This window comes from Physcomitrium patens, chromosome 22 (genome assembly GCF_059467195.1).
Source record: "Physcomitrium patens ecotype Gransden chromosome 22, ASM5946719v1, whole genome shotgun sequence".
In the NCBI taxonomy this organism is placed as follows: Eukaryota; Viridiplantae; Streptophyta; class Bryopsida; order Funariales; family Funariaceae; genus Physcomitrium; species Physcomitrium patens.
Window position 1 is genome coordinate 6,083,935 of NC_143431.1, and position 72,089 is coordinate 6,156,023.

The 72,089-nt window shown below is 32.1% G+C and overlaps 5 protein-coding genes and 1 non-coding gene across 7 annotated transcripts; 1 reads left to right on the plus strand and 5 right to left on the minus strand.

Moving 5' to 3' along the window:
- Positions 1-6,646: 6,646 nt before the first annotated feature.
- LOC112275322 (cyclin-dependent kinase F-1) lies at positions 6,647-8,988 on the plus strand. Its single transcript, XM_024505592.3, has 2 exons — positions 6,647-7,291; positions 7,537-8,988. Exons 1-2 carry the CDS (start codon positions 6,787-6,789, stop codon positions 8,835-8,837), a joined length of 1,806 nt encoding a protein of 601 aa, XP_024361360.1. The 5' UTR covers positions 6,647-6,786; the 3' UTR covers positions 8,838-8,988.
- Positions 8,989-14,405: 5,417 nt separating this feature from the next.
- LOC112275418 (small nucleolar RNA U31b) lies at positions 14,406-14,491 on the minus strand. The gene has a single exon (XR_002967731.1). It is a non-coding gene; the product is annotated as a small nucleolar RNA U31b (small nucleolar RNA).
- Positions 14,492-16,988: 2,497 nt separating this feature from the next.
- Positions 16,989-20,021, minus strand: LOC112275128 (uncharacterized). Of its 2 annotated transcripts, none has more exons than XM_024505181.3 (6): positions 19,279-20,021; positions 18,803-18,855; positions 18,517-18,581; positions 18,321-18,399; positions 17,785-18,087; positions 16,989-17,325 (listed from the first exon to the last, which is right to left on the minus strand). In XM_024505181.3, the coding sequence occupies exons 1-6, from the start codon at positions 19,578-19,580 to the stop codon at positions 17,171-17,173; spliced, it is 957 nt and encodes a 318-aa protein (XP_024360949.1). In that variant the 5' UTR covers positions 19,581-20,021; the 3' UTR covers positions 16,989-17,170. The 2 variants fall into 2 exon arrangements, with proteins under 2 accessions (XP_024360949.1, XP_024360951.2); XM_024505183.3 differs by having other exon boundaries at positions 18,803-18,850; positions 19,279-19,670.
- A 604-nt stretch (positions 20,022-20,625) lies between these two features.
- Positions 20,626-25,877, minus strand: LOC112275127 (cyclin-dependent kinase C-2). The gene is made up of 14 exons (XM_024505180.3): positions 25,346-25,877; positions 24,838-24,919; positions 24,445-24,535; positions 24,110-24,252; positions 23,896-23,968; positions 23,639-23,762; positions 23,364-23,481; positions 22,695-22,834; positions 22,423-22,480; positions 22,230-22,300; positions 21,849-22,091; positions 21,346-21,621; positions 21,185-21,233; positions 20,626-21,021 (listed from the first exon to the last, which is right to left on the minus strand). The coding sequence occupies exons 1-14, from the start codon at positions 25,453-25,455 to the stop codon at positions 20,911-20,913; spliced, it is 1,689 nt and encodes a 562-aa protein (XP_024360948.1). The 5' UTR covers positions 25,456-25,877; the 3' UTR covers positions 20,626-20,910.
- Positions 25,878-27,954: 2,077 nt separating this feature from the next.
- LOC112275296 (putative aminotransferase TAT2) lies at positions 27,955-31,934 on the minus strand. Its single transcript, XM_024505539.3, has 8 exons — positions 31,794-31,934; positions 30,935-31,569; positions 30,291-30,550; positions 29,789-30,128; positions 29,320-29,538; positions 28,911-29,126; positions 28,625-28,718; positions 27,955-28,475 (listed from the first exon to the last, which is right to left on the minus strand). The coding sequence occupies exons 2-8, from the start codon at positions 31,109-31,111 to the stop codon at positions 28,333-28,335; spliced, it is 1,449 nt and encodes a 482-aa protein (XP_024361307.1). The 5' UTR covers positions 31,112-31,569; positions 31,794-31,934; the 3' UTR covers positions 27,955-28,332.
- Positions 31,935-46,076: 14,142 nt separating this feature from the next.
- LOC112275150 (uncharacterized) lies at positions 46,077-52,459 on the minus strand. The gene is made up of 11 exons (XM_024505239.3): positions 51,344-52,459; positions 50,906-51,168; positions 50,319-50,414; positions 49,854-50,110; positions 49,215-49,635; positions 48,736-48,853; positions 48,427-48,582; positions 47,830-48,262; positions 47,584-47,709; positions 47,157-47,363; positions 46,077-47,019 (listed from the first exon to the last, which is right to left on the minus strand). Exons 1-11 carry the CDS (start codon positions 51,643-51,645, stop codon positions 46,549-46,551), a joined length of 2,850 nt encoding a protein of 949 aa, XP_024361007.1. The 5' UTR covers positions 51,646-52,459; the 3' UTR covers positions 46,077-46,548.
- Between the last annotated feature and the right edge of the window lie 19,630 nt (positions 52,460-72,089).

Genomic DNA, 72,089 nt, shown 5'->3' on the forward strand with positions numbered 1-72,089 from the left:
CTTAATTAAAATCGTAATTGAACCTAAACCAAAGCTTAGGCCAAATTCTAATGAAATCCTAATTAAAACCCTAATTGAATCTTAATCAAATCCTATGTCAAATCTTAATGAAACTCCAAACCCTAGATCAAATCCTAATGAAATCCTAAATTTTAGAAAAATCCTAAACAAATCCTAGACCAAATCAGAAACCAAACCCTAATCAAATCCTAGATCTTAAAAAAACTCTTAATAATCCCATAGAAAATAGAACCTCAACAACTAATAATTGAACCACTGATATCAATTCAAAATTTGTACATTTCTTAATGTCTTAGTAAGAAACAAGTACAAGAAAGATAAAATCAGTTGCACTTATCAATTAAGAAAAATGCAAAATGATCCAATTGGGTATTAAGCAACCTCTTACTTTAATCTAAATGTTGAACTTTTAGCACCAATATTTGTTTCTTGAACCATTGAATTACTCTCAAATTTAACTAAAATATTAAAAATGAAGTTTAGTATGCATGGATTTTTTTTTATTTTAATCCTATTGACAAACTTCTAAAGATCTTAGAAATCTTTACTAATCTTCAAACTCCAATTTCTAAGGTCTCAGTCCACAAAAACTTTTATACATCTCAATCTAATTGTTTGATTGACTTCAAAATTTGCACACACATTGATAACTAACACAACAACATATTATCCAAAATTCACTTATACATATACTACAAAAATCAAGAAATCTTCAAACTTATAAACATATTTTTATTTCTCAAAATCTAAACCAACCAAAAACATTACTAACTTTGAAAATTCTTCAAATACTCAATATTGATTCAATTGATATAAAGCTAATACTTAACTTTTTTTCTCAAGTTTGTCTTCAAATCTTACTTTTTGATCTACCAAAGAATCTTAGAATCACTACAGGTACATAATTTTCTTCCTTGAGATCTGATTTCAATCCAACTTGACAACTTATTCTCTCTAGGTATCTATTCTTGGCTTCTTGAGATAAATTTTACTAAAATCTACTCTTTATTCCCTCCTATACATGCTTATATTATTTAATTTTTTAATCTACTTTGTTTTGTATTATTTATGGTCCTACAAAGTAAGTAGAAGCCTATTTTGTAAAAAGGCAACATTAGCACCCTTTAATTTTACTATCTTTTCAACTATTATTTATATTTTTATTATAATTTTTTATAATATTTTAAATTAAGATCTTTTATAATATAATATTTTCTTTCTTTCTTTCTTTCTTTCTTTCTTTTATTAATTGTGTTACATCATGTCAATGTAGAAATCAGCGAAAAATCTAATTAATGCATTGTAAAAACTATAAGAATTTCATTAACACCATCCTCAAAAATCTAAACCTATTTTACGATGATTTTTCTATGAAGCTACTACTAAGATGTTGTATATAAAAAAGAAGCATATATTACTTACAGAAATCATAGAATTTAGTATATTCAATTTATGATCCAATATATCAAATTAGAGAGTGTTTACAAAGTCTATAGATCATGAATCCCAAAATAGAACAAAAGTTGGAGCTTTTCTTATTATTGCTACGAAATCAACTATTCTAGCTCTTGCAACCTTTACAAGATTATTCTTGAGATGAAATTGGACCTTCTTGAAAGAGGAAACATCCATGCTATAATCAACTCAAATGAAAAAATCTTGAAGATGATGCTTGAGTTTTGATCATTTTATTACAAATATGAAACTAATAGAATTAGAAGGAAAAAAAATGTTATTGACATCTAACAAGAAGATTTTAAGAATATTCTTAGAATATTCTATTAAATTTTAGAAGATTTCAAAAAATTCTTAAGATATTATAATATGAGATTTTAGGATATTTTTAAAATATTCTAATAAAATATTATAGTAAAATATGATCTTTAACAAACTTTATGGCCTTGCACCTACAAGCCTATGTTTATAGTAATGATTTAAAATACCCTTTCAAAACATTCAACTTTTTTATTAATTTCCAATGATCCTATCCTATAACACATGCAATATACTCTTATATAAGTATTCTTCTTTTTTGCAGCAATAAACCTTGTCTTTTATCCCAAGATGCATTGAACCTCCCTCTTCTACAACTTTCAAATTTAGTTTTTTTTTTTTTTTTTTTTTTTTTTTTTGACATAATAAAAAACTACTAAACAATCTAAATATCTGGTCAAAATTTATACAAAAAATGAAGCTTTAGTCACAATCTACATTAAATATTGAAGCTCTACTCAAAATCTATGTAATAAATTGAAACTTTGGTCTAAACTTGGTCGCAATAAATTGAAGCTTTAAAATAAATCTAGGCCCAAGAAGCTTTAGTCTAAAATTGGTTGTAATAAATGAAAGCTTTGCTTTAAATCTAGATGTCTTGGCTACAAAGTATATATATATATATATATATATCCATGGCAGATTTCCAAAGAAACTCTCTATTTTGCCAAAGTTTGTCTTGCTAGGGTTATTAAATGGGCCACAATAGAGCCCATTTTAAGACAAAGGCAACTAAAATTATGGTTGGCATTATTATTAGTACCAACAATAGTGATGCCTTTATAGCTAAAAGCAAAAGTTAAAAATAATATAAGTATATATCAAAAGTTGTAAGCTATTTTTTTTATAAAATATATATATATATATATATATATGCATAAATAAAAAATTTTATTTAACAAGATTTTATAAATTTCTTTCTTACAGGCTTTAGCATATCAAAATTTGACCAAATCACAATAGCTACAAATTTATAATATAAAAAATTTTAAAAAATAAAAATAAATAAATAAATATTATAATTTGTCTTTATAAAATAAATAAAGAAAGAATGTGGTCTTATTAAAGCCTTTTTAAAGCCAATAATTTCAAATATTTTATCACACCATAAAATATATTAAAAAGAAGTAATAAAGAATTAACTAATTGCTATAAATGCATACATTATTTTTTAGGAATAGAAGTTGAACTTACAAAATACATAAATTATTGTAAATATGTGCAAGGTAATATTAATCTTGCTATCATTTACAAAAATAAAAGAAATAATAAAAAATATTCTATACTTTATAAGAATAAAAGGTCTATTTTTTTTTAAAAAAATAGACAGCATGTTTTAAAATATATATATATATATATATATATATATATATATATATATATATATATATATATATATATATATATATATATATATTTTTGTATGAAGAAAAAAATTATTAATTTAATGGTTGCAACAATGCAATTGTTTAAGTTAAAAAAATTAATTGTGCAATATAGTCAAGAGTACATTTTCAACATAGTTGAATTGGGTCTATTTTATAATAAATCACTAATTAATAGAATTTCTAATAAATAAATTAAACATACAAAGAAGATCAAAGAATATATTTTTATTTTATTTATAGCCAATGCTTGAAGATTTAGAAGCTCAAAATTTTTAATATTGGAAGTTTCAAATATCTTGTTTATTTAAAAAATCAAAAATCAAAAATCAATATATATATATATATATATATATATATATATATATATATATATATATATATATTTCTAATACTTATTGGAAGAAGAAGGCTTGGACGATATTGATGTTGTCTATTGAATAATTTTAATAAGCTGATTACAACATGATTTCTTAAAGACAATAATGTAGTGTTAAAAACATATAATGTGTTAGAGACAAGAACTCAATGAAGGCAAATAAACAAGTGAGACTATCTCAAAGAAATATGAAAAAATAGAAATAGAGAAGAAAAAAGAAACTCAAATGGCTTTTATCAAGAAACAAAGAAACTAGAAACTCTTAAAACTAGACTAGAGGCAAGAAGGCTTCACTCTTGCCTCTATATATACTATCTACATAGTATCTATGTGGCATCGTTCTATAGGACCTCCAAAAACATGTTGACTTTGCATGACACATATCTTAACTTGCAGGGCAAGTTTTCTATATTGATGCCATATAATTAGCTTATTCCACAAGCTACAAACATATATGGCACGAGGTTAGCTTTTTGACCAAGTTTTTAACCTATTAATCAACTACAAACACATGTAAAGTCAAAATAACATGTAGGAAGCTTTTAGGAAGCTTATCTAGAAGGTCTTATGAAATTAATTTACTTTTATTTATTTCTATCTATTCATAATACATAGGTAATAATTACAATAGATATGTATCTATGACATAATATTACTTAATGTGGTATTTGAAGAAGATGACTACAAAGAATTGGATAATGATAAGAAAGCTGTAAAGTTCAATACTACATAAAAAACATAAGGTTTAAATATTTAGATATTATTACTAGAATTTTTTTTTCCATATAAAAATAATTGAGTATGTAAAATTTTAACAATCTTTTTTTTTGGTAATACCAACATGATTAACTTCAATCAAAATTTAAAAGTTATAAAACTAAAATCATACAATGAATAACTTTTTATATTGCATATGGCACTTCAAGAGCTTAAAAAAAATAATGTTATATTGTAATGCAACCATTGGTAAAAGAAAATAAAATATTATAGAAGATCTTAATTAAAAATATAGTAGCAAATTAATTTACAAACATAAATAAAAGTTAAAAAGATAATAATAATAATTTAATACTTATATTATTTTTTTATTAAAATAACTTCTATTTCTTTTGTAGGACCATAAATAAGACAAAAATAATAACAATAATAATATTATAGATATTTTAAGGTAATGTTTTTTTTAAATTAATAAAAAATTATATAAAGAAATCATAGATTAACATTCTAAAAGGACCAATTGTAAATATTTTTGTAGAAAATCAATATGTGGAAATTTTCGGATTTTTAAATATAATTGTTTTGGATGTGTTTTGTGAAATCAAGCTTAATTGGATGGTAAAATCGAAATTAACTAAAATTTAAGTAAGTTGAAATATTAGATATTATATTTTAAATGCCAATAAGAGTTTTTACAATTTTTAGCAATTTTTTGGTTAAATTGAAATGATTTTTTTGTACATTGATATTTGACTTAATTTTAAATATTCATACAAATTTTTAGAATCATTGAATAGTGCAAAAAGAAGCCATTAAATTTAGAATGTTAAAATCAAAATTAAGAAAAAATTGACATTCAATACCCATGCAAATTTGAAGCATTTTCTTCCAATTTATAAGTTTGGTTGTCTTCAATTTTTGTGTGTTTTTTTTCAACTAGTAGATTGGGATGTATAAAAAATTTAAATTAAAATGAAGAGTTCAAATAATAGTTCTTGAGGTTTTAAATTTGCTTTAAACTTTACATAGGTTTTAATTAGAATTTGTTGAGAATTACTTAAGATTTCATTAGGATTTAATTATGAATTACTTAGGATTTGATTAAATTATTTTATAATTTACATAAGATTTGATTAGGATTTAATTATAATTCAATTAGGATTTATTTAATATTTTTATAGAATTGGATAGGATTTGATTAATATTTCTTTGGAGTTTCTTTGTAAGTTTTTTAGAATTATCAAGGATTTATTTAGGATTTGATTTAAAATTACAAAGGATTGTTTAAGTTTTATTTAGAGTTGATTGGTGTGTGATAAGATTTTTCCAGGATTATTCTAAGGTCAATAAATGAAATTTAGCATCATTAGAAGCTTACTTAAGTTATTCAAAAAAATTATTTAAATTTATATACAATTTTATAGTTTTTTAATATGATTATTTAATTTATTGAAGATCAGACATACAATAGCTGAAATATTTTATCATATTAAAATTTATATTAACTAACGAAATAAGTGATATTTATTTTCATGATACAACATTTTTTGTTTTAATATAAAATCAACTGCTATATCACAATCATTTTTATTTAAATATAAATCTATTTTTATTAATTATTATTTTTTAAAATAAAATATATATAAAAAAATTAATATAAATATTATTTCATGATTTGTATAAAATAAATTATAGTTTTTATTTTATAATTTAAACATATCATTTCAATATTTTACCATTATTTTTTTTTTGATTTTTTATTTGTTTTTTATATTTTATTTATATATTTATTTCTTAAAATTTATGATTTGATATTCATGTCTTTCAATTTTGTAAAAATTATTTACAACAAGACTAAAGTGTGTTAACATAATTTTAGTTTTAATTTATAAATATTATTATATATATATAAATTAAAAATACCTTTTCAACAACACCTTTTTAACAACACCTTTTTTCATTACATAGTTCTAAAAGATTTCACGAGCTTGAGAATCCTTTGATCATTCTGTTTAAGTTCATGGGTTTACTGCAAAGAAAGAGAAAGCTAAGTTCTGCGCTATCAACAACCCCACAGCAACGCTATGCACTTTCTCATCCAAACGGATAGATGACAGACGTCATTCATCGTGGTGTGCGGTTTTAGGGGAAGATCCACACCACGTTCCCATCCTCCGTTCGCAGAAATCCGATCGGCGGTTGAAATTGAATCCGAGTGGCGGATGCGATCCGACGGTGGCGGAGCATCTGCCACTTGGGAGCTATCTGCGACACAATTCCACGAGGGCCACGACTTTGGGTGCATCACATCCCCCCCCCTAGAATGTGACTCTGTGCCAATGACCTATTTGGGGATTGGAGTTAGGGTTTCGAGAGAAGTGTGGCCGGGTGTTGCGTTGCGTTGTGTTGGTGTTTGGATGGGAAGTGTGGAAGTAGAGCGGGGGGGGGGGGGGGGGGGGGGGTGATTTATTGATGGAGAGAGGGATGAATTGAAGACCCCGTTGCGTTGCGATGGGGGACTGGAGCTTTGCCGGCGGAGTGAAGGCGAACCCGGAGTTGTATGCACGGTACGAGGTGCTGGAGAGGTTGGGGGAAGGGACGTATGGGGAGGTGTACAAGGGGCAGAGGAAATCAGATGGGCTCGTGGTGGCTCTGAAGGAGACGCGCGATCCGCAGTGCGCGGCGCGGGAGGTGGAGGCCCTATTGGCATTGAACCATCCGAATGTAGTGAAGTTGATTGAGTATTTCGTGCAGGGTCCCAACCTGATTCTTGTGCTGGAGTTTCTGCCTTCGGACTTGTACCGGGAGTTGGACGGGAGAGATGGCCGGATATCGGAACCGGAAATCAAGGGGTGGATGCTGCAGATTCTGCGCGGAGTGGCGGCATGTCACCGAGCTTCCATACTCCATCGGGATTTGAAGCCTTCCAATTTGCTGGTTGGCGCGGATGGGAGTGTTAAGGTTGCTGACTTCGGTCAAGCCAGAGTGGTCAATCTACAAACAGACGATTTGTTAGGTTAGTTTATTTTATTTTTTCTTCGATTCGGAAGGGATGTTGCAGTCATTGTTGTTGTAATGGTTTTGGCTGTTTGTTTTTATTTGTCATGAATTTCACGATTACAGTTGCCTTGGAATTCCCACCTCGTAAATATAAAAGTGTCTCTAAACGTCTCAATACGTCCGGGTCGTGTGTGCTTGAGTAAAGCTCAAAGCGTTCAACATCTGACCTGAAGGAGATCGTGCCTGCCTATGTTCCACCAGTTGAAAACCCTTTCGATGGAACATGCTCCCGTCAGATCTTTGGAGAATCAGGACGTATGATTATGAATGCCAGCAATCATGGCCATGGATACCAGGACGAGCCTCCCTCAGTGCAAAATTTGCCTTCGCCCCTCCATAACCACGAAATACCGAGAAATGAGGAAGTGACTGTGGAAGATGAAGAGACCGAAAAGGCTGTGCGGGTTTTATGTTTGGAGAGAGTGCACAATGGCACTGAAGGTTATATAAAAGAGGTTGAATGTGCTGAAGAGGGTAGTGCACCTCGTAGGCCAGAAAAGGAAGGTACCATTCGTTTCTGGGATGGGGACCGAGAAAGGTGGGAATCTCCTTATGCCAGTGATGAAGACAAGGGAGTTGAAGATCCTCTCAATTCAAAGTGGTTTCCTGCTGACAGTGATAATGTTAGGCAAGCTGCAAATGGCTTGTTTTTTGATGATGGCTCCTGTCCAGCTGAACCAGTTCCAGGTTACTTTGCATTTGGAGACGCTGAAATTGAGGATAGTGACCAAGAGGAAGGTTATTTGGCGTGTCAGACAGGCTGGTATGGACCTCCCAATGTTCGTGATTTATATGTGAAGGGAATACCCGAGGTTGGCGAAGCGACCTCCCAGAATGAATATGTTGATGAACATTCAAGAGAGGCATTTGAGCCGTACAACGATGAAAATATGTATAAACCTGAAGCCCGCAGTCAGCACGAGGACACACAATCTACGTATTCAGGTGAAAGTGGGAACAAGGGGTCGGATTTGAGTCCATTTGTAGGAACGCGGTGGTACAAAGCTCCAGAGTTACTCTATGGAGCAGTTAAGTATGGTGAAGGGCTGGATATGTGGGCTATCGGTTGCATATTTGCTGAGCTTCTTAGTGGGAAACCTCTATTTCCGGGCGTTACTGACATCGATCAGTTAAGCCGGATCGTGCGAGTGCTTGGAGCTCCAAATGATATTGTCTGGCCTGGCGTATCATCGTTACCGGATTTTGACAAAATTTCATTTTCAGACCAACGGGATCTTCTTTCTTTCCGGAAGCTCATCCCCCAAGCATCTACATCAGCATTGAAGTTCCTTGAGAAGTTTCTTGTTTATGATCCTGAGCGAAGACTTAGTGCAGAGACTGCACTCAAGGATGTTTATTTTCTGGAAGACCCATCGCCTGTTCCTGGGGATTTGAAAATGCCAAGCTTCAGGAGAGACAGCAGCCCTTCAGAGGATTGGGGAGAGTGGCGTGACCCGGGTTCACCTTTTTCCGACTTTGAGATATTGGATTCAGCTCCCTAGGTAGATACAATTATGTACATTCGTCGTCATAGGATTGTATAGTTTCCACTTCGGAATTTGAGACGTCGCTATATAAACAGCGCGGTCCCAAACCAAAGAACACATTTGGTATATAAATTTTATGAATCAATCTATGGATTCAATTAATCCAGTAGAGTTGGTATCACTGTCTTAATAAATATTTAATTTATCAAAACTACAAATATTTAGATACTAATGCAAACACATATATACAGGACTAAGTAAATAAAGTATTAAGTAAGAATCATAGATATCATTTTTTTTATGTATATAACTTTATTTTCCTTAGAGATTAATTTTTTTTAACCTACCATGCCAAAACTTTGCACAGTAAGCAATGCCAAAAAATAAGATAAAATGAAGTAAAGCAAATGAAAAAATCCACTGTGCATTAGACAATATTTTCTAAATATAACATAGAGGAATGGATTGTATTACATTAGGCAATACAATTTTAAAAGATTATATAGAAAATGGATTATAAAAAACTAAATACTTAACAAATAAATTACATTAGTATAACATACTTGCTTTTACTCCTCCTAGCATTCCAATGGATGTAAAAAGAAAATGATAAATCTTCCTAGTTTTATAAGAATAAAACCATTCTTATTCACAAGTAGTTAGAAACCTTATGTGTGTTATAAATAGTTCAAGAGCAGTTTGTGTTTGCACAACTACTAGTATAGCATGTACAATTTTTCTTTTCTATATATTCAAAACATTAAAATAATTTTGATGTATATAAAAGGCACTTTCTCTTGAAGAATCAAATATCTAGCTAGAGAAAATGAAGGCTTGATTTATCAATGTATTGATGTTGATTGGATTGGTGACAAAGACACTAAAAACTATGCTTCTTGATAGAAGCATAATTTTCTTGAGTAACAATAAATATCAAATAGTAGCATGTTCTTTAACTTTATTTGAATATAAGGTTTTAGTTGATGCAATAGTAAAAGAAATATAGTTTAGAAGATTACTCTTAAAATTAAAATTTATATGAATTTATTTTACAACCACATATTATAATAGCTAGAATATCATAGCTTTAATAGAAAGTCCTAAATCTTATTTTTAAAATAGTTATGTGGATGTGTAGTATCTTTTTAAAGAAAAAAACTTCAACTAAAGAAATTCAACTTTTATGTACTTCTAAAGACAAAAGATATTTTTATAATTTTTTTGTAAAAATATATGATTCTATTGTATGCATGTATTGAAGATGACTTTATTGGATAGTCTTTGCATTCTTCTTAAAAAACATACACAACCAAAAATTCAAATTTAGCTCTTATTTTGTTTTAATTGAATAGAATATTTTCTCTTCTTTGTTTTAATCAAATAAGGAATAGAAGACATAGAAGCACATCTGTATTATATAATTTGTATTTCTAATATTATCAATACAAAAGAAAAAATACACATTAAAATTTATAATAAAAAAAATTATTTTATTCTTATTTAAAACATCTATATTTAGAAATTTTAGTTGCTGTTATACTTTTAACTAATTTTAGTAATTATAATAAAACAAATGTATTGTGACACCACATCTTAATCATTTTAGAAATAGAACATTCTTGGATGTCTTTGTAAATGCACCTCAATCTCTTGTGTAGTATTCTACATTATATACCATGATAAACTTTGCTTCATTTAGACAAAATAACTTTTATTTAATAAATTTTTTATTTATACTTTTAATATTGACTCAATTGACTTTAGCAATTGTTTAGTGGTTACTTAAACAACATTTTTTTTTTTTGTTAATTGATGAATCTTAACATATCTACTCTGTTGTTTTATTAAATGTAATATTTTTTTAACAAATCTTTGGTCAATAAATCAAATTTTCATTTAATTTAAGAAAAAAAAAAACTAGTGTCTTAAAATAAATGATTTGTAATTGGATACTCGTAAAGATACATAACATTAAAAACTTACTTTGATGTGTTTCTAATAAAATGGTGCAAACATTGAATATATAGGCATATAAGTTTAAGACTAATCAATTAATAATGTTATAGATTTTATAGCATAAAATAGCTAAGAAGTAGTTTCTTAAATTATATATTTTAATTGGTGCTTTGTTGTACAAAACACTTAGCCTTCAATATGAAATTTAGTCATAAATTTGATATATTTGGATATAAGCTTAAATAATCTCTAACATCTCATATTAGATTTATTAAAAACTTTTCTAAATATTTGTGATTTTGTTTTTATTATACTTTCCAATAAATTACATTCTTTATTTGTTTAAGAAAAATAAAACTCTTATTTTTTATGAAAATTTTCTAAACCACATTACTATTATATCTAATTTTATTACTAATAAATAATAATTATTATAAATATAAATAATTTAACTTTCAAATATTTTACAACTTTAAAATAAAAACAATGAAAGTGCTCAATACAAAAAATAATTAAATTTAGTAATATACTTTATATATTATTATACTTGAGGATTAATTTATTGGTTTATATTCTTAAAAATTTTAATGGAATATTTATATTACTATGACAATATATTTATAAATCTAATTAAATAATGTATATTTTACACATATTAAAATTATAAATTAAAGCCTTGTTTTTTCAAGGTAGTACTATAATAAGGTCAAAAACTATTTTAGTATATCATTGCTACAAACAATTATAGCAAAGACATTTTCCAACTTCTACATCTTAAACATATTTTAACAATGTCATACATACATCTACAATCACACAATTATTATTTAATAGATTTTTTATACTTACTATAATTTATTATATTTTTATTTATAAATTAAAATACAAAAAATATATGTATATATATATATATATATATATATTAATAAATAAATTATAATATTTTTATTAATATATCTTAAATTATATTTTTAGTAGGTAAGTATTTTTTTGGATCATGTTTTTAATTTTCATTTTAAAATATCAAATAAATCTAAATAATTCTATAGATTCTATCAAAAAAATATTGTTTAAAAAATACAAGTAATAGATTAGATTCTATTGACAAAAAGGTGGACATTTAAGCAATTAGAGACAATATAAATTTGTTATGTTCTAAATATCATAGATTATAAATGTTTGTGTCAAATTGGTTATAATTTATTTATTTATGATAAATATAAAGAATGTATTTCAAGATATATTATTTTATAAAATTTAATCTAATTAATAATCTAATTTTTTTTTATTAAATTTATGTAATTTATATGTATTAATAAATAATATAAAAAAAACAATAGTATCCTAAACATCTAATAATCTAACTTCAATTTTTAGTTCAAATCCTCCTAAAAGTATACCTAATACTATCCCATTATACACAATTATCTAATATATTAAATCTCAATAAATTTTTGGAGGTATTAAAAACAACTTATCTCATATGTTGAGTAGAAAAGAAACATAAATAAAAATATTGAGTAGAAAAAGAAGATTCTATGAAGGAGATATTAATAGAAGAGAAAATAAACATAAAATGAAAAATAGAACTATTGAGTTTAAGAATTTAATTAAAAGTAAAAAAAATTGTATAGTAAAATACCACACTTTAAATCAATTGAATGTTAGTAAAGAGAATTGTAATCTCTTACATAAAACATCTCAAGAAGGGGACAAATACACAGAATAAATAGCTGAGACAAAACAACGTTCTCGTTGGCTGCATGCATCTGTCTTGGTTGAATGAAAAGAGAAATGCTGGAGTGCACAGAGCCTTAACAGAACATAAAGTTTTGTGTTAAACAATGTAATTGCTGCATGTATCTCTCTTTGTTTTCATCAAAAATGTTCAATTACTCAGTTTCAACGTTTAAATGTGTGCAGATTAACGCATCTCGATATTGCAGATCGGTATGTGCAGATTATCACTTCTCGGTATGGCAGATTACCTCATTGCGGTATGCATCACTGGAACGGCACGGATTACGATCAAGTAAGTGCGGTTGCAACTAGCATTGTAACATTCAAAAACATTATATGCTTTGAGGATTCAAATATAATTTCCGACAATAGCCTGAGATGATTCATTCATTTGTAAGCCATCGTAAGTATCCATGGATGTTTTTTGTTTAATTCAGATATTTGCTGTGCAGATACTTAGAGAATATCCAAAGCTCGAAAACATTTTTAGGATTTGATGTGGATCCAGTAGCACATTGTGAGGCAAAGTCTTTATTTCTTCATAAGTTTGGTTGTGAATATTGTATTGAAAATTGTATGCTTTTGATATGTGCCACAGGTAACAGAGGAGCAACTCACAGCTTGAAAAGGACAACTCACTGTTTGTTGAAGTGCCTCTGATTCGACTGAAATTGTGATGTTTTGGACTTTTAGAGGTGCACTTTGTGTACATTAAAGGTTCATCTAGGAAACCTTCCAGATACAGCTGACAAATGCGACGCCGAGTTGTTGGAATGTATTTCAACTGCGTTTGACGGCTACTCCACTAAAAAGAAAACAAGTTCCCGCTAGCATAACTGAACCCAAGCAACTTATTTATTATGAGGGAACATGAACAGCTAGTAAGATATTGTTGCCGGTTTCAATTATGTCAGTTGCAAATTATGAGTCTTCTATCACCTGAATCTTTTCCTGTCCTGGTTTTCAATAGGAAGTTGAGTAGTGTGATGTAATGGTGAGGAATACCAGACACTCAGTGATGGTGTTGATCCTGCAGTGTTGAAGCTGATCGGAGATTCACGAGTTGTGGTGGCAGAAAGTAGCTTCAAACATACCCTTGAACTTGCTCATTTCCAAGTTGTGGAGATATCAGGGAACCCGTGCACAGGAGAATGGGCGATAACATGTATGGACAGGTATTTCAGAGCACATATGCTTATGTGAAGTTCATGCTCAGCAGATCACTTTTTGGAGTATCATTTACAGCGGGAACTCACTATGTGAGTGCATTGAGTATTTACCAAGTATAAGATTTGAACAAAAAACGGCTGATCTACAACTGAAGCATACTAATTGATCTTGCATACAGTAACTGTTCTAGATAACCCGACTTGAACAAATTTTTATTCAAATTTTGGTGCACAGCTCGAAGGGAGCTTTTTAAGAAGTCTAAAATATAATGTAAATAGCAGTTGGTCTTTTACAGGTGTTTCCCCTGACTTTTTGCTGTAGTTGTGAGGGTTACGTGGGAGCGATTGGAGATGCAACACTCTTGTTTCCAAGAGTTGATCGTTTTTGATCACTGAGAGAGTAGTCAAAATATAGTATCAATGGGAGAGTTCACACTTTCAGGACAAATTCTAGCCAATTTACGGCTCGACTTCAGAATCACGCATGAACGGAAATGCAAACGAAAGGGCATTGTGTGAGTGAAATGTTGTGATCACCCCGTACATGAATTATCATCAACAGGTCACATTCTGGGGGCGAAGCACCAGCGTCAATATTGCACAATTTTGGAGAAGTCAGTGTGAGGAGGTGAATTTCCAACCCTTGACAGTGACAGTTGTGCGAAGTCTACATTCAGATCAAGGCAGCCGGCTTTCATTCATTCCCAGGGCAGTGTAGGAATCAGACTGATAAATAGTCAATCCTCAGCAAACGCATTCCGCGTCCGAGTAGGACTGGGGCGACAATTTCTCATCATCACATCCACACTTGCACATTGCAACAAAAAGAGATCAAGCCGTAGGACCAAGGGATCAGACTGACGTGCAAATCATGAGTCCCAACCCACATGATGTGTCCCAAGGATACATTCGGGCAAGGCGAATAAGTCTCACCATCCCCCCACATTTTAATTTCGGAATTCAGAATAAGAGTTATTCTATCCTCAAAAAACACGCGATGTTGCGTTGGGCTGCAGCGACAATCTCTCCTCCACATTCTATACTGCAGTATAATAAGGATCAGCAAAACTTCGGACAGTAGAACGACTCTGCCCTGGCAGAAAATGCAAAGAGAAGGCCCACGCTTTCTACTTGAAACATTAATAAATCCGTAAAGACCTCGGAGTATAGTACATGACCTGCTACAATACGAAAAGACAAATAACCACACAAGACTAAGAAAAAGGGCACAGAAAGCAATCGAGATGAAGTGCGAGCTTCGATGGACTCGTGAGGACTGAGAGCGGGAGGGAAGGTTATGGAAGGTGAGGGGGTTCGGAAGGGGCCCGAACGAAACCCTAAAACGTGTCCGTCCGACGTTTTCATTCATCTATGGATGTGACAACTCAGTTCATTCGTGCGGGTAAGTCATTTCCAAGAACCTGATTACACTTAAGTGATTAGAAAATTAGCAAGACATCGCGGAAATTATGTTCACCAGCAGAACGAGTTAAGAATAGGGGCATGAAAAAGGTAATTACAGTTAGTATGTATATTGATTTACAAATGTAAAGTTTAGAAATAAGATATTAGGTTAAGGTTTGCTTCTTGATATTTTTGCTTCCAAGAAACAAACAAATAACAATGATTTATTAACTTTTAGTAATTCAGTATAAGATTTAAATCTTATTCGGTTTCATGAAGACTTTGAAAATGGTTGAAATTGAATTTTTTATATACATATTGTGTTAACACAATAACACCTCTATCAATTGATTTCATTGAAAACTATTAACAATTATCCATAGTATTAATAATATATATATATATATATATATATATATATTAATATACTAAAATCATATATAATAATAATATTATTAATATTATAGTTCAATTAATATAATAGTTTGATTGATGCATTGCTAATTTGTGATACCAAAGAAAGATTTTTATGTTTTGTTTTAAGTAAATTTAATTAATTTTGACAAACATTTTTTAATTAAAATAAGCATGTTAAAAATATAACGGTTTTTTAAAATTAAGATTACAAGTACTAATTTTTATAATCACAATATTCACAATATAACACTGAATGTTAGCTTGATGTCTACTATTTGAAACTTATAAAGAGTATTATTTGATATACTTAATATAAAAAATATATTTTTTAGATTTTTTAACATTTATTATAAAAAATTAAAAATATACTATATAAATTTATATATGTATATTTGTGCATCTTCTAATATTTAGTGTACTTGAATATATGTGATCTCTTATTTGAAACTATAAATTTTAAATGAAAATTGCCAACTTTTTCTAAAAGTAAAATTAGAAAAATGTGAAACAATGATTATTTCAAAAAAATGACAATAACTAATGACCACCTAAGCAATTATGAACAAATGAGTATTGACTTTTTTTTGTTAATGTTGTTTTGATTAGTTAGTTATTAATATTTTTTGTTCTTTTTTGAATTTTATTTTTATTTTTATTCAAATTTTGACTTTAGTACATCCTTGAATGTGTAATAGAATTTTTGCTTTCTTATGGTTAAACTTTACAAGTAGTTCCTTGAACAAAATTAACTAATTTTTTGCATATTTTCTATGGCTTGTGGCAAGGGTTTCCACTGGTATCTATCAAATTTACTTATATATGTAACAAATATGATATCTCTATTTCTAAAGTCTTTTGTATTTAAACAATTGTTGTAATTTAAACAATATATGTATGTGACAGATTTTATACCAACAAAATATTTAAATGTGCTGTTGTAGTAAAATAGATGTTAGAATGTTTGAATTTTGTATCATATGTAACAACATCTTGGATTTTATAAATCTAGTTACTATATATCAATTTTAAACACAAATAATGAAATTGACAACTTCATGAATAAAACTCAATTCAATGACAAGATGAACTTGGCGAACTAACCCTTTAAATATGTTCGGTGATTTATCAAGAGAAACCAAACAAAACATGTAAAAAACAGCAAAATAATTCACCAACAAACTACATGTTGATTTATTCATGCAACAAGTACACACCTGTAGTTTTTTTTTTAAATACACACACTTTGAATTAATATGGTTTTTGAAAAAATGTTGTCAGCTCTGTTATCTTTAGAACTGACAAAGTATATTGGTTGTGAATTGTTACTCAAATTTAAGTTGGCATGTTTCATGATGCTATACCTCTGTTGTTCCGACCACTTCGAGCTTTCAATATTCTGCTTCAACTGAACTATATAAATGAAAAGCTGCAATAAAGATAGTTGCCGTACTCATTAACCAACATAAGATAAGGAAGGAGAAAAAACTAAAATTCGGCACGGCAAGGACTTGGCATTGAGAAGCAATATCAAACAATTGCCAAAGTTTTGTCACAATTCATTGCAGAATACCTAGACAATACATGCAAAAAGATACAGATCTATCAACAAGATGATGAATCCCATCACAAACTCTTTTTGATGCTTCTCTGTTCGCATGAAGTTCAAAAATAAGCGGCGTCCATTCGACTCTTATGAAGCTGGAAAGCAGGAGTCACCCAAGCTCCACAACTACATTGCATGCCAGACCAATTGAAGTTGCCCAACCTTGCCTCACACTTCACACATTGGAGCTTGCCCTCCACAACTCCCTCTTCCACTGTAAATCAAAACCAAGCAATCAAGCTTCTAGAATGTCAGAAACGAAGAGACTACACTCGGAAGCATACAACTGCTCACAAATCAAATGCTACCCTGGTATTTAATCTGAAGTACATTTAATTATAGGGTTCTCATCATAAAGCAATAAGCCGTATGTCTATTGAAATCAAATCACTCAAAAGACCTGCACTGCTATAACGAAGTTTCAAGAGATTAAGAACAATTGATGCAGTAGATATCTTTCTTTGAGGTATGGTTGGTATTAACTTCCGCTCTTAACACATGCAGAATCAATCAAAAGATAAAGTAATCTCAATCATCTTAGTAAAAGACGTTATTCAAAAATGCTTAATTAGTCTCTTTTTAGCGAGTTCCTGACCAGCACGTATGCCATCACTAGATGCACTTGTTGGGTAGCAATAAACTAAATGATATCGAAAATGCAAAGAGAGCAAACCTGCTGTCATCCATTGCATGGGTTCAACAAACATTGATGTGCACACTGGTGCTTGAGTGTACATTCCCTCTTTACCGCCTCTTTTTTGCCACTTGAACGCAGACTCTCCACCACCAACATCATGCCCTATCACATTTTCATCCCGAGCAACAACTCTCCGACACTTTTTGCACCGATATACAGTGGAACGTTCCGTCCCACTCTCAATGGTATTTGAAGGTGCTGGTAATTTGACAGTGGCAGAGCCAGGATCTGAAGCGTAGCTTGAGCTCTCCATCACTTCTCCTTTTGCAAAAGATTCACCTGCCATAAGAAACAGGGATTGCATGATGCGGATGCTCGGCAGGCAAAATGCGTAATTATATCGCCCTCTCGCCATAAAATTGCAGATTATCAACTAAATCTGATATACTTTTCTTAACTTATATAAGCGTGCAACAAATGGACTACGATGAAACGGGCATCTACGATAACAGAGGAGGTCGCAAATGTGTAGAATGCTACAACAGTTAGCATCACAATACAAGGAATCTTACCAAGAAATTTAACTTTGAACTTCTTGTAGGAAGAGCTGTCTCGATCGATTTTGTTTCCCATGCTCTCAAAGATTGCCAACTGCGCAGTTCCATCCACGGATACAAACATACAACTCAAGATTTCATAGACGCTCAAAATCCTTTCGTGCTGAAATTATTGTTGAATAAATGTCAGTAATTGTGTGCTGAAAATTACCTGCTCCATGAATCCATCATTGGGATGCACACCTGGACTTATTCGGCGCAATGACTTCAATGCAGCTTCAGAATCACACACATCAATCAGACTTTGTGCTGAAAACCCCGTAAATCAGAATGTTGTCTAGCTAACAACGCTGAATATTTAACTAGATTGATATTATTCACAAGGGGGTTTTACTCATAACTAGCAGTTATTCACAAAAAACTCAGAATTGATATTAAGACATCAAGATACAGATGTAAAGTCCACCTATGGAAGAAACAAGAGAAAGGATGCAAACCAGCGGCGGACAGGTGTTCCTTCTGCATTAAGTATGCGGTCACTACAGCTGCACTGCACGTAAACCACTCCAACGATCACAAGTCAGAAAAATGCTACAATCCGTAAACCCTAAACCCTAAATCCTAAATCGAGCACTCATGAATGTAAAGTCACCATTGGGATGAATATCAACCAGTATTTTTCCTTTTTTTTATTTTTCCTCACAACAAAGATTCAATCGGAAATATCTCGTGCCTCAGAAGATCAATACAAATTGAACAAGCATCACTTAATCCTTAAACCCGACATCCTGAGGTCCACCACACAAGAGAGCTCTAACTGCAGGTCTGGAAAGAGTACATTTTTCAGAGTTGTACATGTGCGTCCAACTGCTTCCGACATTACCAAGAAACTGATTTGTGAAACTAGAACACTAAAATTGATTATCCAAGTAGTGTTTTGAACTACAGGGTTGCAAAAGTGCGGCAGAAGTACCTGCGTGAAACACCGGCCGCGCAATGAACCAAGACACCACCACGAGATCTGCCTTTCTCAATAAACTCCAAGCAACTCTCCAAATTGTCCAAGAGGTTCTGCGAATCCTCATCCAGCATAGGAACGGCCAGTTTGTGCAGATTCTCTGCCCCTTGTGTATGAGCCGACGTCTTCGAATCCAAGAGACTGGAGGATGAGCCCACAAGGGATAGAACATGAGAAACTAAAGGAACTTCCGAGGCCTTCACTGCCGCCGCATCACCCAAATCGCCGATGTAAATCCCCTCTCTGACTTCCCTCATAATTTCTAACCTTTTGATGTATATCTCTAGGAACCAAAACCAATACCCCAAGCCTATGCTCTCCTTTACCCAGTACCTAATAGATTCACGTCACAAAGACCACTCGGTGCCAGACCGTCGCGGGATTTCTAACTAATGCACGAGTCAAATTTGGGAGTGAAATACTCGAAATTCACCGTCAATAGTTCCGCATAAACATGGCACAATCTCACGAGAAACCGCCAGTGTCGAAGATCGTTGTAAATTTCAACAGCATGACAGACCTAACATCCCCGTCAACAGCTCCACCAAAGTAAACACAAGCAACAGCTAGATGATACTACAAATGGTACCCTGCTTGGCTAGACAAGCTCAATGGCCAGAACTAAGCTCTTGGTCACACTGCCGTTGACCGTTCAGATTGCATTTAAAGGCTATTTCCAAGTCAGTTCAAAACCCTGGTGGCTCCAACAGCTGGAGCGTTATGGTATTGGTTCTGGTCCACAATTATAGATTCTCTTGTTGTGCATATGCTCGTGAATATGTTAAGTGCAATGTTACTACGTTGCTACTAAAAAGTTTCCTCATGAGGATAAAGAAAGGCTCGGAGGTTGGGAATGAACAACTAAACAATGATTTCAATTTTGTCCTTTGCCGAAATGATAGTAGGCAGGTCCACAATACTGAACTTCAGTTTTGTACCCGGGTGCACATGCTTCCCCACCTCCAACAACAAGAGGTGAGCACGTACATTGTCAAGTGAGTTCCTTTCCAACAAAGGAAGAAAAGAAACATGAGATCGTACAAGAAAGTCTCATGATTCAGAAACGAGAACCAAGATTTCAGGCGCAATAGAGCATCAGTAACCCCCCAACTGTGACCTGAAACAGTCGCAACTCACTCAAATGGGTTAAGTAAGAAATCCATAGACATACACAGGCTTTACTGCCACCGCTGAGTGACCTCAGCTGGAAGGCGAAAAAAGAATTAAATTTAGCTTTGAGCTAACGTCAAGTGACGCTTGAAAGGAGTAAAACCGACAAACATAGTCTCAATAAAGCCCAACTTTGTCCTTACGCAGAAAAAATCATGAATAATTAAACTCAGAAGGAGAGAACAATGATCAGGATAGCTGCACCCGTTCGTGCAATGCTTTTCAATACATGGATACCTAAACTTCGACTCAGTAGCTACCTGTGCAGCTGCAAGTCGCTGTACAGAAGTGATAGTATACAGAAAGTTTCTCTATCCTTCGTCCCATTTACTTTTCCTGGATTCCCGGAATTCTTTGGATAATAATAGTCAAAGAACCCATTGAACACGATCAAATGGAAAAAATCCAACTACGAAACTAACGCTGTTGCTGTCGGTAATCTGGACGATGAGGAGGAGAAGGTGGTTGAAACCCAGAATGAGAAGCCCGGGCGTAAGCTCCATCAATGTCTACATATTGTGCTGTTGGCTGCATTCAATTGACAAAAAGAATGAGAACCCATACCCAGAATTTTCCGAGTTCGCAACAGGAAATATGCACGATAATCGACACTAAAAAAGCAACCCGATTAGCAACCTCCCGAAAATGCATTAGTTTCAAGGTAATTCAAGAATAAGGAGAGAGCAACTACCTGCTGCATGTAACCATAAGCAGGGGGTTGAGGACCACCAGGCATGCCACTGTCACAACCCCACAGAACCATCAGTGCTACATCCTAATAAGGGCAATGAAAATTGATCGCATGTATTGTTTCCCTGAATCATGGGATTTATTCCTCTCCGAAATGCTTACCCAAACTGCTGTCCACGACCAACCGGGGGGACCTTGCCACCACCATATGGACCAGCCGCATAGGCTCCACCTGCAGGACCGCCATAACCACCACCTCTCCCACCTTGGTGTCCCATATTGGGTGCAGTGTACGCCCCCGGCTGCTGCTGTCCAGGCGCTCCGTACACCCCACCTGGTCCATTGCGGTTAGGTCCTCCAAATCCACCATTTTGACTTGGTCCTCCATGGGGGGGACGTCCTCCAGGAGCTCGGCCTTGATTATTACCTCCTTGACTCCTGTCGTTAAAGGCAGCTGATCAGTGATTTAAAAATTAAAAAAATTAAAAAAAATTAAAAAAGAAGAAGGTGAAATTTAGCCATCGCGAAAAAGGAAAACGACATAATGGTTAGATTAACGTATTACAAGCATCACCCCTCCAACCAAGAAAGTACATGTAAATGCTTGTGGCAACCTAGAGTAAAAGACAAGTAATAAATTTTTTTTGGTTGTTAAGACGCAATACCTGTTGTTATAATTATTGTTGTGCTGATTAGGAACACCATTTGCATGCACTGGAGCACCCAAGTTGTGACCAGGTTGATGAGAGCCAGGACGTAAGGGTTGCTGCTGGATAGGTGGCAAACGTGTGTGAGGAGCTGGATGGTGTTGGACCTTCATCCGTTTGGCCTGCTCCTCTTGTTGCTGCCTCTGTTGCTGCCTCTTCTTCTTGGTTTGAAATTCATGAGAAGCTTCATACTTCGGCAAACTACGAAAACACACAAATTGTCGATCAGCAACATTAATATTAAAAACCATGTCACAACTTTCTTCACAAAGAAAGTCCTGATCAGACTTAGCTGACCGGATCAGTGAACTACTTCATCGAGTGCCAGATCCTGCCCACCTGCTTGGTTGGCAGGGAAAGGGTTCAGTCCAGAAATATTCGGCGTCGAGTGCATCTTTAGCACAGATTCGCTGCACAGACAAAACCATGAATTAATGCACAGATAAGAGGTTTCGATGTAACGAGGATGTTTAAGCGTAGCATACTGAAGTGTGAAGCAATATCCCAATGCGTAACAAATGATCACACTCACATGGTCAGGATCCAGAGTCAACATTCGCTCCAAGAGATCGAGGGCATGCCGATCAAAACTGCATCATGAATCTAGAATCAGTCAGCAGGAGGCCACAGTGATTTCGTACAACAGATAACCCAACAACACTTCACGTGACAGAAAAGCAGCAATGGACATCCAATTTCTCAAAATGCAATTTACTGCTACTGGGATGAGTTAATGCAAGAAATAGCTCATAGATGGCTCTACATGTTTGCATACATCAATGCCGAAAAGTGTACGGGCCTTACTGTTTGAAAACATCCTTCACACGGCGCTTAAATGGCCTTTCAGATTTGAATTGATTGTAGTAAGGCAACTGACTCACACGAGGCCAATTAGTCTCATCAGGAGACCCGCAAAGTTCACAAATTTTGTGGAATTGTTCATTCTGCAGTCAATACACGCAGTATTATAGACCAGGTCAGAAAATTTAGCAATTCCACAGTGCGAGCAGATAAAAGATTAAGGTGGGTATTTAGCTAGATATCCACATAATGAGGCAAATGAACTAATAAACCAGAATCTACCAACCAATGAGCTTCTACTGGTACCAGGCAGGCAATAAACTATCCAACAAAAGATAGAGTGATCAAAGCTGGACTTTCAAGCGCTGAAACAAGGGCTTAAACGTTAAAAAAAATTACTGTACTGGCTTTTAAGCACTGAAAAAAAGGTCGAGAAGATATACAATGGCATACTATTAATGAGGACTACTTCCCGTATCAAATCAAAGATTGCAAAGGATAGAATATTACAATCTGCACCGGTGAAGCCAATCATACTGATACCATTCATAATCAAACACCCAAAAACGAACTACTATCGAAAACATCTGACCACTCCAACCCTAAACAGGACTGAAGCAGGATCATCAATCCAAATGAGAAGGCCGCAGTTCTGTGAATCTAAAGTCACACCTCGTTCCTTCCGGGAAGGATGGGTTTCCCATTAAGAAGCTCAGCAAAAATGCACCCCACTGACCACATGTCCACAGCTGGAGTATACTTTGTGGAGCCCATCAGCAGCTCAGGGGGCCTGAAACAGGAAGAAATACTAGAAAGTCAAGTGACTTACTAGTAGTCGTCCACTATGGAGCAATGCTCACTTATGCTCAGTCAAAGAAAACTAACTCCCCTCCTATCCGAACCAAGATAATGATAGCAGGGCCAAAAGTAGAACACTGATGCCTTACCTATACCAAAGAGTGATAACTCTGTTTGTCAGTGGTTGACCATTCTGATCATTAGAAAACGACCTTGCAAGCCCAAAATCAGCAAGCTTCAAAATTCCATTGTTGTCGATAAGAAGATTTGAACCTGAAAAAGAGATATCAGAAAATCCACAAGTAGGTAAGATATGACTTGATAGATCTAAACCAAGATTAATACAAAAGGACTGTTATTCCTAATCAATGGAAAGCTGGTTCAGCTGAAAAACCGTACAACTTACCCTTGATGTCCCTGTGCAAGACTTGGTTGACATGGCAGTAATGTAGCCCGGTGAGAAGCTGCTTCATGTAACACTACAGTGTAGAAGAGACAAATTAAGACTGTCCCATACAAAATGAAGAGACAAGAAGAACATGTGGAGGTCCACTAAAATTATGTAAAAGTCAAATAAAATCGAGCAGCCAGGTCACCGTGAGATCTCTTTCAAAATATACCTTAATCTGGGGAATAGAGAAACGCATGCCAGGTCGATCTGAGAGGCCAGTCAAATCATGGTCCATGTACTCGAACACCATGTAAATCGACCCTTTGAACTTATTCGCTTCACCTGGCTTGATGTTGTCCTCCTTCTCTGGTCCTGTTTAAATAAAAAGCAACTGCGCTTAGTATGTGTCCTCACAAAATCAAAAAATATATATTCATCGGACTACTCATTTGAAAGAAAGAACCAAATCCTCAGCAATAATGACATGCTCAGAATACAGAGAGACGTCTATCGACATATAGTTCATGTACGCATACATAAGACGATGATAAAATCAGCGCCCACCTTTAGAGGTCACAATTTCCTTCAACTTGATGACATTCGCATGTTGCAATTTCTTAAGAATCTTGATTTCGCGAATAGCAGTAATGGGAAACTGCAATCAAAGCCAGAATTTATAATGTGAGACATGTTTCCGGGAGACAATCATCTAAATCAAATCCTAAATTCTGAATTGAAAGTCTGCGAAGAATATCCCACACAAATATACGTCCCTAACTAAAAGAAACGTCGCTACTCGCAAAGCTACGTGTGATTAAAAAGCGAGCAGCTGGCCCTGACGACATCAAATAACGGCGCTTGTAGACAATTTTTTGAGAATGTTAAATACTTCGCATCCTCTTTAACCCTAAATTGCACCCGGCACCTCTCAAACAAGAATAATGAACTTAAACGCACCCCTTCTTTCTCATTGTCCATGCGTACTTTCTTCAGCGCAACCACTTCCCCCGTAGCTATCTCCCGTGCCATATAAACTTGGCTGCAAAACAAAAGTTCTTCTCAATTTCTTGAAGGTCGTGCTAAACCTTTCATATGCGACCACAAGTCCCTCTCTCTCCCTCTCTCTCTCTCTCTCTCTCTCTCTCTCTCTCTCTCTCTCTCTCTCTCTCAAAAGAACCTACGCTTGTAAAGTCCCAGGTATTGAAACTCCAAAAAAAAATGCACGAAACCATTCTTCATCTACTAACTGCACAAACATCATAATATTCCAACACAATGCTGAAAACACCTAACTCAATCCTACATTATTGACGCTCTCATCTATATGATAAAAAGTGCTTCTAAACCTCGACTAGGATTCCGCGACACTTAACGCATCACATCGTGTCAGAGCCCCGGAAATGAATGCAAGAGAGAGAAAAAAAGGAGTGAAAAGAGGGACAGATAACACAGCAGAATCCCATACCCATACGTCCCCTCTCCAATCTGCTCGATTTTCTCATAAACATCCACACTCCGCGATCCCCAGGTGGGAGTCTCGTCCAAATTCAGCTGCCCGGCCACGGCAACCGCCATCGTCGACTCCCACAAAATTTCAAAATCCTATGGCTTTATCACGAAGGAGTTAGGGCGGCAGATCTGTCTAACCCCTCCCCTTCGGAACACGAAATTAATCGTCAAAACATTGCTTAAAAACCCTCTCTCTCTCTCTCTCTCTCACTCTCGCCCTCTCCCCTGTCACCCCAACCTCCTCCTCCAAATCCTTCTCCTCCTTCTCCTCCCTCCACCACTTGCTCCCTCACTTGCGTAGCAAATCCCGCATACTGAACCAAACACCCCGCAAAAACAAAGCAAAGCAATGATCTCCCACGCTGGATGACCAGAAGGCTGGTACTGATAAGGATGCTCCCACAGACCTGAACGAAGAAGGAGAGATGGCCTGCGGAGCAAGGCAACCAATCCAGGAAAGATCAAACAGAGAGAGAGGAGTGGCTTGAAACCCTAAAACCATCCCCAGGCTGAAAATGAGAGTGAGAAATGCTGCCTCCACAAACTTTAAAGGCGCACCAAAGTAAAAGTAAAAAAAAAACAGAAGCTTATCAAGGAAGGGCTCCTCAGGGCCCGATACCTTATCCGACGCGGGCACTTTGGGGAACGCTACTCGAACTGTCTTGGGAACGTGGCGTTCACACTTTGGGAGATTATACAAGTGATTTCACACTCAAAATTATATACTTACAATAAATGATTTAATTTCTTTAAAAAATGTAAAAAAGAATCACAAGATCCAAAAATAATAAATATTGTCAACCTAGCTGGCAATAAATTTTGAAACAGGCCAAGTAAAAATTACACGTTTTCTTGTGTCTTAATTGCACAATTTTATGGAGAATCCTTTAATAGCATATTTTCATTCTTCTTCTTCTTAATACAACTTTAAATACAAAATAATAGATATGGTATTTAAATATTATTATAAAATAAAATTTTAATAGCACAAAATTATACATTTTTTTTTTATTTTGATACATATATAAATATTAAAAATGAGGAGTACAATTGGGGGTAGAAAACTAGTAGTATAAAGCCATATGGTTCCTTATGTGATTAAATATGATTGTTTTTTAATGAAATATTATCACTATTTGATATCATATCTTAAGTTTTAAGATTTGAATTATTTATACAATATTGCGCAACGTTTGTTAACTTACTACAAATTAAATCAGCATATTAACTTACCACAATATTGAGCAGTCTTCACATTTTTACTAGTCTTAAATTAGAATTTTAAACCAAGTTTCATCATTTTTATTAAATTGGCTTGAATTTTTACATACCTAATTGTGATGCTAGATGTTGTTGATGTAGTGATTTAATGCACACCATTCTATCCAAATTGTTTATCTTCTCATCATTTAAATAGTTTATTATTGAATAATTTCATTTTTGCAATTTTCTTTATTACTTTTACCAAAGGTGGACTCAAAATTTGCAACAATTGTTTTTGGAAATAAAGAATATCATAAATTTTTTGATTTATTTCCAAAAATAAAATAAAATAAATAAAGATATAAAATAGGCCAATGTAACAATATCCAATGAAATTCTTGTAAATTCCACTTAGATGATTACATCTAGAGCTCAAAAGATGACAGGAGATAAATAATCATATATATATTTGGCCTCTTTTCTTACAAACTAAAAGTATTCCTTGGTGATTAATTAATTAGTATTATTTATTAATTGAATTTCTTTAAATTATTGCTTTAATTTTTAAAAAATATTTTAAAGGTTTAGTTATCAAAAATTACCAAGTTCATAATTGTATAACCCTCCCATTATTACTTAAAAGTGGTCTAAGATTATAGCAATGCATTTAAGAGTATATACATTAATATACCAACAATAAATTTATATACATATAACACAATTGTGACACTTTTGTATTATATAATAAGGTACATAATGTTTTCATTTTTAGTGTACTTATTTTCATGAGACTCACCTGTTGTCTGCAATATTCTATTCCCAATTAAGCTCTTATCAAAGTTCTAATCAACGAATAATTTATGTGAGTTTTCAATAAATCTAACTTATTTCTACTTTATTTTAAAATACATTATTGTCTAAAAGGAAAATTTGTACAGCTTAGTTAACCTTACGTACCAATCTGAGTAAATAAAAAATTCAAAGGTTAATTGATAGAATTGTGTGTACTTAAATGTGTCCTAATATTTATTTATTGTGCAAGTGACATTGGAAATGGAAAGTTCATCAACTATGAATTCAAGATGAGTAACATGATTTATACTTTTAGTCTGTCTTATCGATGTTCTGTAGTATGTGTGTATATATATGTATTATTAAATAAAACCAAACCATGATTATTCCGTGTGTTTTCATTTGTTATGTTCAAGTTTTCATTCAAAATATAATGTCCAAACTATACAATAATCAAAGTTTTTTAACAAATTGAAAAGACATAAATCAGAACAAAAATATAATTTTAAATATACGAGTTTCAATTCGTACTCACAACAGCTTCATAATACATTTCAGTTAAAAAATTGCTACCTTAATATCATTATCGTAAGATGTTTATTATAGAAACTTATGCATTACAAAGGCAAAAGTTTATTCAAATAATACTAATGGGCTTATATTGAAATATAATTTGATAACTCAGAGCCCTCAGAAATGAAACGTAACGCTGCTAATATGTTAAGTGTTCCTTTTCCATTAACTCCTCCAGAAATATGACAATTTTGTGCTGCTTAGACCCAAATCAGGTTGTGCCCGAATAATAATCCAACGTTTCAACTACTGAGCTTAAAGACCCTCCCCCAGATATATACTTGCACGGGGAAATATTACAGTTGCAACCTGGTCTTCAGACATAAAATTATAAAGAACATGACGATTTAATTCTACTGTGAAGAAGCTGATCACTCAATATAGCTCAGTTCCAGTGTATGGAATGGCCGTAGCGTGTCGCAAGCAGAACATATCAATGCGATCCCAAGCCTCCTCAAGCAAAGGTAATGGAGTGGCGAATACAATTCGCAACCAGTTGGGTGAACCAAAAGCAGAACCTGTGCATCCACCACGAATCCATCAGCGTGTAAACTATGTGAGATCTAACACTTGGAATATCTATCCTTCAAAAAAAAAAAAAAAAAAAAAAAAACGTTTCGGTAGATAACTGTGTTCAACGATTCTTGAGAGGAGAGTTGACATTAACCTGGTAGCACAACGACAGACTCTTCTTCCACCAGCAAGGACGCAAACTCCACGTCGTTTGCTATGTCCGTAAACACAGAAGGGTCAATTTTCACCTGCAAAATAGAAAGCTAAAAAGTTAAAATGATGAAGGCTAAAGAATGCCAGGACGAAGATGGACTGTCATGTTGCCGTTGCCAACGTTACAATGAACAAAAGAAGGCCTACCGACCAAAAGATTTGCTAGACTTAACCTCAGAAATAATATTAAATGCATTTGATTCTATGATTCGAGGAAAAGTGCTTACCATAATGTACATAGCTCCTTGTGGTTTCGTTGGGCATTGAAGGCCTTTGATACATTGCACTCGTTCATAACACAACTCGGCCCCAGCCTTCAATGACTTTATTGTACCTTCAAAGAAGCTTGAAGGAGTGTTGAGCAGCATCCCAGATACTGCAGCCTGTGAGAGTGTTGAAGTACCAATAGTCATCTGCATGAGTCTTGTAAGCGCTTCTACTACCTGGCAGCCCCAAGCAAGTAGAAAAATCAGAATTTTTCACAAGACTCAAAAATGTCAAAAATCTAAACTTTACTGCAAGTTCAGCGAAAAGACATCAACTACTCACCTCAAAGTAAACTTAAACCATACTGAATGTTATGATAGATAGAAACACTGGCTTTTATTAACAAGGATTGAAATATCTCACACTTACTTTTCCTCTAGCAAGGATCCCCTTGGGATCAGCAATGATGATCCAGCCAAGGCGCCATCCAGGAGCAAGCCATCTCTTCGAAATTCCTCCAACTGTCAGCACTGGTACCTTCATAGAAAAGGCTGCCATCGGAGTAAACTCCGTTGGGCCGAAAATCATATTTGCATAAATTTCATCAGATATTAATGGTATCTTTAATTTCTCAGCGGTGTTGGCAATCTGCAACAGAAGATGCAGCACTAGTTGTCAGCCAAGCCGGAAAGTGTACTTCATCACCTCCAACCTGTTTTCACTTCTGAAAAATATTCATCAACTACTCCATATTTACCGTCAAACGACCAGAGCCAGACAAGGTGGACAGATCACCAGTCACACTAAAACAACTCAGAACCACACAAATCTGCAATTGTCAAACTCTTCTTCACTACCCTGACCCACTGCGAGTGAAAGATCTCTCAAGTTAACAAACCTTAAGTAAGTGCGGATATCTGTACACAGATCCACATGGATTGCTTGGATTACAAACAATCCAAGCGACTGTATTGCGGTCCGCAAGAGACGTAATTTGATCCAAGTCAATTTCCCAATCCCGCTCTGGGAGAAGATCATAAAATCGGCACTCTACGTCATAGTACTTGCAAAAGGTTTCATAGATGGGGAATCCAGGTCGAGGAATGAGTATATTGGCCCCTTCTGTGGATAAAGCAGCTAAACATAACTGTATAGCTTGAGAACATCCTACTGTGATGGCAATATCTTCAGCAGTAAGCTTGAAAGGCAGCGATGAAGAATGATAATCAGCAACAGCCCTGAAATTCATCACCACAACAAGAGTCATGAAATATCTGAAACTAATCCTCCACTGTGCACATTTTCACTGTTGTATCCGACAAACTTCGATGACGATGAAATGTATTTAAATCTTAACAATACGTGATCCACAAATATGAAAAGTCGGAAGAACGCCTTACTTTCGGCATTCGTGGGACCCCGCCGAGTGTGTGTAACCGTTGAACATGTAGCTCTTGGTAGCAGCCACCATAGCCTCCACTGCGGCATCTGGTACTTTCAAGTGGCCAAAGGCAGTTGGGTCTCCCTGTGCTAAAGATATTTTCTCCTTCTTTCTCGAGGAAACTACACACAATGACTCCAACAGCTCACGAATCGGATTGGTGCTCGCTATGGCAGCAGGGGACGCACGGATATTCCACTCCGCATCCGACTTTGCTTCCTATACAACAGAGCCCCAAATCTCAGTACTCGTTAGTCGCTGCGTTACTCTGCTTCAGCGCTCAAATATTAAAATTGTACAATTACTTATGTAGCAAGGACTGAAAGATGACCAGTATCACTTCGCTCGAATCGCCACTGTATCAGAGTAACAGTAATAAGCACTGTTCCTTACATCCAAGGGATTAAAAATGCACGTGTTTGAGGTCGTTAGTTAGCAGTAACTCTTACTGCATGTATAAACTGCTAACTAAACACGTGCGCCTAGAAGCACGAAACCTAGCCGTTAAAAACTTCAAGCGTAGCACAAGAAAATGTCTTCTTCAGAAACACATCGCGAGCCTCGGTATTATAATTTTCGATTACAATGAGGTAAGCGATATACCTGTGACAGGACACCCGTTGCTGGCAGCACCTTGAGGTCTCCATTGACAACTTGAGGTTGAGAAGCCTTGACCTCAGGTGTAGACGCGACTACTACTGAGCTCCCTTTCCGTGTAAAGCCATTCTCGAAACGGACATCCTTCTCTTGAATACTGTTATGCGTGATGAACGTTACCATACTCACAAGATGATGAAGCGTGCAAGAAAAATGGATTAATGTACTACTCTTCCAGGAACTCCAGGAGCTCCTCTATCTCTTCCGAAAACTCTCACAATGAACCCCCTATTCAGTTTCCAGTATAATGTGCTCACGACCTATTCAGCTTTGTGCAGGACCACAACTGAACTCGCACGATGGTACTCACGACGCCGCGGTGCGACGTACCCCCCTTCCGTCTCAGGCTCCAAAGTTAGCAACAATTCAAATGTACCCGCGAAGGCCTTCAGTTTCCTATTACAAAAACTAAAACTTCCAAATTTTCGATACTAATCAAATTCGGGAACAGAAGCTCGACCCGCCACAGCTCAATACCTTCCAATTTCAATCAAATATCAATCTCCAACTCCCAACTCCATCAAGGATTCCCAACTTCAGTCCGCGACTCTGTTGCGAATCGTCTCAGCGATCATGAACCTCTGACAACAAACCCACAGCGGAGAAAATGAGGCGCTCTGAAAAAACAAATCCCGGATCCGTCTCACGTATTCACAGCAGCAGCTCGGGGACATAGCAAAAACGATCGTGTCCACACCCTCCAATACAACCCCCGATTCCCTTACACGCGCTCACAAACCTCGCAGCCCCCTAATTCTTGAGTTCCGGGAGGGGAAAAAAAAAACAGAACCCCCGCAATACTCACCACGAAATCGTGATAACAAGGCTCACGTCAAGTTCGGCAACCGAAACAGATGACCTTCGAAACTTCTCCACACTGGCCACTTTCCGTCAGCCAAGTGGACTTACCCACTTAAGTGAGGCTACAATACCAACACCTCACACCCCCCAACGTCACGCACACATCCGAAGCTCTCACAACCAGACAGAAAAACTTACACAAGCCACGAAAAGGAAACTTATCCGCCCTTTCCTCACGCCTCCACAGGGAAACAGAAAGCGGTGTAAAACCTCACAGAGAACAGAAAAAGGCCATGCCCACCCACACGCCCAGCTCTCCTCAAAATCTCTCCACGCAAGCAACAATGAACAACCTATCTTCCCTTCAAGCGGTTCCCCTTTCCCAGCAGCAGCTCGACCCAACAGCCCAATGACTTCCCCCGCAATTCCCCGAATGCAGCAGCGTTTCCACAGTATCCCTCGATTGTGAATCAATGTTGCCGATCATAAGCCCACAGCCAGACAGAAAACTGCAACAGTGCTGCGTGGCCTGATGGGGAATGTGACTTTGAGCACAGGGTGCTGCTGCTATATATATATATATCCTACTGCTACTGCCATAGCCACAGCTCCTTCACGGTTCTAAAGCTGCGGCAGCTTTTTGAGAGAGTTTTTGTTCCTCTTGGTTCCTCAATCCTAGATTCCATGACATCTATACAGTTTTAGATTTACTAGAATATGAAAGCGTAACTTCCTCAGAGTTTTTACAAAAAGGAATGTGGGGGCGTGTGGTGTAGACTTTTTTTATTAATTCCTGGTGTTATTTCGGTTGGATTAATCGCTTGTGGAATGCAAGCCTGACGTCTGCCAAGCGGTAAAGTCTTTGGCTGCCGCATCACCCCATGCATCGACAGCCCTTAACGAGTCAACTCTGACTCCCTCACTTTCCTTTTGTTGTGTTGCTGCGAAGACTCCAAAGCACCTTAAATCAACACTGATTTGTCACCGTAAATCACCTTCAGTGGTCACTCCAAAGCATTCAAAAAGATGCTCTGAAAGTTTTTTATTATGAATAGACGGTTCTCAACAGATTGAAGAATTTTGTATCGAATTTTGTATTGAATTTCGAGAAATTTTGCATTGTATGAGGCAGCGTACAAAAATTGTGTCTGGTTTCTGTGCATGGACAGATCAAAGTCCCCATCAGAGATTGGATACTAAATGGCTTTTGGTTCTCATCATGGTAGAGATTCTATATGAAGCTTGTGACTAGTATGTGGGTTTCAAACTCAAGGTGGATTTATGTAAGAAAATGATAGATTGTAAGAATCTACAGTAGTGTCTAGGTTGAGTAGTTTTCATGGGGTGGTTATAATGAAAAGATGTGAAAGCAGCGGACAGGGACTGCAACTGAAAGTAGTGTTGTGTTGAAACTCTAGCAAGTAAATTTGGACTGAAAATTGGCTCTTGGGGAGAAGAGTTGTGTTTTCAGATGACTGAAAATGCAGTGTCATACTTTGACCTCAGCAAGTTTACCAGAATTGGAATGTGTATGTTTGAAAGCATGAGTTTTCTGATTTCTCTTTCAATTTTCAAGGTGGGTTAATGTCTCAAAATTTTCATATATTTATCCCCCTCTTCAAATTGTGAAAGTTGAGAATATATACCAGTTGTGCTAAGAAAAATAGAATTCATCAACTTGATTAGTTCATGGTCTAATCAGTTCATGGTCTAATCAAGTTACTAAGTTTGGAGGGTTGCTCACCATCACCCAAAAACTTTTTACATTTTGGTAATAAAGTTGGAAAATAGTTAAAGTTCATTTGAAAAAAGTCAGGTAATAAAATTTTGAACGAAACTCCTTTGGACCATTAATACAGTTTAAAGCAATTTCTGTGTGAGGAAGTAGTAGTGCCGGATTCTAAGCGGAACATGGCTGATGCTGTGGCTGAAGTCCAATTTCAGCAAGTGAGGTTAGTGTGGAAATGCTTTGTACGAGAGTTGTGTTAGAATGCAGTGAAGTTGAGACTGTAGTTGATGTTCCCAAACACATGCAGAGCCAGTTCTGCATGGAATTGGGCCCCAGATCTAGCACAGGTAAACAAATATCTGCCTCATGTACAATACCAATGAAGGAAGCAATAACTCACTGGCAAAATGCTATCCTTCCATTTCTTTCTTATCTGGTTCTACAATAGCCCAACAACACACAAATCACTAGAATGGAGAACCAAGGTAATGAAAAGATAAAAGAAAATAAATGATAGAGGAAGGGAACCAGCCTTTGTAACTACTTGCCACTCAGTAGAATTCACATGAGCCACTGTCTTCACAGGGGCACCAGGTGAATGAGGAATGCATGACCAACACCTCAAGTAAATAACCCATCAATATGTGCGTGAACATATATCTATATATATATATATATATATATATAGATATATAGATATATACATTTATGTTCACACATGCACACAATATTTGAAGCTGAAATCTAAAACAATATTTATTTTGTGAAGCAAAACCAAAAATGTACACTGGTACAATTATTCCAGATGAATTGTATTTATCATCATCTTCTTCTTCTTCTTCTTCTTCTTTTTTTGTTGAAAACTCACATTACTCACATTACCATTTTTTGTTTGTATTAATGTACATTAATACAAATAAAAAAAATAAACTTGAGGAATCAGCAACTTGATTTTGATTTTGATTTTATTCTTCATTTGACTTTTTACATGGAATAATACCCTCCATTGTTTGAGAGGGTGCTCAACAAATAAATGGAAATAGAAAAAAGATAAAGCTTAAAGCCAATCTGTTGTCCGTCCTCCCACCATCCAAGTAAAATAACACATTATGAAATGAATTAAAAAGAATAAACAAAAGAACAAAAAATCCAATGGCCACATATCACCATCTCATACATTTACAAGCCAACACTTTACAATCTCAAACATTGAGCAGCTTTCAGCTTTTAGGGGGGGGGGGGAGAACAATGGTTCAAATTTCATTCCATATTGACTCATACTCCTATCATCATGCAAAAGAATTTTGTGTTTTCAAGTGGAGCCAAAGCTGCCCTTGCCTTCAAGGGTGGAGGATTTTTCTGGCAATGGAGCCTGGTTTCCCCGCTTAGCTTGTGCAATGAATGTGGTGACATGGCAGGATGATGACATGGTAGTGAGTGTAGGTGTCATCCTAGTGCTGATGTGGAAGGCGCTGGTGCTGAGGTGGAGAAGTTAGGTGTCCACCTGGGGTCCCATGTGGAGCCCTTGTCATGCCACCTCAGATTAGAGTCAGGGGCCTGGCTGAGTGAGTGAGTGGGGGGGGGGGGATTGGGGCTTTGGCTAAAGCAGAACCAGCTTGGTTGCTTGTTTGGTGGTGATGATGCTTCCGTGTAACACACAACTTTGTGGCAGAATTTGACAGCTAAAATGATGGGGCCACAGCATTCCTGTTTTTACAAGGAAAATTGAAAGCTTCAGGAGGATGAGGGGCAAAATGAGTTCCATGGATGGTGCCTAAGAATCCTTGGCCTTGAAACTATCTCCTCAGATTGTACATGATGCAATGGGCATTAAAATGTCCATCAGGCTTTTGTGGGGTTGTTCTGAAAACTAAGCATTTTTTAATAATAATTCAAGCATTTAGATACAAGTATGCTTCCTTACAGGATTTTAGGTACAAGATTGAATATATATTCATGAATATTCATGACATAAATCAGTATATTCAATATATGACATATAATCATGATATATATATATATATATATATATATTCCTTGTTTCTTGAGGCCAATACTCCATCACCATCTTATAATATTCATGTACTCTTGATAGGGAGTTTCAAACATGGCTTTTTTGGGTAATTTTTGCTTAAATTATGTTGTGATATTTTGAAATATCACAACATACTTTACCAAATCACCCACCTTGTGAAGTGGGTGATTTTGAAATTAGGTGATTTTGAAATTGAAATATTGACAATTGTATGTTGTCATTTCTTCATGCACTTTTCCAAATATGATCAAGATCATTTATCTTAAAAATAATGAATACAAAAATACTACCATAAATATAATTTATCATGAAGCTCATTTAACTTAGCTATTTAATTTTTTGTAGTGAATAAAAGTAATTTTTATTAATTAAAGAAACATAAATGATTCCATTATTAAAAAATAATATGTATATATGCATGCATAAATTATTAATACATATATATGCATTCTTTGTTTTTCAAGATCAATATTTTATCACCATCTATAATATTTAGGTAGTCTTATTCTAAATTTTTTTTCCAATTATACTCTTTTTTAAATATGTATTATTTCAATAAGTATTAAAATTACATATATATTAAGAAAAATTGTATTCCTCCAAAAAAATCTAAAAAATATATTATTAAGTATTAATTAATAAAAATTATGTTCTCCTCTTTAATAAATTATTTTTGATAAATACTAATTTAAATTAAAGTAAGATTATGAATTTTTATAACTTAAATAAAATTGAATTAAGTCCATTGCATATAAATTATATTGTCATTGGCATTTATTGTATTGTATATAGTTCACAATATCTTGAAACATCATCTATTCTATATCATGCACTATATATTCTACATCATATAGACATTATTAGCTATATATTCTATCAATTTCTTTAGGATTTAAAATTTAGTTTTTCTTGAATAAAATGCTTAATTTTTTAAAAATATAATTTAAAGATTTAATAATATAATAATATTATGATAAATTTGTAATTTAATGATTTATTTAGATCTATAATAAAAAGACTTTAAATTTATTTAGGTGAAAAAAAAAAGAGATCCTTCAATATTATCAATGATTAGTACCTAAAAGAAAAAATATCATCAATAGATCAGAGACTACATGAACTAATTTTACTTACATCAAGTATATGAATCTCAAAGAAAAAGAATCTTAATATACTCTTGTGTCACTTGAAAAGACTAAGAAATCACTCAAAGAGGGTAGTATATTCAACTAGAATGGTTACTGCCAAAGACAAGAAGACTAAAAAGTCTTGAAATAAGACTAAAAACTAGAAAAGCATTGATAAGAGTGAAGGCTTTATTCTTGCCTCCATATATACTATCTAACTAAAAGCTACATAATAATGTTCTATAGGATTTTCAATACATGTTGACTTTGAAAGACATATGTCTTAACTTGCAAGGTAAGTTTTTTATATGTATGCTACATAGTTAGCTTGTTTCACAAGCTATCAATATGTATGACACATGGCTAATTTATTGATCAAGTTTCTAAACTATCAATCAACTATAAATACATATAAAATCAAAATTGCATCTATGAAGCTTCTAGAAAGCTCTTTTAAAATATATTATGAAATTAATCTAATTTTACTTACTTCTATCTAATCATATAGGTAATTATTGAAATAAATATTTGTATCTATGATATTATTCCTCCTTCTAAAGACAAGTTGTACGAGGAGCAATCATCATATGCTGAAGAAATCTAAGATGCTATAAATTGTATTTGTCTTATATTCTAATCATTGTTCTCATTAAAGATCATTGATGGGTCACTTTAGTTATTTATAGTTTCTCATACTAGGATATAAAATTCACCTTATTATTTAATTGTTACTGCAACCTTCATAACTCCTTTTAAATAAAATATTTAAAACATTGTCAAGAGTCATTTCTACCTCTAATAAAATCACCAAACATCAAGAGTTTCTTTTAAAGTTGTGATATCAAACATATTGTATTTTGCCATTTATTTGAGAAAGAACATATTATTCTTAAAAATCTTCATTTTGATTAGGTCATCTTGAAGTTTGTGATAATTTTAGTATCTCATCTAATAAATCAAAAAATAATAGCTCTTGAGTTGAATTTGCTAGTTATTGATTCTCTATTTTGTTAGCGTCACAAATACACAAAAATTACAAAGAATAATAGAAAGTAGAATGATATCTTCTTTGAATCTTAAATCTTTGATAGTAAAGATTTGTTATTTTACATCTTGGTATTAATAGATGTCATCAATGAAAAACATCAACCCTTTCTATTGCATTAGTAAGATTTTTTACTAGCTTCTATGTGCATTGTCTAATATCATATCTACACCAATGAATAAGATATTCTTACCTATTTTGATACCACCATGAGTCTAAAACTTCTTCTATTTCAAACTCTTTATTATTATCCACTTTTATAAGAGGTGATATTTGACTTCTTGCTAAGATATTTATCATGTTGTTTGGCTTAAAAAGAGACACTTGGAATATGAGATGGATCTTCATAGATTCCAGTAAATATAATTGATAAGTAATAGGATTGAAATCTTTACAAATAGAAAATAGTCTAAACCTATAATAATCCAACTTGTTATAAGAGCAACTAGTCTTGGTATTGTGACAAAGTAACCATACCTTGTCACCAATGTAGAATTGAGATTGCTCTTTGCAATAGGCATTTGCATAGATCTTTTGTTATTTTGAGTTTTTTTTAATTGTGCATTCATTATTGTATGCAACTCAAATAAATAATTTATCAAATCTTCTACTATAAGATTATGAACTTTTAAAAAATAAAAAGCATCAAGTTATAAATAATAACCATAATTAACAAAGAAAGATGTTTATTGCATAGAATAATATATTATATTATTATAAGCAAAATTTGTCAATGTCAAAAAAGTTTAATATCATATGAAATTTTCACAAAGAAAGATAATTCAATCTCTTTAAGGAAAAAAATCAATATTATAAAACTAAAAGTTAGTATAAAGATGGATGGTTATCAACCTTCAAAAATACAATAATAGAAGTTGCGTAATCTACTCAATTCTGGAAAAAAATAAGAACAATGAGTTAGAACTCTTGTTAAATTGTCAAGGACATGAATCTCAAAAAAAGAAAAATTCAATATACTCTTGTGTTACTTGAAAAGATTAGGAAATCACTCAAAGAGAGTAATATATTAAAATAGAATGACTATTATCAAAGATAAGAAGAATAGAAAGTCTTAAAACAAGACTAAGGACTAGAAAGGTGTTGATAAGATTAAAGAAGGCTCCACTCTTGCCTCTATATATATTATCTAATGATGATCTATGTAACAATGTTCTATAGGACTTCTAACAAGTATTGACTTTGCAAGATACATGTCTTAACTTATAAGACCTTTTTTTATATGTGAGCCACATAGTTAGCTTATTCCACAAGCTATCAACATAGGTGATATATGGTTGACTTTTTGACCAAGTTTTCAACCTATAAATCAACTACAAACATGTGTAAAGTCAAAATCGTATATATGAAGCTTTTAAGAAGTTTTTTTAGAAGATATTATGAAATTAATTTAGATTTATTTATTTTTATATAATCATATAGTTAATTATTGGAATAAATATAAATGTCCATAATAACTTATTGTCATGGACATAATCATGTAAGCTAGTAATTACATATTCAAATAGGTAGAAGTAAGTAAAAGTAAGTAAAAATAAGTTAATTCTAAAGTATTTAATATGGAAGCTTTCTAGAAGCTTCATAGACGCTGCTTTGACTTCATAGGTGTCTTTAATTGACTTTTTGGATTAGAAACGTGGTCAACAAGTTGGCCATGTGCCACACATGTTATTAGCTTGAAGATCAAGCTAACTATGTGGTCCACACGTAGAAGAACTTGCCTTGTAAGTCAAGGCATGTGTCCTACAAAGTCAACACATATTGGAGGTCCTATAGAATGTCGCCATGTAATCCCTAGTTAGATAGTATATATAGAGATAAGAGTGAAGTCTTCTTCACTCTTGTCAACTCCTTTCTTGCTTCTAGTCTAGTTTCAAGGGTCTCTAGTTTTCTTATCTTTTGGCAATAGCCATTCCAGTTTCTCTTTCAATATATATACTTGTTTATATATATTTTGTTACCTCTCTTTGAGTGAAGGCTCACTTGACTGAATTATTTTTTCATCGAGTTCTTGTCCTTAACACTTATAATGCCTCAATTTTTAAGGTGAATATTTTCATATTACTAAAGAAGATAGATTTATTGGATATTAATGTTGAAGATCTAATTATTTCAAAGTGCATTAGAAAGGTGAATATTTGTAGGTAGAACAAGCTACTTTCACCTAGTTTAAACTGATAAAAGATCATAATATTGCTTTGTCTAGTGATCTTAAAGTTATTCCTATAAAGAAATCTTATGGCATAATATTCAAACGTGAGTGTAAAAATGAGCTTCAATTTTTATATGGATGAGTGGAAAACTTTTAGAAGGGATTTTATATCAATGGATATACTTGTCATGAAAATGATGTATGTGCTAATAGTTTTCTTAAGGTTTATAAGAAGATAGAAGATATTATACTTCTTATGTATTAATATGTTTTTTTGGCATATTCAATATGAATGAAACATATTTTTTTTATAGGATTAAACCAAATAATATTGAACTTCTTCTTCTTTGTATTAATAAATATATGAAGTCTTGAGCATTTTTATGTAGACACATTTTCAATTAAGATAACTTTAAGATTAACTAGTTTGTAAATAAAAAAATTTCGATAACTACAAGTGTATTTGAAGAATTTATGCTTGATTTTGAAAGAAGGATGGTTTTTATATATAAAATATATAAAAATTATCAATTACTAGTAATATATATATATATATATATATATATTACTAGTAATTGATAATTTTTAAGTCACCAAATACCTAATATAAGTGCATAATTGAAGGTGACTTGAATTCTTACTTCCAAATATAATAAATAGATTCCAACCTATAGATGGAAGTGTTATTCAATTATTTAAAGATTAACACTACAAGCGGCTAATTTAACACCAAATAGATATTTTTATAGAAAATTAGAAAATATATATATTGATGTGTATCATTTTTTAGTAAAATTGGACCCACTATAAATGCATATAAATTTATCAATTATAAATTAAAATTTCATCTAAATCTTTCTTACATATCTACTCAGGAAGAAATTATAGATATGCTTAATAAAGGAGATGATGCATTTGACAATGAATTGATTGAAGAAGTTGATAATGTACAAATTGGTAATATGATGGTAGAAAGAGTAAGATTCAAGGATATTGAAAGTGCATTAGTGACCTTGAAATAATTTTTGAAATGAAGTCCTATTGATATTATATCTCTCATCAAAAGCATTCAAATATTATAAAAAGAAATAAGATCTTAGCATAAACAAGAATCTTGTCAAATTACTTTAGATTTGTTCTTCTATTACGCTTAGATGTATGATGACATCCATATCTGTGTGTTTTCATCTTTTATTTACATAAGTGTTAATATTCTTAATTCTAAATTTGCATAAATGTTATTCATGTAAGTTTTAAAAATTGTCTATGCTAATCCCAAAAAGTGTTAAAGTGTTGACACCTCATAAGTGTTACAAGTTTTGTTGCTCTAAAGTATTAACACGTATCAAGGGTGGACTGCATGTGGTTTCAAGGAGATTGCATTTTCATCACTCTGATTGTAGATGTTGACACCTTGATTATTTTTTTATTTTTTTATCAAACTTTTTTCGTCTTTTTTTAGTCTTTGAAAACCTTCTGTTTGAAGGAGAATATATATATATATATATATATAAATTTTTTAAAAATAAAATAGAAAAAATACACAACATATGTCATGCAAGATTTGAATTTACAAAATAGAATACTATATCCGGTGAAAAACTACTCTTGTATATTTTTGTTTTGGTGACATTATAAAATTTTCAAGATGTACTTTCAGTACTTTTTTTCTTAATATATCTTTAATATATTTGAAATATATAGATTTGATTATATTTATTTTTAATTCGAATTTAATATCATTTGTATTATAAGTACACAAACATTTATTTCAATTAAATGATCTATCTATCTATCTATCTATATATATATATATATATATATATACATACATACATACATATCAAACCAAATTTATATCAATGTACAAAAGTTGCAAAGTTTTAGTTGGAAATTTCTGAAAATTAAAATCAGATTGAAACTTCATACATATCAAGTAAAATTAAAAGTTACAATATTTTAATATTTTAAAAATCTAAAAATATATCAATAAGATGGCTCTATGTTAATAGTTTTAATGCTTTTTTTTTTTTTTTTTTTTTTTTTTTTTTATCTTATATGGATCTAAGTTATCTTTTATTGATTGTAGTATCTAGAATTATGTTTGAGAAGGATTAAGAGGCTTAATAGATTATGTATATTATCTATTAATATTTTGTATTATATATATATTGAAAATCATCTTTAGATCCAAATATTCTAGTAGAAATTAGCTTGTATTGCATTATTTAAATTATTTTTGTATCAATTAAAATTATTTTATATATTTTTTGAAATATTATTAATTATTAATATTTTAAATCTTGGAAATTTTATGTTTTTAATGAAGACTATCTATCAATTTATCTCTAAAATTTAGTCCTCATTTTTTGTCTAGATTCTTCTTGTTGCTCCAACTAATCTTCTTCTTGTGTGATTTTTTTTTAGTTTGATCTTGATATACTTAAGTAAATTCTCATGCAAATTCCTTCTAATTATTATTTCTATTTTTTAAAATTCTTTTAAAAAATTATTTGATCATTATAATGATGTTTATTATATCTTATAATGATGTCTATATATATATATATATATATATATATATTGATTGGTTCTTCTGAATTATCTCTTCTTCAGAAAACTTTAAAAAAAAAAAAAAAAAAAAAAAAAAAATTGTGATATAGATTATAAAAATAACCATGTATTATTTTTTTTTGATTATATATATATATATATATATAATTATATGTATATATATAATTATATAGATATATATAATCAATACATAATAAGATGTCTTGTAGAAAAGTAATGCATTAGAACAAGATGTCTTTGCAAGCCTTTCTAAGAATCCTAATATGTAATAAAATTTATTGTAGTGCAATTAGAAGAATATTGTGCAACAAATTAATCTTATAGTAGACTTTCTCTATAAAACAGTTACAAATATCTAAAATTATACCACGTAATATTTTTAATATTTTTAATTATTTAAGTTTTTTCAATATTAAATAAAAGTATTTCTTAAAAATCATCAATTTTTAGTCTAAGCTCTTGCGTATATTCATTGTATCATGGTTTTTAAAAAAAAAAAATCAATCTTATTTTTTATTATATTTTCTAAAAAACACCATTTATTTTTTTAATAAATTTTAATTTTATCTTTGCATTTAAAAATATAAATATGAACATCTATATATATATATATAGATGTACATGCATAATCTTCTCTTTAATAAGTGTTCTTACAATAACTAATAATCTCTAATAATTAATTAAAATTTTAGAACTTAACTTTATTTTATGGTGCATAATTAATATTTTTTTTTGTTTCTGATAACTAATTGATTTTTATTGAATTATATTAAATAAATAAGGTAATTAATAAAGGTGATGTAGTTGGCAAAGCCACATGAACATATATAATTGGACAAGGCAAGGCAATGTGGCTAGCATGGCAACATGGCTGTCAGAGAAAGCAAGCAAAGGATGATTTATAGCAATGACAAGAATGATTTCTATCTTGTCTCCAATGTGCTACCTCTAATGACCAATAACCTTTAAAAATTAATATTTTTTTTTTTGTAACATTGAAGGCAAGATAGAAATTAAAACTACATGCATATATATGTATATATATAAATTTTTTTTTTGTCACTTATTAGCATAGAAGATTAATTTGGCACTTTATTTCTTTATTGTCTTTTTGGCTTTACAAAGTGGCAAGAATTTATAGAAAAAATATCTAAATTTAAATTTATTTTTATTATAGTAAAATTGAGCTTTACTACCTTTTTTAAAAAAATATTTTAGGAAAAAATATCAAATTTATTTTAAATTGTTTATATATTATAGTAATCCTAGTTTTTATTTATTTATGTAAGGCAATATATATATATATATATATATATATATATATATTATAACTTATTTGATAACCTATTTGTTTTTTAAAATGCTATTCAATTATTGCTTTTTGAAATGCAATCAATAGTTGGTAGCCTATAATTATTAATAATTTATTGTTGTGTTGTGCTTACTCATGTTGAAATTTTGTATAATTTTCATTAAACAATTTAATGAACAAAAAACTACAAAGTACATTTCCATGAACCCTTCCCTTAACATCTCTATCAATGGATCAACACCTCTAATGGTGTGTTGATAGTTATTTAAGTGTGCAAAGATCACTGTGGAGCCATTTCTGTTCATTGTGCCTGTGATTGCTGGAATGTTCCTTGTTCATGTGTTCAGCTCAATAGTTTTCACTTAGTGTTTATTGGGTGGTGAATATATTCTTGTCTTTGTAACACATGACAACATGGTTGGTCATTGTGCTCAGTGAACTGGCTGTTTCCCACCTTACAACTTTTGTTAGCTCAGAGATCATTTTACACTGATCTGTAGTTAGGTCGTGAGGAATCAATTCAGTGAAGCTGAATAAAAGTGTGCAAGTAGAAAGGTGTTCCAAGTCCTCTGGTGGAGTTCATTGCTTGCTCAATTCTTAACTGCATATTTTTGATAAATGCTCATGTAAGGTATGAAATGGAGAATCTCTGTGTGGCTTTCCTGTCAGTTGGAACATTCCTTTGTTTGTGACTCTTTGGGTTTGATCTCCCCACAACCACCACTCTAATTCTAAGACTATAGCTGAAGGCAAAACAAAAAAGAGCTGGCAGGGCTATATCACCACTAAGTGGGTGGTCCCTGTGTATTTGTTTCTCTTTCTATTAATCTTGAACATTATTGCATGTATCGGACATTACATGATAACAAAGAAATAACAAAAAGCTCTTGCTTGTTAGCAAATATGTGTTTTGCAGGCATTTGTGCAGAGATATGCATATGCTAGTACAAATTCATCAACCATACTGAATTGATTTGTATTTAAGTTTCAAATTTGCACATTGACTTTATTTATTTATTTTAAGAGAATTGTTAAGGCTACATCCCTAATTGATAATGCTACCCCCACATGATCTCCGTGTAGACATCTAGCTGATAGCATGCCACTTTCTTTTGCCCATTAAAGAGTGGTGATTGAGAGAGAGAGACAATGAATCTTTCATGAAAAAAATGGTTGCTAGCTTCTTTTTATTAAAAAAAAAAAAAAAAAAAACCCATAATAATTGCCCCAAAAACTATTAAATTCATAATTTTGTTTTTTTTTGTTTGTTTGTTTTGTTTTTGTACTTTGGTTGTCAAAACCACAAAAAACTTGTTTTCAATTTATTCTATTTCTGGGTCAATATTGGGTTGCCAAATGAGCACAAAGCACGCTTTTTAGTCAATTTAAATTCTTTGGAGGTCACATAGGGTGTAGCGATTTCAATTGAAAATGGAATGTTAACAATTCTCCTTTTTTTTTAACTTTAAAAACTAGGTGCTCATGAACAGCACATTCCCACAAACTTAGGATCTCTTGTATCACATCCATCCCCATAAAATGGGCGCGCCGTTGTGCTTGGGGGGTGGTGAGGTCCACAACTGTTGTTCCTGAAACAGGCCCCACCAGTCCACAATATCTTTAAACCTGGAGGCCAGGGTGTTTGTCACTTGGTAACTTCATTTATAGGGCTCTTTTTATTCGAGACTATTAGTGGCTAAACAAAAGTTTCTATTTATAGTATGGTATGTGACTCCACAAAGCCAAAATCTGGTGTGCCTGAACCTCTTCATCTGGCGGGCCCAGTACCAAATTAGCAGTGAGCAGTGAATGGGTAGGGCAATTGGCCACGCCAGTTTTGGAGGGTTAGACCTCCCAGTGATTTCGGTTGAGGTCTTCACTGTGAGGATGTCCTAAGCTTAACACAAGCTTTCCTATGTCATGGGCTGGAAAAAGCTTTGCCCAGTGATTGCATCAGCTACAGGTTACTATGTTGGCTGCATTAGAAGTTGACTTGCAACATCCCGCAGAATCCAATATTTCATGTAAGACTCATGTTCACGTCAAAACATGAGAGTTCATACAGTGGTTGTTAGATTGCAGAAAGTTGGTGACAAGTGGGTAGGAACGCTTCACTTTCTGATGACATAGTTTACTGTTGACAACAAGGCAAAAGAGTATCTCAATAACCAAAACGAAATTGCGTACAGTTGAACACCACGACATGGAATTTTTTAGGGCATCTTCAGACGCTACACTTCTGGCAGATCCACTTTGTTCCGACATGTTCCAAGCTCAAGAGGATGAAGAGCCACAGAAACTGAATAATGATACATCATCAATAATTGACATCTGTTCAAAGGTTCAGATCGATCGATCTGTCTTCTCGTAGAGATAAACCTATTGGAGAGCCACACAAACTTCTTCCAGGCCACTCAAATATGTACCTTCCACACATCAATTTGTAACTGATGGAAGTTTCTGACAATTTCGAAAAAACTCAGATGCATCTAACCTTCCTAGCACTCTTTTTGCTACACTAATTCACTTTCCAGCCGGAGTGACTACTCTGAAATGGTACACTGCAATGAAAAAGAGGTAACCAACACCAGACCGTATCCTTAGACCCGAGACGCACAACTAAATCACCACAGAGAGCAGTACAGACAACTAGGTTATAACTAAGGCTGGTAGACCAGTCTTTCATGCCTGTGAGAAAAAAGAGGGAACTGTTATCGGGTGAAACAGGGTAGTCAATAGAGATCTCTTGAACACAGTGGTCCTCATTCTATTGGTAAAAGTTAGGGGAACGTGGGTAGAAAGCGCTGCCGTTGTTGTAAGGAGAATACTCCATGGGAGGCTTCTTTAAGGGCGAAGGCGAACTCATGGGCTTTCTGATTGGGGGCTTCTTGCTGCTATGGCTCAAACCCAACCGTCCAAATAGCCACGATACAGAGGTTATGAGAATCACTAAGATGGCGCTCAGCAGACTGAAGTTGAAGAAAACTGTTGTGGAAAAACGAGCCAAGTCGTGTTCAACCCACGATTCAATAACCTTGTTCCGTGTCGCAGGGCTGAGGACTACACCAACATCATTGCCCCCCTTGCGAGGCGCAGCCTGTGCCCTGTCCAGATGTTTCTGTGCAGCAGAGAACGCAGCATACTTGAACCCAAAAGTATAACGAGGTCCTGGCCACAGGCACTTTCGAGACCACCATGTCCGGGTCTTCCATATGTTTTTGGAGTTCAACTCACACTCCTGCAAAGATATGCAAAAGATAAAAAGAAATCAGACAAAATTCCAATACGGTAATAAAATGATCAAAGGGACGACTGGGTTTGAAGCGCATTACGTGCACAGATCGAATCAAGTCAAAAACGGGAGAGAGAAATAACCTGCATCCGGAGTTCCCTGTAAGCTTCCTGAAGAGGATCATAACAGAATGCCGCCATCAATGCAGTGTTCTTCTTGAGAAAGCGAGCGTGGGTTTCCTGAATTTGAGAGATCAAATCTTTTCTTTGATCATCTACTCCACTTACGCTTACGTAATCTTTTACAGTAGTAGCGAACTCCTCCAGAGTTATTTTTGATAACTGATCTGCCTGCAAGTTAACAAGTAACCAATCAACATTCAAATGTCGAGGAGAAAGATAAAAATTGAACTAAAAGCTTACAAAAGAACTTCGATATACAGGAACAAAACTAAAGAAAACACAACTCTGCTCCAATTGTTTCCTGAAATTTCGCGTGTTTGACGACATCAGCTGACATCTTTGCTTCGATGCTACTACATAAAAAACATCATATATCGAATGCGCTTACCTTTGCGGAAAGGACTTCATCGTTGTCCGGAAAGGGGGTGATATTGGCCACTGCTTCCTTGAACTGCATAGACAAATTTGCCGCTCGCATCGCAACGTAGGCTAAGATCACTCTTTCGTTTTCCTCCTGCACTCACAAAATGGTTAAGCAAACACTTTTTAAACAGTCGTTCGAGTGTAAGTAAACAAAGTCAAACTATCGTGCTTGCATTAGGGCATACTTTTGAAAGCTAAAGTAGCAACATACCCGGAGCTTATCGTACTGCTTCTTGGAATATTGCAAACTTGTATACAAGTAAAAGTCGTAACGATTATCTCCTGGACCAACCCATGGGAGCCCTGCAGCCTTCACAAAATTTTCAAAAGCCTCTTGTCCAGCCTTGATGGCGGCCTTGTGAATATCCAGAAGTCTTTTAGGAGGAATAGGTGCTTCTTCTTTTCTCTTGTAGTCCTTTTGGTGACCATCTTCCTGGACTCCATCACTTCCCAAAATACCTGTTTGAATGGTACTTCCGTATGCTTCTTGATAAGCTACTTTAGCGTTGTTCAATAGATTGGTTATCTTTTCCGAGTTAATCAACGAGACCTTGTCGCACTTTGTCTGTATGGCGGATATGAACTGTGAACGAGCTTCGTTATACAAGTTGCTCCCACGATGAGGACCTACTAGAGACTCATATCTGCAACAACAAAAAACCTATGTTATTATAGTGAATAAAAATAACTTGATATGTAATCCCAAGCTTGCCAATTCAGAGCAGAGTCATTTCGTAACAAAAATAGTGAACACTTTGAAAGCACGGAAGTGCGGACTAAGCTATCACAAATGTGGCTGCATACTCACCCTTGGAGTACCCTATTCTGACATTGCTTGCATAGGCGCTCTATGTCAGCATCACGCATTGGCAGATGCAGCTCTTCCACTTCTCTTTCAGCAGACAATCGTAGGTCGTCACCTAGCTCCACTAACACTTGCTTCACACGACGCTCATTTTCCTCCCTGATAATGTTGTCCATCAATAAACATTTTTGGAAGTATTTCAATCATCACATAAGCCTTCAATCGATACGTCATCATGTTATAAGTCGACTGCCTCTTGCGAAAGGTCCAGAGAGCAAAAAACAAAGACATACACAGAGTTGCAAATCAAACCTGTATTTCGGTTTCATTCGACCAATTTTTGCCCCAAGTTGGGCAATGCAGGTTGGACCTATTCGCCCTGTAGGAACTCCGACGCAACGCTGTTTACAATACTCAACGGCCTTAGTCTCTGCCAAAAGAAATTAAATTTTAGCCCAAAATCTCTTGAGGTACAATGATGAAGTAGAAGATTGAAGCTGCTGCTACGGGCAGATTGGGAAGCGTTTTCTCCATAAAACTCGACTTCTAAACAAGGAGTCACACAAACCACATCCCGCATCCCCCAATGTAAATAATTACAATGACTTCCCAAATCCTTAGAAAAATACACTACTTACAAAATATTGGTGACATGGTCTCTGGGCCAGTATTTTGTTTGTGTTCTCCTATTTTATGACCTTTGTTAGAAACCTATAATACAAATGATCATAATAGGTTCCGAGTGTAAAACCATCAACACATACATGGATTAATGCCAGTTTCGACATTACCTGCAGCAGACATGATGCCTTCAAGTTCTTTGGCTGTAAAAGCTGTTGAGACCAGCAAATTCAAGGAGTCGTTTCGCTCAAGCTTTGATAGAATAGCCTCTCCTGCTTTACCTCTCGCACCAGGTGGCAACGTGGGATTCTGCATGGCCATTTGAAAATACTGGGCTCCACCAGAGAAAGCACCATCAATAACGACCTCTGTCAATACATCTCGTAATTTCCGTTCAGCATTCAAGGGAAAGTCCTCATTGACGTAGTGAACAAGAAGGGGTAAGATTCCGGCAAGAGTTTTCCCATTGAACCCGCCTTTGGCTATCAGGCTTCCGAAAACTGCTCTTTGTAGACGTGCAGCATCGGCCAAATAATTAGGGTGCAAACGTGAATAGAGTTCTGTGTGAGCTGCTAAACCTTCACCTCCAACCTAAAAAGTCATGGTACAAAAAATTTTGGAGTTATATTTTTAAAAAGCCGATGTAAACATTTAGATAACCAACGTATACATTCAAATCAATCAACAACAACGCGTGAAAATATCGAACTTCAATCACAACAAAGACTTAATCAGTTAACACTTCGAACAAATATCCGATAAGAGCTGTTGAAAAATCGTCAGACTGTCATGAAGCCGAAGATCCCTACCTCTTCTCGGAGTTTGTTCAGGTCCGTTGGAGATCGCATAGTATAACAAGAGATTCCCTTAGTGAAGAGGGTGTCTATTGTTCGATCACCACTATGAGCATGAGCCTCCAAATACCTCTTCAGATGATCCATAGGACTATGTGCATCGGAAACTTCCATGTCAAATCCTTGAACAACCCAAGTGAGTGGGGGGAAGTCAAGGGTCTTCAGAAGGAGAAAAGGATCCATGTTGGTTGGCGAAGAAAATTGCTGCTGATCTGTCCACGAATCAGATGCTAATTAGAGATTTTCACACGAATATACGCAAAGCATACAATCGAACAAACGCACGAGTCCAAAATTAAAGCAACACGCTTGGAGAGGGAAAATGAATAATTCAGACATACGAGAATAGAACGCTAATTCAGCGCCCCCTACCAACAGGCAGTGACTAATTGGGTAAGTAAAGTGGAAACGTTAACGAACCAGACTTGGCCTCAGCAGAATGTAACCAATTTTGAAGATTGAACACCTGCGCTTGCTTTGCTAAATCAGCTAAAGCACTCACGGATTGTGCATCACCTGCAACCAAAATAGAAAAAAAGTTTAAAAAAATAGGTACTACGCTGGCGTTGGTTCAAAAACTGCTACGGGCATGTTTCATAGTTTAAGTTCAAGATTGTATTCATCAAAGAAAATTTTCTTCTTAAATTCAACGAAGTGAGAATGTACATGTGACAACAAATGAGCTACTTTCAGCTGGTAGTTAGAGGTGTGGATTAATGCGGTACGTGACAATTTATTTTGGAATTATTATATCCGAGAATACCAGCCTTATGCTTGTAAAAAGCATTTTAAATGTGTGCGACCAAAATATATAAGACATACTGATCATGATAACTGAGAAAAGAAAGCTGACATAACAAGACGTTATTCTTCCATGCTTGTGACTGCATTCAACTGTGAAGAATTCATTACTAGACTGGAAATTTCTCCTTAAAAGCCCTATCATGAGTGTTCTGTTGCTAGGTAAGGGTTTAAGCCTTAAACCCATAGGCACTTCATTTACTCACCAATGGTTCGAAGTGTGTTGTAGATGAGATGTGAGCTCATGAGAGTCGCTATGGCAAAGATGCGGGCATCGTATGACCGAGTAGCACCCTCCCCATAAAAGCCTTCGGTATCCACCAACACAACTCGTGAACCATCTTTACCAACCAATTTCTCCTTCGGCACCACTCGTATCCATATTCCCCGTGTCTCGGGGTCGGGTACAGCACCAACAGAGAATCCCTGAGTGGAGTTGACCAGCACATTGAGGAGGAACGACTTTCCGCTGTTATTCATGCAAACCATATCAAACAACGTAGATTAGTGTGGAGAAACGTGAATGTAAAAGACGCGTATTAGCCAGGGAAAATTGCGGATGTTCATCGGATCAGATGAATAACATGATAACTGACATGCACAATTTTACGGATGACGATAACATTTTGAAGTAGGAACAATACCCGTGGTAAGGGCCAACGACGGAGACGAAGGATAACGGCTCTTCTATTGCAGCCAGTTTTTCAAGGACCATCTGATTAAGCTCAAGCTGATCATGATTGGTTCCTGGCTTCAGCAGTTGCATCGTCCGACCGTCGTCCACAGGAAACTCCACCCTCGGCTCTTTACTAACGTAATCGAATTCTGACCCCACTGCAACCTCGCTTGGAGACAGAGGATCCGGTGAAGAGTAGACATCGTGACGATTGAACGAGGCGGTGATCAGAAGCACCAAAATTAACAGTGCGTTCTTCATGGCGACCATCTTCTAATCATGTGAGACCACTAAACGAGACTCCGAAAACTTTCAAACAAAATCAACGTAAGCCGTAGCGCTTAAAAATCTACCCAAAGCATGAATCGTGAATTGATACAAAACAAATCAATTCATCTTAATAAATCATCGGCTGGCACGAGCTGCCACCGAAGGCCGCGAGTCTTAAAAAAAATTGCAGGAAGTTGGATCGAATAAGTATAAACGATGCACTCAACAAACTGACACTATCCCTAAAACCACAAACACGCTCTCACACATCATTGCAACCACAGAAACCTCAACAAACACAAATAACAAAACCCACCCTTACAGAAAATAAAAACACCGCACCTTGAAGAAAAAAGATAAGAAGAAGAAGAAAAAAAAAAACGGCGATCTCCAAACCAAAAAAAAGTTTAAAGCGAGGAACTAAGCCCCGGTGCTAAAGTAGATGGAGAAACCGAGGCAGGAAATGGTAAAGTTTTCAAAAACCGCAAACCACGAACTATCGACACACCACCTACCGGCTTATTCCCACTCGAACACACAAACACAAACAGTGAGGCACTCGTTTCTCACTTGCCATCACCAAAACCCACAGAAAATAAAAATTCAAAAATTCAAATTACGCATCTCGCTGAAGCAGTGATGGAAACAAGAGAAGGAAACCCTACACAGCGTGCGATGCAAGAAAGAAAACACACTACAAAAGTGGCGAGGGGAGGGAGGAGAAGGAGAAGGGTACGGCGGTGGCGGAGATTTGGGTGAGCAAGCGCAGCTTTGAAACGGGCGTGGCAACGACGCTACAAACAACGGCCATAGCCAGCCAGCCACTGAGAGCCCCAGAGCCCCAGAGACTGCTAAAGCACCACAGAGACGACACACCGTTGACGAATGATTTCCATCCCTCGAGGCTCTGTTCATCCATATTCCAATCCAATATTCGAGTATTTAGGATGAAACATGTCTCTAATGATGAATGTTGGATGTCGGGACCCATCGAATCGAGGTGGACTGTGATCACAGATTTAAAGACCTTGTTTAAGTCCCAGAAATAAATAATATGCAAATATTTACATAAAAATATATCTAAAAATTGTATTAATGACATGTTTGATACAAATAAAATTTTAAAGAATAAAACATTTTATTTTTAAAAATTAATGATGAGATAAATAATGTTTTTATAAAAAATTTAAATTTTATGAATTTTATTTCTAATATATAATATTTTTCTAAACTTTAATTTTTTAACTAAAATAATTTAATCTATAAATAATTAATAATAATAATAATTAATATTTAAAAATATCTATAAAATTCAATAATTTTATTCTAAAATATTGAAGATATTTTACTACTTTTGAAGAGCTTTTTAGATATATTTAGAAGACTATCATAAATCAAATATTATATGTATAGCTAATTTAATTAAGTAATAATATTTGAGAAGAAAATAAATAAATAAATAATTTAAATTATTATTATTATTATTATTTTATTAATATATAATTAAATAAATAATTTTATATACATTGGTATATTAATAATAATATAATCATTTATTTATTTTTATATTTTAAAACAATATTATTTTATATCACATACAATATCATATATATATATATATATATATATATATGCTTTATTAAAGTTTCTAAATATAAAAAAATTATAAAGTTTCTATAATTAATAAATTGTAATAGCAAGACTTATCAAATTTAGTTATAAACTTCATCTATTTTCTTCTCTCAATTGCATAATTTTGTAGCAAAGGCTTTAAACTTCATTATTGATTTCTTTCATAGGCATTGGAATTCTATCTCTATGGCATTTAGAAATATGACAAATTTCCATCCTAAGAGTATTAACAAGTTTATGAAGATTTGCAATGGTTGCAAATCTACAAGTTAAATTAGAAGAAGGTAATTTGTAACCTCTAATATCAAAAGAAAATTGCTACAAACAGGGGTAATCTACTTTCTTTAAGAAAAAAATCACTATTAAGGAATTAAAATGTTAGATTGAAGATGGATAGTCTACAACCTTCAAAATACAACAACAGAAGTGAGATAGTCCATTCACTTCTAAAAACAAGACAAAGATAATAAATTAGTAGTCTTGTTAAACTATAAAAGATATGAAACTCAATAAACTAAAAGATTAATATGCTTTTGTATTACTTAAAAAGATAGGAGAATCATTCAAAGATAGTATAATATTAAGCTAGAATGACTATTGCCAAAGACAAGAAGATTGGAAATTTTTGAAATAAAATTAAGAATTAGTAAGGAATTGACAATAGTGAAGAAGGCTTCATTCTTGCCTCCATATATATTATCTAATTAAAAGCTATGTGACAATGTTCTATGAAACCTCCAATACTTGTCTAATTTTCAAGACATGTGTCTTAACTTGCAAGACAAGTTTCTTATATGTGCATCTTATCGTTAGCTCGTACTAGAAGCTATTAATACATTGTTGTATGGCATAATTTGTAATTTAAGAATACTTTGGGTACCTAGCTATAGAGAGTTTAGCTTTGGCTTATATATGATGTCTTATCTCCCAAAAATCCCTTTATCTTGCACAAAAGCTCAAATTATAATAAAACCCTTCAAAACTTTTTCTTTTCACAAAAGATGTTTTTAGCCTAAACTTTGGAAATTTATATTTCTTGATCCAATTGTTCAATTTTTCTCAAATTTCTATTTGATATAGATTCTATCTTTAAGCTTTACTACAAAAAAATGATCAGTAAATCTATTACCGATCTTTTGTCATCTTTGAAATCCTAGCAAGTACTCTAAATCCTAATCTACAAGCACTCAAAAACTATTTTTCTTATATCTCAAAAATCCAAAATCCAAATGCCACAAAATTTGTATATAAAGTTTACTAACATGATTACACACATTCTTGGAAATTTTGAGCCAAAATCTCATCAAATTCCTCAAGATATAGCTCAAAACACAACCACTAGTGAATTGGGTCACTTACTACCCTTAGATTTGCAAGTGTTGATTTCAACCTCCAGTATTTCCTTCATTTCAATTTAGAATCCATCAAAAAATATACCAAAACTATAGCCAAAAAAGTGCTCTCTCCAACCCCAGTTGCCGATCCTCTATTGCTTTATATATGCGTACGTTATACTCAAAAGAAAGACACTAGATACAAAATCAACACCTCAACTTTGAGTGCCTATATCTCCTTCATAAAAACTCCAATTGATTCAAAATTTGTACTAAAACCATAGTCAAAAATCTAAACTTATTGACCTTAGCCTCCAAAAGCTCAAATGGCTCAAAAATATAACCCTAATCCCTAATATGGCCTCTGGCAGCCTCCTTGAAGCCCATTGGTTATGATTTTTGACCAATAGGAATAGAGATTTATATCATCTATCTCCATTCATTCATATAGATGCTCTAACTACCTTTTTTTCTATCCCTCTCCATCTCTGTTTTTTACAAGATTTAGACAATATATGCCCTAAACAACATATAAAAGAAACAAAATAAGACTTTAAGAGACACCAATATCTAACAAAAGTGATTCTAAATATTTAAAACTTACTATTAATAATATCAACTTCAAAGTTACTATTAAAAGAAAATAAAGTTATATAAATTCTAATAGAAGCTCTTTTAAACAACCTCTTTTTGAGTTAGCAATCTATGCACATCTTATAATCAATAAACATCCACTAACATGGATTTCACCATGTTGTCTAGTATATTGTATATTAAATATATAAATCCATTATTTTTACATGGTAGCCGAATCATAATACGAAAATGTGTAATACATGACTAACTTATTGACTGTGTTTCTAATCTACCAATCACCTATGGACAAGTGTAAAAGCAAAACCACATCTATAAAGCTTCTAAATATTATTTTTATAATATATTATAAAATTAATCTACTTTTATCTATTCGTAATATCTAAATAATTTTTGGAGTAAATATATATGTTTGTGACAACTATAAAAGAAATAAGGTCTAAGAAAGATTTTCTTGTAATTCTTTGTAATTTTACTTAAGTAAGTAAATTATTAATTGCAATACATTCCTTGAATACATCTTTGAACATGGCTACATGAATCTTAATTTCTAATATAAACAAAAGTTTTTCATAATTTTTTCTTTATTGATTATGTACCTATTTTGTAGAGAATCTAAGTGTACTACTTAATATTATTCAAAGAAGCAACATAATCACAAAATAAAGAGCATGATTGCTAAAGAGGATGATGTATCAAAGAAAAAATTTCTCTAGTTACAATAGGGACCTTGTGGCTAGAATCTTATGCAAGACCTAGTAAAAATCCTATCCTCTCTTCAAATCCTTCACCTTATTTTATAATAGAAATTTGTTTAAAACTAAAAAATAACAAAGTCTTAGCAATATTAGATTCAGGAGTCTTAGCTTGTTTAATAGACAAAGACTTTAACAAAAAATAAAAAATTCCTTAGTTAAAAAATCAAATCTATGCACATAAAAATAATTGATGATTATTCATTGTCTTCTAGAGATGTCACCTATGAAATGGTTCCTTTAAATTTAATAATTAATAGTCGTAATAGCTTAGTAGTATTTAATGTGATTAAATCTTCTTCTAATTCAATTATTTTAAGATCATCATAGTTAAAAAATATAATCACCAAATAAATTAGATTTTTTATAATCTTCATTTTTTCCATAATCTAATCCAAATTTTTGCCACCAAATAGATTAAATTTTTTATAATCTTGATTTTTTCCATAATCCAATCCAAGTTTTTGCTAGCCAAGTAGAAATTTACAAGTTCAATACAACCAAATCCTTATTGGTAGGTGCAAGATTTTTCATGCATGTTGAAAAAAAAATATTAATTTTTGATATATACACCACATCTATTTTTGATAAAAAAAATGATTTCAAGTCGTATTCTAAATCCATATTTAGATTATTAAGACGTTTTTGAAACAAAAAATATAAATATTTTTTTCAAAACATCATTCCTATATTTATTCCATTAGTCTTCAAGATGGAGATTAATCACTATTTGAACCAATTTATAGCCTATTATAGAACAAATTGGTTGCATTCAAGGAATACATTAATAAGAACTTGGTTAAGAATTTCATTTGATATTCTAAAATCTTCAACAAAGAATTATATCATATTTGTAAAGAAAAAAGTTGGATCTTTGCAAATGTATGTAGAATATCAAGGACTAAACAAGATCACTATCAAGAATAGGTATTTTCTATCTTTGATTTTAAGACTTCTTGATTAAGTCAATCAAGGAAAATCTATACAAAAATAGATCTATAAGGAGCATATAACCTAATAAGCATTAAAGAAGGAGATGATTGAAAATTATATTTTGAACTGAGTATGGATATTTTGAATATAATATCTTGCCTTTTGGATTAATGAATGGACTAATTGCTTTTCAATTTTTAATGAGTGATATCTTTTGTGAGTTTCTTGATGACTTTATTATCTATTATATGGATAATAATTTAATCTATTCTAAGAACATAGAAGAGCATGAATTTTATATTTATGATATGTTTTAAAAACTAAAAAATATAAGATTATATACCAAAATAAAAAAGTGTGTATTCTATACTATTTAAATTAATTTTTTAGGATACATCATTTTAAATGATAGTCTTATTATAGATCCTAAAAAGATCTAAATTATTATAGATTAGAAGATCTGAAAAATAATTAGAGATGTATGATGTTTTTTAAAATTTTCTAATTATTAAAAAATCTTCATTAATTTTTTTTTTAGTTGTGGCTCTTTTTATACATTTGATACATAGAGACAAACTTGAGTGGAACAATGAAGCTAAAGCATCTTTCAAAGCTTTAGAGACAATATTTATTTGTGCACGAATTTTATATTCTATTGATATTTTTAAGGTATTTTTTTCAAAAACAAATACATCAAACTTTGCTATAAGTATCACTTTATTACAAATGACAATATATGATAAGCTCTACATAGTAGCTTTTCATTCCAAAAAAGTTTTAGTAGTTGAAATTAACTATAAGATCTACAATAAAGAACTTATTGTAATTATAGATTCATTTCATGAACAGCATCATTATTTAGAAAGTACTTTTAGTCTAATCATCATATATATGAATCACAAGAACCTTGAGTATTTCATGTCAATACATGTATTGTATTATCACCAAGCATGTTAGAGTATATCTTTATCAAGATTTGATTTTAAGATCATTTATTAAGTTAAAAAATAACAAGATTAGTTAAACGCCCTTTATAGACATTCTTATCTTGCACCAGATAATTAAAATGCATCTTATAATCAATAAAAAATAATTCTCTTGAAGCCAAAGCATTTCCATCTATGAACAATAAAATCAATATTAGGTATTGATTTAAGCTTTTTCAAGCAAGTTCAATTGAGTATATCATTTGATCTTTTTGTTTTTGATATTATGAATAATTCTTCTAAGTTTTGAGTTATTTCTAAATTTAAAATAAAAAATAATATATTCTAATTTTTAAAAATAATCATATAATAATCCAAAAAATTATTTCAATATTGACATATTTTTTAAAAAATAGTATATTATAGATGAATTATACTAAATAATGATATGTGGTTTATATAGCAAATAAAATAATCTTTTACAACTATTAAATGAACTTAAATCAAAAAAATCCATCAAATAATTATTAAGCTATGATCAATCCAATTTAAAAAAATATTAAAATATTTTTTTGAATACGGTATCTAATTATATATCAATACTTTGGAGGACCTTCTTTGGCCTTGATAATTCTTTCCAACCTCCTATGCATACTTTCTATTAACTTTGGCATAAAATTGTTTTAATATTATTTCATTCTGCACCTATTTTTTTTCATAATTTCCAAATTTTCTTTGATTTTATCTTCCGGGTATTGACCTGACATTCAAGGTGCTTCCAAAGATGTTCAAAGGAATTAAGATTAAGAAACTAAGCAAGCCAATCCATTACTTTAATCCCATGATGATTAAATTACTTCTATACTAGTTTTGAATTATTCTTGGGGTCATTATTTTGCTAAAAAATCACCTCTTCTTCAAAAATACTAGATTCTTTAATACTAGGGAGAAAGATTTTTTTAAAGAATTTCTACAAATTTCTTAGTATCTATTTTCTTCTCAATCTATGCCATCCTCCCAACCCCATTCCATTCCATTCCATACAATCTTATACCATAATATTTTCACCTCCATGCTTAATTATTTTTTATATTTTTTTATCAAGCAAGGATTGACTCTTTTGTTTCCATACCCACTTTTTGCCATCTGATCCAAATCTATTGATTTTTGTCTCATTTGACCAAGTAATCCTCTTCTAATCTTCTATAATCTATTCCTTGTACTTCAAAGTAAAACCCAAGCGTTATTTTTGATGGCAGTGTCGTACTGTAATTGCTTATAGTATGTAAAAATTAGTTAGGACATATAATATGTTCATAAGTCTTGGTGTATTTTAGAATAGTTGATAGATTAATTTAAAGAAAGCGGATATACAAAACTTTATTTTAAATTTTATCTATTTTGATTATAGCATTTAAAAAAATTATAAGACCTAAATGTTTAGTATGAAGCCTTAAGAAGAGAGTAGAGCCTAAAGAAGAAAATTTTAACTATTAGGAGGCTTATTGGGAAGGATGAAAGCAAGGCATGGTTGGATGAAGGCAAAGAATGGAGATCTTCATTCCTATTGGTCGATGGCCATGCCCAATGGACTTCAAGGAGGCTACCCAAGACCCTATTAGGAGTTAGGGTTTCTTTTTTGAAGTCATTCAAGCTTTGGAGGCTAGGACTAGTAATTTTAGGGTTTTGGATACAAATTGGGTGCATATTTTGTGTGATTTGGAGTATTTATGAAGGAATTATTGGCGCTCAAAGTTAAGGTATCAATTTTTTATCTACTGTCATTCTTTGGGACATAACATATGTTTACAAAGAGAAAAATAAGATCAGCGATTGGAATTGCAAAGGACACTTTCTTGACTATACTTTTCATATATTATTTGATGAATTTGGAGTTTGGATGAAGAAGTTATAGAGAGTTGAAGTCAGTGCATTCTAATCAAAGGCAGTAAGTAAGTGATTTTATTCATAGTAATGGTTGGAGCCATATTTTGAGTTTTTGGACGAATTTTTGACTCAAACTTTTTGGAGAAAGTAAAGTATTGTATTAAAAAGCTATATATATAAATTTTGTAGCATTTGAATGCTTAGTTTGTGAGACATGAAGAAATTTGCATGCAGATGTATAAAAACTAGGATTTAAAGCTACTGTTAGGATTTTGGTGATATCTTAAGATTTACAATGAATTTGCAATTGAAATTTGTTGTAATAGTTGTTAGAAATACATCAGTACTTTATGTAAAATTTGAGTGTGTTTCAATAGTCCGATTGGAAGATGTGAGTTTTTGAAGTTCAAGAATAATATACCATAAGGATATAAAAGGATTTAGAGTTTTTTATTTTTTTTTATCATATTTTGGATGTTTTCGAAAACATAAGATTTATATATTTGGTGTAATTACTCCTAAAAGTATTATATATATATATATATATATATATATATATATATATATATATAGTCTTACTTATCTCAAGTCTTGATTGAGCAATTAGTGGTAGCCAAGAGCCTAATACTTTCTTAAGGCAAATTCTCTTTACCTTAACACTGGATAGATAGTAGTATTTTTTTTTTCTTCACGACAAATTTTATATTCCATTTTCTGAAAATATTTCAAATAATTTGGGTTGACATATGAATATTGATTATATTATTAAGGTTTTTAGTAACCTCAACAACATTTTCAATCTTCCTAGTATTGATTTAGAAAATAATTATTCTTTCATTTATTATAATAAATTTCTTTATTTTATCCAATTTAAGATTCTTACTATTAAAAGTAATCTTTTTTACTAGTCCAAAGATAATAGCTTTATTACAGCCAAGTTTAGAAGCAATTTGGCTATAAGATTTTTGAGAATGAAGAAGAGCAAATGTAATATTGTCTTAGAGAGAGGAGAAAATGGATCTCATAGTTGTTCAAGGAATTTTCAAGGATACAAGAATCTAACAAAGAAATATATGAAGATTAAAGACAAAGAATAAGATTGATAGCAAAAGTAGTTTGAAAGACTCCTATTTATTATAATAAAGATCATGAAAGTCTATAGTACTTTCTATGGAAGTTTTTAGAAGTCTAAAGAAGCTTCTAGAAGCCTATGGAACTTTCTAAATTTTTTTGGAAGATTCTAAAAGTATCTAAAAGGTTCTAAAAATTTACAAAAGATTCAAAAAGGTCCTAAAATGATGTAATTTGAAATATATCCGTGTTAAAAATTGTGATTAAGAATGATGCTTTTATAAATACTAATAAGCATTAATGATATTATTAGATTATTAATAATATCATCATAGTAAATTTGATGATGATAGAATATTATAATATTAGATAATTGATAAAATCCAAAAATTAGACACCATATTCAAAAAATTATTTCAATATTATTAAAGAATGAGAAAAAACTCAAGAATGACGAATTAATACTTATTAAGTATCAATATTAATACTTATTAATTATCAATATTAATACTTATTACTAAAAACAATTTTAATTCTATATTAACAATAAAATATAGTTACTTTGTCATAATGTTAAGACTATTCACTTTTGTAACAAATTTGATTACCATAGATTTGGGCCATTTTTTATATATCAATAAATTAAGCTATTTACTTATTGATTGTACCTATGAGAGTCTATAAAGATGTATCGCATATTCCATATTTTTCTTCTTGAGCCATACAAGATAATAGATATATCAAGAAAAAGACAAATGCTACCTATTCCTGTAGAAGTAGATAATAATTATAAATATGAGGTCAAAAAAATCTTAAATTTAAGGTTGTACTAAAATATGTTAAAATATTTTATTTATTAAAGTAAATATGATATTATTGAATATTTTTGTATAGTAACATGATTATATAGTCAAAAATAAAAATATGGATGTTATTATAGAAGAATCTAATAAAAAGATGTAGTAAAGAAATAAAGATAAATAATAGAAAGGTAATAAAAGATTTAATTTTATTACTACTTTTTTATTGAAGGAACTTTTATTTATTTTGTATAGGCATAAATGAGCCAAATAAAAATAAATGAGATAAGAAATTAATATAAATATATTCAAAAGAGAGTTCATAACTAGATAAAATAAAATTTACTTCAAATCATCAAAAATTGACATTCAAAGAGCACCAATTGTCAACTTGAATTGAAATCAAATACTAAGACATAAAACTACATGCATATGGCAATTTTTGAATTCTTTGGTAGATAAAAGAATGGAATTTGAAAGCAAACTTGAGAAGAAATTTTATACACTAGTTTTATATCAATCAAATCAATATTGAGTTTTTGAAGGATTTTCAAAGTTAATAATGTTCTCAATTGGTCTAGATTTTAAAATATAAAAATATGTTTATAAATTTGAGTATTTTTTGAATTTTCATGTATGAATATGATTGAATTTTGGATAGTGTGTTGGTAAGCTAGTTGTAAATGTATGTGGAAATTTTGAAGTCAATCAAATAATATTGTGTTGTGATTCAGTTACCATGTGAAAACATTATGTTTATATGTTTGATATACAATTTACTAAGTATTATGATAAGAGCCATCTTAATGGATTTTAATTGATTATAGAATATAATTATATTACTACTTTAAAAAGAGATCATTTAAAAGAACAACTATTAGAATTTATATAATTTTATTTTCTTTTGATAGTAGCTTTTAAGATTAATTTTGATTGATAATAACTTTTATATGTTTGTTTGAAGTCACCTTTGTTAGACATTGGTGATTCTTGAAGTCTTATTTTATTTCTTTTATTTGATGTTTAGAACATATATTATATAAATCTTATTAAAAAATATATTGGAAAGGGATCTTCATAACAAAAAGAGAGGTTAGAGCATCCATATAGATGAATGGAGATAGATGATGAAAATATCCATTCCTATTGGCCAAAAATCATGCCCAATGGACTTCAAGGAGGCTACTTGAGGCCTTACTAGGAATGAAAATTATTCTTTTGAGGTCATTTGAGCTTTAGAGGCTAAGATCATCAAGTTTAGATTTTTGGCTATAGTTTTGGTACGAATTTGGTGTGATTTGGAATTTATATAAAAAAAATATGGATGCTCAAAGTTAAGGTGATGATTTTGTATCTACCATCACTTTTTTGAATATAACGCTTACGTACAAAAAATAATGAAAGATCGGCAACTAGAATTGGAGAGAAAACTTTTTTGGCTATATTTTTTGTATACTGCTTAATGAATTTCTAGTTGGAATGAAGGAGATATTGAAAGTTAAAGTTAGTACTTCAAATCTAAAGGTAGTAAGTGATCCAATTCTCTAGTGGTTGTATTTAGAGCTATATCTTATGTAATTTGATTAGATTTTGGCTCAAAATTTCTAAAAATGTATATAATCATGTTGTTAAATTTTATGCATAAATTTTGTGATATTTGAATTTTGGATTTTCAAGATATAAAGAGAATAGTACTCAGGTGCTTGTAGATTAGGGTTTAGAATACTTGCTAGGATTTCTAAGATGCCAAAAGATTGATAGTGAATTTATAATTGATTTTTTTGTGATAAAACTTAAGAATAAATACTATACTATGTAGAAATTTGAGACTAATTGAATGGTTGAATCAAGAGATATAAATTTCTAAATTTTGGAAAGACAAAATATTTTATAAGAAAAATATGTTTTTACAAATTTTTCTACAATTTAGGCATTTTATATAAAATGAAGAAGTTTTGGAAGCTAAGAATTTTTACATAAGTTAAAGGTGGAATAAAAGATTTATTAGAGCTTATTTAATAAGTTAAAACTAAACTCTCTACAGAGATTAGGATTGAAAGCCTTTTAAATATTACCAAAGAAGGAGTGTTGAAGATCAGCATGTACTTGCTTAGTTACAACCACATAGAGATTAAGCATAGTATGTTGCTAATAGTCAAAAGGCAGGAAAGAGTTAAAAGAAGTTACTATGATGGCACCTAAGGTTTAGTTGGATGAAGTAAAAATGGATGTAAGATCAAACAGATGGAAGTTGTCTTATTGATTAGCAAACCACCACATGTAGGTAAAGGATTTTGGAAATAAGAATTATCTTACTTCATACTTCTCTTTGTGTGCAAACCTTGCTAATGCCAAGTGTTTGTAGCTTTTAGACTTCTTTTCTTTAATAGTTTATAATATCAAAAATCCTTCTTTTAAGTCCCAAGATAATTTTAAGTTTGATTTCAAAAATAACATACTCTATTTTGAAGGTTAATTATATGTTCCAAAAGAGAAAGGCTGATTACGTATTCTTCAAGCTTATCACGACTTTCTTGTAGTAGGATATTTTGGATACAACAAGACTTTGAAGCTTATATCTAGAGATATTTAGTGGCTACAAATGTGGAAGGGTGTGAAAGACTTTGTTCAATCATGTGACATTTGTTCAAGATCAAAAACTACCCATCATAGACCTTGCGGACTTCTTCAACTATTATCCATTCCAGAACAATCAGGGTCTTCTATTTCTATAGATTTCATCACAAATATTTCAATCTCAAGTTATTATGACTCTATATTTGTGATAGTAGATTGTTTTACTAAGATGGCATATTTTGTATCATGTACAAAATCTATCACAGGTGAAGAAACAACTAAATTCTTTCTTGACAATATCTACCACTATCATGGATTATCCAAGGATATCATATCAGATATGAGAACTCAATTTGTATTGAGATTTTAGTAGATTCTTTTCAAGATTCTAAAAATGCATATAAAATTATCTTCAACATTCCATCTTCAAATTAATAGACAAATGGAGCATGTTAATCAAGTTTTGGAGTAATATTTAAGATATACCATCAACTACCAATAAGATGATTGGATAACTCTTTTGCCATTGGAAATACTTGGAAGACAAGGTACTCTTTTATATAGCATATGATTAACTTGTATACACTGCATTGACCATAGCTTCTATACAAAATTTATAACCAAAGTATTGAGCATGAAGCATGCTCCTTGCCATCTTTATAATGATTCGATTTGCATTTTTAGCAATACCATTTTCAAGATATCTTAAGATCCACAATGAATTTGCAATTGAAATTCATTATAGAAGTTAATAAGAATATATAAGTACCTCATGTAAAATTTGAATTTTTTTGGATAGTTGGATTAAGAGATATAAGATGTTGAAGTTTGAAAAAATTTCCTTATAAAGATATACAAGGTTTTAGAAGATTTTATCATATTTAGGATGTTGTTGGTTACTTCAAGCTTATGTATTTGGTGTAATTGCTCAAAAAGAAAAAATTTATATATAAACTTAGGGCTTCCCTTATTTTGAAGCTTGATTGAATAATTAGTTATAACTAAAAGTCTAGTATTTTGTTGAGGCAAATTCTCTCTACCCCGACATATTGATGCTTCTACTGAAAGAACCTTAAGGTACTAATTTTCTCAAGAAGTTGAAATGGAAGATCAAAATCTAAGGTTTGGATTATCAAGAGGAGTGGGTACCCATGATTTATTTAAGGCATTTGCTTAATTTATGGAAGAAAGGCAATAAGTGCATAAAAAAGATAGGAGCACTACTAAGGCCTTACAAGTAGTAGTGGACAAAATTGAGAGGTTTGATAGGAAGAATATTACCAAGTTCTTTAAGATTTATACATATAAAATAGAGGTACATCAAGTTTTAAAAATGAAGATGATTACTACCCTTGATTTGGCAGTGGTACTAAAAATCAAGGAGAAGGTTCAAGAGTTTCATACTGAGACCATATTATGGAAGAAATTTGAAGAACACTTTAAAGATGAATTTTTTGAGGAAGACTCAGAAAGAATGATAAAACAGAGTTTTTTTGGAGTGGATTGAGCAAAGGCCAAGGAATTAAATGGCTCCAAATGAATTAATCAAGGAATTTGAAACTAAATTTTGGCAATTACCATGGCAAGAGAGGAAGCTTACAAAGAAAACTGGATTATTCTTGCAAGTAGCTCATGAATACTTGGAAGACAAGGTACTCTTTTATGTAGCATATAAGACATTTGAGAGTGGTTTTACAAATAATTGGAAGCTAGTAACAGAGACAATGGGGCTTTTGGCTAAACAAAAAAATATTAAGACTAGTGGTTTAATATCAAGGTTGGAACTAGTGTTTACATCTCAAGATTAATTGCCACCTCAAAAGATAATAAAGATTGTTAAGGACGATACTCTTAAAGAATTAATTAAAAAAATATGAGATTTAAAGGTGAGAATGATTGAGTTGAAGAAATCCTAGATGGTAAGCTCATCAAAGATAGTTGAAGGCTCAAAAGAATTTGTAGAGAGATGTATGTAGTGTGATAATTCAAATCACAAGCGTGGTGAGTGTGATAGTTATAAAGCTACAATGAAGGATGGTATTATATATTTCAAAGAAGGTAGGATAAGATTCTTATAATTAGATGAGCTTGTGAAGACTAATATTAGAAAAAGTGGCATAAAAAATTGGTGGAAGAGAAAATATTAAAGAGTAATGCCATATAAGAAAAAAAATTGAGTCTTATTCTATTACAATTGAACAAAAAGCAATTAAGGCTAATTATTTATCAACTACAAAAGTCATGATCATAGAAGCTGAAGCTATCAAGAAAATAACTAGATGAAATGATTCAATTGATGTGATTAGCATTAAAGAATTTTTATATAAAGACAAACATGATGGATTGCATGATACTATGGTTGAAGAAATAAAGGGTAGAGCTATTTGTGAAGAAGATGCTATTGAACTTGGAAGCAAAAAGAGGTCTCTAAGTAACATAGAAGCTTATAAAGGATAAAAGCTAAGGAAGGTGTCTTCTTTTGTTCATCCTAGAGATACATCAATATCAAAGGAATGGTGGAAGAAAGAAAAAATGAGGAAGAAAGATGATGTCAGCAAAGCCAAAGTTGAAGCTATTATAGCAGAAGCATTAGATATTTGAATAACTATGAATAAAGGAGAAGAAATTGACCAAGTATTTGCTTTTAAATATAATCCTATGATTAGTGATGGCTACAAAAAAGAACAAGAAATTGGCTCTAATGAGGCTCGAAAAGCAAAAGTTGAAGAAATAGAAGAATTTTTCAATGGAGAAATGGAAAATGAGGTTATATAAATGTTTGTTGGAATGAATGTGAATAATACAAGGATTATTATAGATACAACATATATCCAAAATCAAGGTGAATTTGAATATGGAGGAGCACAAGGCTTAACAAAAAAAGCTCAGATCATCCAATTTTAAGAATATATGGTTGAAAAAATAATAAGTGAAAAGATTGTTCACAAAGATACAAAAGTAATTATTTATGCTAATAATTATTACTTTGAATATGGTAAAGAAGAGAAGATGGATTATTATTATTTATTTTGGACAAAGGTGAAGCTTAGAGAGCTTGAAGATATGATTTTAGCTTTAATTATTCATGATTCTAAAAAACAAAATCATGTCTAAGAAACTTTTTGATAGGGAGAAATGGTCCATTGATATCAACTAAAAATAGATATTAAAAGTTTCAAATAATATAAAAGATATGTGAATAGAGATTTCTAATGATATTTTAGACCACCAATATAATATATAGAAGAAATTTGCTTGAAGACAATTTGTATCATATATAGTTGTAATAATACAACACAATTAAACATATTTCATGAATTTGATGGTACGATGTTAAAAATACCTATAGCTAGAAAGTAGATCAAGGTATTTAAAAGAAGAGATGGCACATTTATTCCAAGTAATCATTCAAATTTTGAAATACTATATCTAGACCAAGAAGAAGATGAAAAAAATAGAGATAGTAAGTTTTGCACATACCAGAGGATGTGCAAGTTTAGGGGAGGTGGATGTCATACTATAAATGCTTATAGTATGTAAAAATTAGTTAGAACATATAATATGTTCATAAGTCTTGGTGTATATTAAAATGATTAAAAGATTAATTTAAAGAGAGTAGATTTAAGAAACTTTATTTTGAATTTTATTTATTTTGATTATGCCATTTAAAAAAAATATAGGATCTAAATGTTTAGTATGAAGCCTTAGAAGAAGATGGAAGCCTAAGGATAAAAATCTAAACTAGTAGGAGGCTAATTGGAAGGGATGAAAGTAAGGCATGATTGGATGAAGGCAAGGAATAGAGAACTTCATCCCTATTGATCAAATATAATGCCCAATGGGCTTTGAGGAGGCTACCTGCAACCTTAATAAGGGTTTCAGTAACTTCAAAGAAGGCATTTGAAAATTAAAAGCTAAGATTATAAAGTTTAGGATTTGGACTACAATTTGTATATAAAAATCAGAGGATTTGGAATTAGGATGAAGAAGACATAGTTGTTTGAAGTTAAGGTGTTAATTTAAGACATGTTGTTACTCTTTTAAAGATACGAGGAGTTGTATGGCAGCTTTTCAAGATTGAAGATAAAATTAGAACGATAATTTCAAAGACTAAATTTTTTGTAAAAGAATTATTGCTTTTGGAGTTTATGTGAAGGAGTTATAGAGAGTTGATGGTGGTGCTTCCAAATCAAAGGAAGTAAGTGAGCGATTTTGTTTATAGTAATGGTTGGAGCCATAACTTACATTTTTGGACGAATTTTTGGCTCAAACTTTTTGAAGAATGTAACATTTTGTATTAAAAAGCTATACATATAAATATCATGATATTTGAGCTTATATTTTGTGAGATATGAAGAAAGTTGCATATAAGTGTTTAAAAACATGTATTTAAAGTGAATATTAGAATTTTCAAGATATCTCAAGATCCATAACAAATTTTTAGTTGAAATTTATTGTAGAAGTTAATAAGAATATATAAATACCTCATATAAAATTTGAGTTTGTTTGGATAGTCGAATTAAGAGATATGAGATATTAAAGTTTGAAAAAATTTCCACATAAGGATATATAAGGTTTTAGATGATTTTATCATATTTTGAGTGTTATTTGTTACTTGAGGCTTATATATTTGGTGTAATTGCTCAAAAGGAGAAAATTTATATATGAACTTAGAAATTCCCTTATTTTGAGGCTTGATTGAATAATTAGTGATATCCAAAGCCCAGCATTTTCTTGAGGCAAACTCTCTCTATCATAACAATGGCTCAAGAAGAAACACATGAAATACAAGGTGGATCTTCATAGACTCAAGTGGATGTAATCAATAAGCAACAAGATTGATTTGTTCACAAATAAAAAAAGGTCCCAGCCTATGAAAGTCCAACCTATCACAAGGATGAGTAAACTTGATATTACAACAAAGCAACCATACCTTGTTACGTATATTGAAATATAGTTGCTCCTTGTGATAAGCATCCATATTGATCTTTTGTTGTTCTTGAGCTTCCTTTAATTATGTCTTCATTTTTGTATATAGTTCTAGTAAATAATTTGCTAAATCTTCTGCCACAAGATTATCAACTTTTGAAAAGTCAAAAATATCAAGTCATAGATGATAATTATAATTGGCAAAAAAAGGTATTCATTGAATAGAAGAATATATTAAATTATTGTATCTAAACTTTGCCAATGGAAAAAGAGTTGTCCAATCATCTTGATGATAATGAATGGTACATCTCAAATACTTCTTCAAAACTTCATTCACTCATTCTGTTTGTCTATTAGTTTGAAGATGAAAAACCAAAGAAAGCTTTATATCTACTTTTGAAATCTTGAATAAGATTCTCTAGAAATTTGATACAAATTAAATCTTCTTATCTAATATAATATCTTTTGGTGATTTATAATAGTAATAGATATTGTCAATAAAAAATTTAGTTATTTCTTCACCTGAAATAGATTTTGTATATGATACAAAATAAGTAATTTTAATGAAAGAATCTATGATTATGAATAAAGAATCATATAAATTTGAACTTAAAAGATTTATAATAAAATCCATAGAAATGAAAGACCATAGTTATTTAAATATAGGTAATACTTGGAAAAGTCTATGGGATCAATGATAAGGAGTTTTTGATCTTGAACAAACATCACATGGCTTGACAAAGTCTGTTACTACCTTTCATATTTGTAACCACTAAAAAAAACTCTAAATATAAGCTCTAAAGTCTTATTGTATCTAAAATATCTTGTTGTTGGAGAATTATGACATACTTAAAAAATACATTAACATACTTCTTCTTTTGAAACATATAGACATCTTTTGAAATAGAGTAGGTTGTTTTTGAATTCAAACTTTAAAACATCACGATACTTGGAAGAAAGATTCTTGATATCATGAACAAGAGGATTAACGGACATACTTGATTGAATTTGTTTGACAAAGGTCAAATCAATAGTCAATGTTGATTTCATTGCTTAAAGATGAAAATATTCTAGTTTTAAGGTGATTATTCTTTGTTGATAAAAAGATATATCTCCTTCTTTTGGTGCAAGATAAGAGTGTCTAAAAAGAGCATCTAATAAACCTTATTATTTTTCAAGTAGATATGTGATCTTAAAAACAAATATTGATAATGACATACTCCAATGTACTTGGTAATAATTCAAAATACGTGTCGATATGAAATACTTTAGATTCCTTGTGATATGTACATACTGAGACTAGACTTGAAGCACCTTCTAGACAATGATGCCATTCTATAAATGAATCCACAATTATAAAAAGTTCTTTATTGTGGATCTCATAGTTAATCTTGATTGCTAAAATTTCTTAGAATAGAAAGTTATTAGATGAAGTTTGTCATCTATTCCTATTTGTGATAATACTACATCCAAGGCAAAGTTTGGTGTATGTATTTCTATAAATAATGCCTTATAAAATTTGACATGATATAAAGTTAGTGTAGACATAAATTCCTTCTTTACAGCAATAATCAATGCTTTGGCTTCTTTATTCCACTCAAGTTTGTCTTTGTAAGTCAAATTTGTAAGTGAAGCTGTAACTTGAGAAAGGTTCTTAATAAAGATTTGATAATAATTGGCAAAGATCAAAAAACACTACACATCTCTTATTATTCTTGAAATCCTCTAATCTATGATAGTTTGGATCTTCTTTGGATCTATTATAAGGCCTTCATTGAAAATGATGTACTTCAAAAATTCAACTTGAGTAATATGAAATACACACTTTTCCATCTTTGAGTAAAATCTTGAATCTCTAAATTTTTTGTAACACACAATGAACATGAACTTCATGCTCTTTTATGTTCTTAAAATAAATTAAAATATCATCAAAATAATAGATAACAAAATCATCAAGAAACTCACAAAAGACATTATTCATTAGATCTTGAAAAGTAGTTGGTACATTTGTGAGTCTAAAAGATATGACATTATATTCAAAATATCCATACGTAGTTTGGAAAGTAGTCTTTTATTCATCTCCTTCTTTAATGCAGACTAGGTTATATGCTCTTCGTAGATCTATTTTTAAATAGATCTTTACTTGATTTAGTTCATCAAGAAGTCTTGAAATCAAAAATAGAAGATATGTATTCTTGATAGTGATCTTGTTAAATCCTCGATAATCCACATACATCAGCAAAGATTTATTTTTTTTCTTCACAAATAAAATAGGAGCGCTAACTAGACATTTACAATGGAATATAAAGTTCTTAGCTAAGTTCTCATCAATGTAATCTTTTAGTGGAGCCAACTCATTTGTGATAGGCTATAGATTGGTCCAAATGGTGATTAAGTTCTTTCTTGAAGATCAATGGTATAATTATAAAGAAGAATATCTGCATTTTTTTTTAAAAAAACGTCTTAAAAATCTTAATACTAGCAAGAAATACCACTTGACATCTACTCACGATAAGCAATGGATGTGGCATATATAGCAAAAGATGGCCCTTTATTTGGAGCATGCATAAAAGCTCTCGCACCTACTAATAAAAGCTTGGATATACTAAACTTATGAATTTCTACTTGCCTAGTAAGATCTTGAGCTAAACTATTAGGAACCATATACAAGACAAGGATTCAAGATCAAAGAATGGAATTAACTTCACATTAAAATAACAACTAGATACAAAGCAAGAAGGTCTTTCCTGGACCACAAGAAATGAATTGTCAAGACTAAGGATCTCCTCAACCTCGACTCCTATATACTAGGTCCTAAAAAGCTTCATGAAAAGTTTCTATGAAACTTGAAAACAAAGCAAGCCTAATATCCTTCTTCAAAAACTTCCTAAATCTTCTAAAGCCTCATAGAACCTTTTAGGACCTCCTATGACCTTTTAGAACTTTCTAGAACCTTCTAGATCATTTAGGAACCTTTTGGAATCTTCTTCAATTGTATGTCCATGA

Excerpts from the sequence above, each read along its gene's own strand:
- LOC112275322 (XM_024505592.3), top strand. The coding sequence starts at position 6,787 with ATGGGGGACTGGAGCTTTGCCGGCGGAGTGAAGGCGAACCCGGAGTTG. Across the intron at positions 7,292-7,536 it reads ACAAACAGACGATTTGTTAG|TTGAAAACCCTTTCGATGGA; the intron begins GTTAGTTTATTT and ends ATGTTCCACCAG.
- LOC112275128 (XM_024505181.3), bottom strand. The coding sequence starts at position 19,580 with ATGAGGGAAGTCAGAGAGGGGATTTACATCGGCGATTTGGGTGATGCG. Across the intron at positions 18,582-18,802 it reads GGAACACCTGTCCGCCGCTG|CTGCATTGAAGTCATTGCGC; the intron begins GTTTGCATCCTT and ends GTGATTCTGAAG. Across the intron at positions 17,326-17,784 it reads CATGCAATGGATGACAGCAG|TGGAAGAGGGAGTTGTGGAG; the intron begins GTTTGCTCTCTT and ends TTTGATTTACAG.
- LOC112275127 (XM_024505180.3), bottom strand. The coding sequence starts at position 25,455 with ATGGCGGTTGCCGTGGCCGGGCAGCTGAATTTGGACGAGACTCCCACC. Across the intron at positions 23,969-24,109 it reads TCTCTATTCCCCAGATTAAG|TGTTACATGAAGCAGCTTCT; the intron begins GTATATTTTGAA and ends TCTACACTGTAG. Across the intron at positions 23,482-23,638 it reads GTTATCACTCTTTGGTATAG|GCCCCCTGAGCTGCTGATGG; the intron begins GTAAGGCATCAG and ends TTCCTGTTTCAG.
- LOC112275296 (XM_024505539.3), bottom strand. The coding sequence starts at position 31,111 with ATGGTAACGTTCATCACGCATAACAGTATTCAAGAGAAGGATGTCCGT. Across the intron at positions 29,539-29,788 it reads GATATCCGCACTTACTTAAG|ATTGCCAACACCGCTGAGAA; the intron begins GTTTGTTAACTT and ends CTTCTGTTGCAG. Across the intron at positions 28,719-28,910 it reads AAGGAGCTATGTACATTATG|GTGAAAATTGACCCTTCTGT; the intron begins GTAAGCACTTTT and ends TCTATTTTGCAG.
- LOC112275150 (XM_024505239.3), bottom strand. The coding sequence starts at position 51,645 with ATGGTCGCCATGAAGAACGCACTGTTAATTTTGGTGCTTCTGATCACC. Across the intron at positions 49,636-49,853 it reads TGAACAAACTCCGAGAAGAG|GTTGGAGGTGAAGGTTTAGC; the intron begins GTAGGGATCTTC and ends ATGACTTTTTAG. Across the intron at positions 48,263-48,426 it reads CAGAATAGGGTACTCCAAGG|ATATGAGTCTCTAGTAGGTC; the intron begins GTGAGTATGCAG and ends TTGTTGTTGCAG.